The sequence below is a fragment of the Staurois parvus genome, unplaced genomic scaffold (genome assembly GCF_062004578.1).
Source record: "Staurois parvus isolate SC_StPar_1 unplaced genomic scaffold, SC_StPar_1.0 ptg000052l, whole genome shotgun sequence".
Lineage (NCBI taxonomy): Eukaryota > Metazoa > Chordata > Amphibia > Anura > Ranidae > Staurois > Staurois parvus.
The window spans coordinates 7,778,527-7,850,615 of record NW_028317848.1 but is presented as its reverse complement, the minus strand read 5'-3'; the positions used below and the strand labels follow the sequence as shown (position 1 = coordinate 7,850,615).

The window sequence follows — 72,089 nt, the reverse complement described above, 5'->3', positions numbered from 1 at the left end:
TATGTAGATCTGAGCATCCTCCCCTCCCCTAGTAAGCTCTCAGGTTTCTGGAGAGGTGGGAGTGCTCCAGAACCTCTGACCTTCAGAACCTCCCTAGCCTGTCCTGAGGTTAACTCCTGCCTCATTCACAGGCTGACTCATCCGGGCTGCTACTCAAGAAAAAACAAACAAACAGCTATCCAGCTAACCTGGAGCGTGTTACATATGTTAGGTGTTCAATTTGTATGCTAATAGTAATTTTTAAAATATTTATGGAATCCCCCAGCAGACCTAGTGCATAAAGCACGCGGTCCCATTCTGATCCATAGCTGCATTGTGCTGTAAAAGGATATATATTTTTTTCTAATTTTGTTAGCTGTAGCTCCACCACAAGCTGAATCCCAATGTATGATTCCCGTGGAGAAGTTGCAGCACAGCACTAGGCTTCTCCCCATCTTCATTCTCACTGAGCTGGATCCTGTATGTGGACATGCTCTTATAAAGTTTGCACTTTATAAATCCTGTATAATATAATTATAATACAGCACACTGGAGGCAAATGCCTTCATATGTAAAAACAAAAGCCCACAACACAATCCTTTAGATTGTAAGCTCCATGAACAGGGCCCTCCTATTCTTCTGTATTGAACTGCATTACAACATAAAGAGAGGACGGTACAATTGCAATACATTTCAATACAGAAGAATAGGAGGGCCCTGTTCATGGAGCTTACAATCTAAAGGATTGTGTTGTGGGCTTTTGTTTTTACATATGAAGGCACTTGCCTCCAGTGTACTGTCATTCACAGCACAAGCCAACAGCTAGTACTGTAGTCCAGGGGCGGACTGACAATTTATGGGGCCCCCGGGCAATAGGGGATCATGGGGCCCCTGTGTCCTTGCCCAAACTCAAAAAAGCCTATGAATAAGGTACCAGGGGCATCTCATGGGGCCCCCTACTGACTCCAGGCCCTCGGGCAGTGCCCCTGTTTCCAAATGGTCAGTCCACCCGTGCTGTAGTCTCTTTCTCAAGAATAGCAGGCATGCTGCGTATTTTGAATGCACTGTCTTCTTTCTCTCCTTCCCAATGCACTGCTAATCTCCCTGACTGTGCTCTGTTCTCTGGAACTAGCAATGTGCCTGACCCGGTTTTCTGTTTCCAGCTCTTTCTACACAATATACTGTCATAAGGTCTGGATTGGGATGAGGCAATGCTGATAATTCATCTGTCGTCTCATATACTGTTATCTTATCACTTGCCAGCATGGATCCCTATGTAGACTACAGAACACCTCCCCCTTATGTGATGGCAATTAGGTGGGTGGATGAGTTCTGTTTTCCTAAAACACTTCCTTTGTTTAGGTACAATGCTGGTTCTCTATAGAAATAATACAGTAAGTGAGTGTTGTTACTCTAACATAGGGAGTGTGTTACTGGCAGAATCACCAGGTAAAAATAAAGGAGTGAATGCCTAAAAAGAAAATGAATCCAACTCCTACATCTAGGGACTTGTAAACTACGATATTTTTGTTCTTGGGTTTAGATCCATGTTAAAACTGAACTTCATCCTTACATTGTTTCCCCATACTTGTAGCAAGTCCTCTCTTGTGTTGAAACTGATTACTCTCAATTTCCTGCAGACTAGCATCTCTAAAGTATATCCCTTTGGAGCTGCAGCAGCTATCTTGATCCCACCTTAAAATCTTGTCTGAATTACTTTAGTCAGTTATCAATCACTTATCCCTCCGATCTGTTCTGTTGTTGACCTGCCACTATTAGCTTTCTCTGCCATCAACGTTTTTGTTTCCCATGTGAAAGAACACATCCCCAGCTTCCCTTTAGATGTGCATGATTAAGAAACCAATCAGCAGACAGCACTGTTAAAGTCTGCAGCACCCAGTGACCAGCAGGGGGAAGCAGTCACATTTAGAAGGATCCTGGGGATGTGATCCTTCATATAATGCTTTTGAAAAAGATCAGAGGCAGAATGGTGGGATGTTTGCAAGAGCCTTCCAGCCCATCCCACCAAATTCAGAGCAAAGATTGCAGAGATATCCATTGGGTCTCAAAAGAGGCATTTAATGCAAATCAAAAGTATTTGATTGCATGTTGACCAGGGGGAGTCAGAACAAAGGTATGGATTAAATGTGCACACTACACTTCAGTTTTAAGTGGATTATTTTTGACTACCAGGTTGCCCTGCTCAGTTTGAGCGAAGAAACCTGGACAGCCATCTGGCAGTGTGTGAACATCGAAGTCGAGAGTGTCCGAATGGTTGTGGTTATGCCATTCTTAGCGCTGAAGACTTACAGCATAACTGCATAGCTGAAATGAGGACGGAACTTGAGCTTCTAAGGTAACAGCCATTACATTACAGTTACAGCGTACAATTCTCTGAGATTTTAAATGTACGTGATGTGAAGGGAATCAAACTGAAGGTAGAGTTGTTTTGTGTTAAATCCTTTTTTTCTCAACTTAATTGATACATACAGTTGTGCTCAAAAGTTAGCATACCCTTGGAGAGTTGGTAATATACAGGACCATTTAAAAAAAAAAAACCATGCAGTTGAGCATGGCAAGCAGCCAGTTTCTATCTTTATTTTTCAAAGAGTGAGCAGGCGAACACATTTCTTTTATTTCTTATGGGATTCATATTCAACTGTAGGTCATAACAGAATGGCACAATCATGAAACAAAACATGGCAACAAGTAAACAAATTAAATGACTCCTGTTCAAAAGTCTGCATCCCCTTAGTTCTTAATTCTGTGTATTGCCCCCTTCAGTATCAATGACAGTGTGCAGTCATTTGTAATAGTTGTCCATGAAGCCTCAAATTCTTGTAGGTGGTATAGTTGCCCATTTGTCTTGGCAAAATGCCTCCAGGTCATGTAAAGTCTTTAGTCGTGTTGCATGAACCACACGTTTGAGATCTCCCCATAGTGGCTCAATGATATTAACCACTTGCCCCCCTGAGGATTTACCCCCCTGCCTGACCAGGCAATTTTTTGCGATACGGCGCTGCATTACTATAGTTGACAATCACGCGGTCATGCAGCGCTGCACCCAAATTAAATTTATGTCCTTTTTTCACACGAATTGAGCTTTCGTTCACTGGTATTTGATCGCCTGTACGTTTTTTATTTTTTTGCGCTATAAAAAAAAGACCGAAAATTTTGAAAAAAAACCCCAATTTTTGACTTTTTGCTATTAAACATGTCCAGTAAAAAAATAAAAAAAATTAAATTTAGGCAAAAATGTATTCTGCTAAAAATCAAATTTCGTCATAAATATAGGGCAGAATGTATTCTACTACATGTCTTTGCTAAAAAAAAATCCCAATACGTGTAAATTAATTGGTTTACGTGAAAGTTATAGCATTTTCAAATGGAGGTATATATACTGGAATTTTTTTTTTACAAGTAATGGGGGCAATCAGCGACTTATAGCAGGACTGCGGAGGGCATTCTGACACTGGGAGGAAATGACTTGGTGTCACTGACATCCCCAGTGACATCAGTACAGTGATCAGTGCTAAAAAAAAAAGCACTGACACTGTACTAATGGCACTGGGCAGGAAGAGGTTAACATCTGGGGCAATCAAAGGGATAACTGTGTGCTGGGAGTGTTTTACTGGGGGGGGGGGGGGCGGTGTGTTGGTGCTTCATTGTAAGCACACTGCTCTGGATGTGCACAGCCATCCAAAGCAGAGTGCCCGAGCTGACAGGGAGCATAACTGTTAGTAAACAAAGCAGCCCTCCTCCCCGTTGGAGATCCTCGGTAATCAATAATGGCGGTGCAGGTAGGGTCACACTGCGGCTCGCACTTGCCCCCTACCCAGAAATACAAAATCACGTATATATATATGTGATTTTGTGCATCCTTGCTGCCCTGTAGCAGTATTACTGCTATAGGGCGGAGGGGAAGCGGTTAAGGTAAAGAAACTGTGATGGGCACTCCAGAACCTTCACCTTTTCCTGCTGTAACCATTGGAGGGTCAACTTGGCCTTGTGCTTAGGGTCATTGTCATACTAGAAAGACCGTCCCATGTGCAGTTTTCCTGCAGAAGCAGGGGCGGACTGACCATTTGGAAACTTGGCACTGCCCGAGCTCCCGGGGTCAGTAGGGGGCCCCATGAGATGCCCCTGGTACCTTTTTCATAGGCTTTTTTGAGTTTTGGCAAGGACAAAGGGGCCCCATGATCCCCCATTGCCCGGGGGCCCCATGAGTTGTCAATCCGCCCCTGTGCAGAAGAATGCAAATTATCTGCTAGTATTTTCTGATAACATTCTGCATTCATCTTGCCATACATTAACACAAGATTCCCCATGCCTTTAGAGCTCATGCACCCCCAAAACATCAGTGAACCATCACCATGCTTCACAGTGGGTATGGTATTCTTGTCGCTATGGGCCTTGTTGACCCCTCTACAAACATAGCACTTATAGTTGTGACCATAAATCTCTATTTTGGTCTCATCACTCCAGATTACAGTGTGCCAGAAGCCGTCAGGCATGTCACGGTGGTATTCATATTGTAACCAGGCTTTTTTGTGGCATTGGTGCAATAAAGGCTTCTTTGTGGCAACTCAATCATGCAACTCATTTTCATTCAAGTATCATTTATTTGTGCTCCTTGAAACAACACCGTCTTTCCAGAGCAGCCCATATTTCTCCTGAGGTTACCTGTGGATTTGTCTTTGTATCCGGTACAATTCTTCTGGCAGTTGTGGCTGCAATCTTTCTTGATCTACCTGATCTTGGCTTTGCATCAAGAGATCCCTGAATTTTCCACTTCTTAATAAGTGATTGAACAGTACTGACTGGCATCTTCAAGGCCTTTGGATATATTTTTATATCCTTTTCCATCTTTATAAAGTTCCATTACCTTGTTAATCAGGTCTTTTGACGTCTGTTTTCTGCTCCCCATGGCTAATTATCTAGCCTAGTCTGTGCATCCACGTAAGAGCTAACAAACTCATTGACTATTTATACACAGACACTAATTGCAATTTAAAAAGCCACAGATGTGGAAAATGAACCTCTAATTGCCATTTTAACCTGTGTGTGTCATCGTGTGCATCTATACCAAGGCCAAACATTCCAGGGTATGTAAACTTTTGATCAGGGCCATTTGTGTGTATTTTCTGTTATCATTATGATTTACTAAGGAGCCAAACAACTATGTGATAATAAATGGCTTCATATGGTCACTATCCCTAAATTAAAGACAGTTTATTTTCAATATCAATGCCAAAATTTTATGATTTCTGCCACGGTAGCACAAAGGTATACGCATTTAGAAAAGCCAGCTTTAATAATGAACTCTCTACTTATAACAAGCCACTCTTGTCCAACTGGCAGCCCAACGGTATGAACCCAGCCTTAGTGTCCCCAGAATTTCTTCTCCAAAGATATACTGTATATAAAAAGTGTACTCCAGGGAGGAGAAGTTTAGCTACTAGCAAAGCCTTGTGTGTTAGCAGGTTAGAATATGAAAGAAAATCTCCCCATTGTGAACTCCCCCCCCCCCCGCTCGTATACATGCTGCATACTGTTTGAAAAAAAATCTCAGTGTATGTACCTTATTTTTAATCTTCTTTGGGCAATCACATAGTCACACAGCTCACCCAGGTCTGCGAGTGTCAGTGAGCGGCTGCTGGGTGGGAATGCCGACAACAGTGGAGCAGTGGAAGCTGGCCGGTGACAACATGGTTCTATGTAATTCAGCTCTATTTTCATGTCATACCGCACACTGACACATGTGGGCAAGGGCTGTGCAAATGGAAAGATCAGACCAAACGGTATACAGGATATGTATGAATCGGGAAGCAACATTTTAAACCATGGTCATTTTAGTCTTTCCTTCTACCTTAACCAGTTTTACTGACATAAATTAGATGCAAAACCAGTTCTATGGAAGATAATGGGAAGTCAGTAGTTTCTAGTATACTGATAGAATATGATATTTCACCCTAAGTCTACAAAATATTCAGCTCCAGGTTGTGAATAAAAGGGTACACTAAAATGAGCTTCAAAGATATGAAGTTAAATGAGAACTCATTTGTGTGCCACCCCTAGTAATCCAATGATGTTGTTTTTATTAGGTCTGAAATGATCTGCAGAGTTGAGGAAACAAAGCGGGAGATGGAATCCAGGCTTGACTCTCAGAGAAGACACATGGTGCAGAAAGAGAGTGTTCTACAGAGTGAAATCGGAGAGCTCAAGGTAAGGTTTCCATGTCATACTTATTTTGAAACACTTATTTTGAATTTTTAGAAATCCATCACATAGAGAAACTCCTGGGGTGAAAGCCTTTTATCACCAACCAAAGTATGCCTTCCATGTCCGATGTTAGACCTTTGGGGGAAATTGACTTGCACACCTTCATCATCATAGGGTTGACAGACTGCACGATGGTCTCAAAACCTAGCTTTCAGCAACCAAGTCAATAAAGCCAGCGACTGAGAACTAGGATAACAGATTAGTCCTTGGGAGAGCAGTCGTGAGAAACAGTGTGTCAGTGAGTCTCCTTACTAGCTTGGTGTACAACACTCTCCATGGCCACTCCAGAGCTTTGAGGGTCACTGGAATGCCCTGTACTTAGATCCTGTGAAGCAGATGGGACCGTAGCTCCTTTGGTTTGGGTTCTGTAAAAAGTTTAACATAAAACCCATGACACTTTTTCCTGCATGATCAGGGACACGGACACCTTGGTCCAATAGGTGGGAGAGGGCTCAGTGAAGATTATCAAAGTGTTGTGGCAACACTGGGAGGTTGGAAGCCATAAATTGAGGAGGTGACAGGAATAATAAAGTGTGGAAGAATTGGCTAGGGTTAAAGTATAACTAAAGGCAAAACTTTTTTTTTTCATTTTGGATAGAGTGGAGAGGGATTAGAATGCTTGTCAATTTTTATTGCCGTCTGTGCCCCCGTGAAGGAGATTCACCCTCTTTATTTCTCCTGTTTATCATTATCATTGAAAGTAAAAGTAAAATAAAATTTCTGATTGTCCTCAGAAAAGTAATAGAGGGGAAATCTTCCAATGGGGAAACTAGTTCTGGTGACCTGGGGGTCCCCAAGAAATTCCCTTAATTTGCACCAATTTCCTCTCACTTCCTGTTTGGCTATGGGATTTGAAGGGAAATCTCTGCAATGGGACACAGATGGTGAAAAAAATCTGACAGGGGTTATAACCCTCCCTTGCTCTATCCAAAATGAAAAAAAAAAATTTGCTTATAGTTCACTGTTAAGTCTAGTAATTAGAGGAACTGAAGAAAAATGTTCATCCTTCGAGAATACTAATTGGAAATGAAAGCTTGCTGGGATAGGTTATACCCTGTGGGGCTGGCCTACAGTGTCAAATGCTCTGGTAGGAGGCAATATTACACAATTGTTCAAAAGTCCTGTGTCACTAGATGGACTCCAAGAATACACAGAATTGTGAGTCCTGTAAATGGGACAATGCTCTGTTACCTTGGAGAATGTCAATTTTAAACACTCATGGGACTTACTGAATCCAATAAAGGCAGTCACTGTTTACCCATTATAGAGTGACTCCACATTGCTAAGAAAAAACACTCCCCTCTGGGTGATCTATGTAGGGATCATTGAGGGATTGTAACAAAGATTGTAGAAGATTCCTACCTGATTCTGCTCCGAAGGAACAGTGTTTTGTTCTTCTTTGTCTTGTTGATACTGATTCTGAATGGGAGTGACTTTTTCATTTGATGCACTTGCAGTAATGAGGAGAGTTGTAGTGTCTGCATTCCTTTTAAAAGCATCTCACCAAATCTGAAGTTATTGATGCAGAGGATGCCTAAAATCTGACTTGAATCTTAGTACCGAATTCTGGGTAAATCAGTGAGCCAATCACACAAGCAGGAAATGACATTTCTGGGGCAATCTGTACACCAACCGTGTACGGAATACCTCCAGGATTCCATGTTGCATTTAATTTTAGTTGAGGAATAAAGCGCTGCAGATTTAAAAGTTAAAAATCATTTTTAACAATGTTCAATTACAAATGGCTTGTGTCATAATTGTATATGCTATATCAGGGCTTGAAATTTCCACTCGCCTGCTCGCCAGTGGAGAGTGGAAATTATGGTGGGGGCGAGTGTGTCCCCCAGGGCCGTCTTGCTGAGCAGGCTCAGAGCTCAGGCCAGATCTGTCATTGGCACTGGGAGCCGTCAGACTGCTCAATAGCTGAGCGCAGTGAAAGCAAAGGAAGGAGTATGTGCTGTGCTCTGCCTCCCCCCTGGAGTGCAGTACCCCGAATCTGTGAGTAAACAACGAAGTACTGCAACTTTTTATGGGGGGGGGGGGGGGGGGGTGTACATGTACATGTGTGTGTGTTTGTCTGTGTATGCATGTACAATTGTACATGTGTCTGTGTGTTTGTACGTGTGTGTATCTGTACATGTGTCTGCGTGTATGTACATGTATGTGTGTGTATGTACATGTCTGTGCGTGTGTATTTCTGTGTATGTACATGTATCTGTGTGTATGCGTCTGTACGTGCCTGAGTGTGTGTATATGTGTCTCTGTGCGTGTGTACATGTTTCTGTGTGTACGTACATGTATGTGTGCGTGTGTGTACGTTTCTGTGTGTATGTACATGTCTGTCCGTGTGTACAGGTGTCTCTGTTTGTGTGTGTTTGTTGGTGGCGAGTAACTCTAAGGCCTGGCTAGTAGCTCAGGACTTGAAATTTTAAGCCCTGTGCTATATTAAGTTTTTCCACAAAAGTGGAGTTTCCCTTTAATATAAACACCATTATTTTTTTGGAAAAAAACAAAAACTACTAGGTCATTTTCCAGAAGCATTGCTTACTTTGGTCAAGGGATTTCTATAGCTTTGCTATCAAGCTATTATCCGTGCAATCTGCTTTTGAATGCTACATGTAAAGTTACAGAAGAGTATGACACGTTGTGATTTGTCTTGGCAGAGTCAGATGTCACGAATGATGTCTGACGTGAGGACTCTCATGGCTTCAGAAAGACAGCATCGGCAGGACTTGGAGCAAGCAGACCTGGAGAAACGGGAACTTATGGAACTTCTAAAAGGTTTACAGCGCGAGTGCAGATCAAGAAATGATGATGCCCAAAAACCACCTAACAGTCGCCCACTAACACGCTTAGAGAGTATAAAGAGAAAACCCAGAGAAGTCACTGTTATCTAAACTTCTGAACATGACGTATGGGTATTATTAAAAAAGGTTTATAAAATTCAACCCTATAGCCTAAAGTGAAGATCTCTATTCTATATTTACATTTTGATTACATAAGACAGTAATGGGTGTTAAGTGATAAATCACAATCTAGTTTAATCGAACAGCAGTGCTGCTCACTCTTTTGAAGGTCCTTTGCATATGGACCATCTAGCTGCAGTATGCCCTTCCAGGAATGTAGTGCAGAAGACCTATGTTGAACACATAGGGCCCTAAATAGGGGGACCACTTGGTACAGCGTTCAATCCCGTCCAGGAGTAGTCTGCCATAGACATTGAAAGGCTGAAAGCTGCACCTGACCCTTCTAGGAGCACTAAAACACCATGAAGAATGCGATGCAGTTGTATGGTACTGTGTGCAAGAGGCCAAAATTGTACATTCAGCCCGTCTATGGCTTCTACCAGCATGCTGAAAATATAAAATTTCTATTAAACCAGAGTGAATAGCATATCTAAACCACTAAGATTAGAGGACAATGCCTAAAAATCATTATGTTACAAATGATATATGAAATAGCCACTAAAATTAGGAAGTATATTTGTAAAATAACAGAAAATACATATTTTAGCTGCTATAGAAGCATTGGCAACAGATAGGACGATAGGTATACTCTTGAAGCTTTTTACAGTATGTCTCTATATAGATAATATTGAAGTAGAAAAACAGCTAACCAGACAGATGAAGTACGAGGGGCGTTCAAGTCAAACCAGGACTTTTAATTTTACAGGTATGAAAAGGGATGGTAGTGTCGGTACTACACGCAGTAGTGGCAAGTGTGTCCTATTACTGATAGGCGGCGCACATGTCGCGGGCCAGTGCAGAGACCACTAATCAAGATGGTAGACAACAGTGTTAGCGCGTGCATGGAACAGCATGGGGTGATGAAGTTTCTTGTAAATGAAGGCGCAAAACCTGCAGATATTTACAGAAGACTTCAAGCGCAGTTCAGTGATAAGACGCTCAGCCGCAGTAAGACATTTGAATTTTGTAATTGCTTCAAAGATGGCCATATGTCCATCAATAATGATTCCGGCCATAGTGGTTCCCAGCCCACAGCAGTCATTCCTGTGAACATTTAGCTGGTGGAACGCCTGATCCTGGATAATTGACGCATAGCCTGTCATGAAATCGCATAAGAGGCAAATCTCTCTGTGGGAACGGTGCACGCAATGATGACAAAATGAAGCAGGTTGTCCTAGGATGATTCAGGCAAACTGACAAATTTTTCTATGCCAAAGCTTTCCAGGCATTAGTAAAACACTAGGATAAGCGTGAAGAAAGCAAAAAAGGGGCGCACTCTCCTCATGCATTACCGTGATAAAAAGGAATTTATTAAAAATGACAAAAGTATATACTCACAAACCAAGAGTCAAGTGAACAAACAAGGATCCAATGTGATAGTCCCAGCAAACGTTAGTCTTGCAACACGGTATACTAACGCGTTTCGGGAGACATACTCCCTTCTTCAGAGCTAAAACCACTAGACATATTGCAAACCTATATAGTGGAGTAGGATGAGATAAGAGGCCAATTGAGGAGATCATATGAATAAGGCTCCTCCCCCTCCAAGTGTCCGCCCGAACGATGGGTCGACCAATTGGGAGGGGAGGAATAGTGAGACCAAGGAGCCAGACAACAATAGCCGTGAGGACTGCCATACAAGAGATAAGTGTATAAATGTAGCCGGAGAGTATGTTGAAGAAAAATAAATGCAATTTCCACTACTTGAAATTTGTTCTTTTATTATATAAACTCAAAAGTCCCCGTTTGACTTGAGTGCCTCTCGCACATAAGTTTACTGTTTATCCTGCCAACAAATGTGTAGTTCTGGCCGGCCATTGTAGTAATGTTATCAACAGCTTTGCTAGTCAGTAAGATCATTCTGCTGCTTTCTGGATTAATAGCATTACATTCCCCTCTAGCTGGACAGAAGTCTAATACAGAGAAGACTCAGGAGCAGAGAGGACATATGAAGCTGAAATATGAATTTCTTATACGGGTCTCTTGTCAGGATGTACAATGTGGTTTTAATCAAAATAGTAAATGTATATATTTCAACTGCATGTAGCCATTTGTCTGGAGTTGTATTTTGAAGTTTCAAATTTTCTCATTATCTGATTACACACCAAGAATCCGGTTTATTGCAAAACTTTGTTTCAAATAACTTCTTATAAGAAAGAAAACCTATGCTGAAAGAATTACTGAGGCTGTCATTGTAGTCCTGTGCTTCGGAAAGTTCTACAAGCATGCAACCATTACTGACTCAGAAGCACCAAAGTCAGGGGATAAGATATAGGCTAGATTCACAACAAGGGCAGCTTCGACTTGATCTGATTTTCAGTGTCATTTTGTAGTGTGTTTATTATGTTTTTAATACTGGTTTTTGGAGGAGGAGGAGGAGGAGACTGGATTTTATACACAAAACTGACAAAAATGCACCTAAACCAAAATGTACAGATTAATATTGAGGTCTACGAGGACAAAATCTGATACAATTCCACTGTCATGTCATATCGCACTAGTGTGAACCATGCCATACAGTAACTGCCAGACAATTAGCATTTTCAGAAGGTCAGTAATGTCAAGTGCCTTATTTCTTTTGGCATAGATTTCTAACTGATCCTAGGTAAGAAGTACTGTATGTTGTTAACATCATTACTGCTGGGATGGAAATGTTTTACCCCCTGGTCATATCAAGCCCGACTTTGAAATCATATGACTTCACTGTAAGTCGCACGATTTCAAAGTCGGGTGAGATGCCGATGTCAGGTGAGATTTGCAAGACATCTGACACAGATGTCTATACAAATCGCACCAAAAGCAGTACATGTACTACTTTAGAAATCGGTACAGCTCCGACCAAGTCAGAACTGCACTCATTTGACTACTCTAATTGCGGACAATAGGGTGCGACTTGGCATACAATTTGCAAATCACATGCCAAATGACACCCGATGTGATCGGGGTGTAAAACTTGGGTTCACATATGTGCGGGTCGGTTTGGTGCAATTTCAGCCCCTCTGGTGCAACTTTGTTCAATGGTTTAGGTGTGAATTGTCATAGTGTAAGACATTGGAAATCACGTCTGAACCGGACTAAAAATCGTACTGGACTGTTTTTGAAAATGAGCTGTAGCCAGCCCACACATATGTAAACTGGCTCCATTGTAAAGGCTGCAGATCATGCAAATCAGATGTGGTTCAAAAAGCATCCATCACGCACCCCCAATCCTAAAAACCTCAAGCTTTATTAAGGGCTTACCTGTAGGTGCAACTTCAAAAGCTGACTTTACTATCGATTTAACGAATCTGCAATAAGCTTTTATGGTGGGTCCACGCCTATGCATTCATACACATCAAGTAGGGTTGCCAACTCATCCTTTTAAACCCAAAGACATATTAATTACACAGGTTCTGCAGCTGATTAAGGTGGTAATTAAACTCACTTAGTGCCTTATCTGCATTAAATTAGCCTCAGAACCTGTGTAATGTGTTTTTTGGTTTAAAGGGATGAGGTGGCAGCCCCATCAAGGCAAGTTAAAGTTGTTCTAAAGGGTGAAGGTTTTTGTTTCTTTTTACCTTCAGTGAGCAGATCCCTCCCGTCAGCCACCCCCCCATACTTACCTGAGCCTGATCTTGATCCAGCGATGTGTGCACGAGAGCTGTGGCTCTCCTCATTGGCTGAAACACAGCAGTGGCTGTCATTTACAGCCAGTAAGGAGGGATCAGGTCTGAGCCACATTCTGTGCGTCTTATAGAGCGAGCAGGAGCGAGCATGCACAAGTGCCCCCAGAGCAAGCAGCTTGGGGGAGGAAAGAGCCAGTAACACCAGCGGGGCACCCGGGAACAGGAGGAACGGGTCTGCTCTGTGCAAAACCATTTCACAGAGCAGGTATGACATGTTTGTTATTTAAAAAAAAATAATTCTGAACCTTTAGTGTCACTTTAAGGGGTCCATTGAAATCAATGGAAACTTCTAAAAATGTGAGATAGATTGCAGCGCAAATTAAGACATACTACAATCACAATTTGTAAGTGTAAAACCAGCTTTGAAGGAAAACATTTCCTTTAATCAATCTCCCCATCTGAGTGCAGCCTGCTTGCTCAAATGCTTACTTTCCTCCATGACCCACACCTTTCCAGTGAAAATGTTATCGCCTGGTCTTCGGCCTTCATTTTACTGTGCATTTGCGCTTGGTAAACTGTACTCATGGAGGCCTTCTGTCGTCCTGCAAAGTACAGCTTAGGAATAAATAGGGCCATGGCTTGCACGTGCACTGAGAAGAGGGGGCTTTTGTAAAGGCTGTTTTGTAATGTAGGAATGCACAGCAAAGATTGCTGGATCAGGAAGGTGTACTAGCTGGATGACTGCAATCAGATGGTAGGAGGAAATAATGGAGTACAAATAGTTCATCAGATAAGATGAAAGCTTTTTTTCCCAGTCAAGCATGCATAAACCTATTCTCTGTCTTTCATACTAGATATCTACTCTAAAGATCAGTAATGAATGTATTTTAGCAAAATAGAAAAATATACCTATAGAAGGAGACTTCTAAACATTATACAACTAGACAGTACTGATATATATCAAATTGATCAACTTTGGTGTACCTTGAAAGCAATCATTGTTATCTATAATAAAGTTAAATATTGACTTTATATTAAAATTACCCTACACTTTAAAAATCTATAGAAATGTAACAAACTGATACGGATTACCAATAAACAGTCTTTTTTTAAATTGTTAGTGATTTATAGATCTAAAACATTTTTGCATTGTATTCCTAAAATGCATTTAAAGGACACGTACAGTGAAAGCTTTTTTGTTTGTACTTCTCCTGTGGATCACAGGAGTGCAGTTCGTTCTGCACTCCTGTGACCCGATTTTTTAGGCTGACAGAGGACTGAAGTCCGCTGTCGGCTGATGTCATTCAGCCGGTCCAGGCTGAGGAAAGATCCCGACTTCAAAGTTGGGATCCACCCCAGAGTCTAGAGCGGCACCTGGCTCAGCCTCTCAGCGAAGCAAGCAGGTGGGCACTTAGTTGAGATAGACAGATGATATGCAATGTCTCTTCTGCAATAAAACAAACTTACCAACCTGATTGCAATAATCTTTAGAATATACAGTGTTGTGCAAGCACAGCCCAGTGTACATTCTCAGCATACTTAGGTGCTGAAATGAATCATCTCCCATGAGCATGCATGGGAGCTACGTATGTCATTCAGACCCAACCAGGGGCGGACTGACAACTCATGGGGCCCCCGGGCAATAGGGGATCATGGGTCCCGTGTCCTTGCCCAAACTCAAAAAAGCCTATGAAAAAGGTACCAGGGGCATCTCATGGGGCCCCCTACTGACCCCGGGCCCTCGGACAGTGCCCGAGTTTCCAAATGGTCAGTCTGCCCCTGGACCCAACCAATCAAGATGGCAAAGATCCCAAACCTGCAATACCAGGCCAGTGGGGCCAGTAAAGGAAAGGCAAAAAAGTAGGGGAATTTAGTTACACTTTAAAGTGAACCTATCAGTAAAAGAGGCTGCAGCAGGGAGCTGATGTGTGCCAGATCTATGTAAACACATCCAAGATCTAGACAGGCACCAAAGATTTACATGACACTGTCATCGCTGAGCCAGCATCTTGGTCCAGGAAGTAGATAGCAACTCGGGATTACGCCTAAAGAAACCTAGAGCTGCCTTCTGGAAAGGAAGGTAGATGAAAATGTTTCAGTGGAATACTTCAATCCCTGTAACAGGTAATAGTTGCATTACACTTACAATTTATATACCATGAACTTAAAGTAGTATAAAACTTTTTTTTTTCCATTTTAGATGCAAAATGCAAGTTTTTTTTCACCACCTGTGTCCCATTGTGGAGGTTTCCCTCCACTTCCTGTTTCATAGCCAAAAAGACAGCGATAGGAAATACATGCAAATTAACCCCCAGGTCACCAGAATTAGTGTCCGCACTGGAAGATTTCCCCGCTATTACTTTTCTGGGGACAAACCAAAATTTTGGATTTTCTTTTTACTTTCAATGATAAACAGGACAAATAGAGGAGGGTGAATCTGTCCTAGTGAAGGCACAGACAGCAAAATCCAAAACTAAAGAAAACTTTTGCCTTTAGCTATACTTTAAGATGAAAACATGTATTGGATGTTGGTTCAACTTTCTTTTAATGAATACATAATGGATATTTTCTATTCAATAACTGTATGGAGTTCACCTTTAATTTATGTGTATATTTTTAGTTTCAGATGCTGCTAGGTCAGGAACATGCTAATGTCCTGAATGTATGATATTTCCAAGTGATTAGGAAAAACACTAAAATCAAAGCCCGTGTGCAGAGTCATATGAAGGCTAGCATTGCTGACATTAAAATGGCTCACTGTAAAAAGCTAGTTGGTTTCTTTATATTCTAAGTCAAAGACTTGAATAGGCATGTATCTAATGAAGTCAGAACTCCTCATCTGCATACCTGTTCCAGGTTGTTGACTTGAAGTGTTAAAGCAACCTTCATCTATGCAACTGTTGTTCAGGGAAGATTTAACTGTAAAAGATGGCTGTAAATACTCATTTTTCCCACTGCCTATGTATTCAAATGCCAATCCAATCCTCAGAAATTTTCATATAAAGTTTTCAGGGGAAACAGACACTCCACGTCATTACAGGATACAGCAGTGACATGAAGGTCAGTGCAAGGATCCAGTAAGAGCTTTGGCTGACCCAGAGGTCAACATGGAAGTACTGGTTTCCTTGCAGACTTAAATACATTTCTTATACAGTGGCAAAAATAATTATTTGATCCCCTGCTGATTTTGTTAGTTGGCCCACTTACAAAGAAATGAAGGGTCTATAATTTTTATCATAGGTGTAATTTAAATTACAGACAGAATATGAACCAAAAATCCATAAAAAAACACGATACAAATGTTATAAATCAAGTTTCAGTTCAGTGAGTAAAAGAAGTATTTGATCTCCTACTTACTAACAATAATTCTGGCTCCCACAGACTGGCTATGTGCTCATGTGGTACACAGATTAGTCTTGTCAATTCAAGAAGGTGCTCCTAACCACAACTCACCATGTGTATAAAAGACACCTGTCCACAGAATCTCTTTTATCCATTCAAACCTCACCACAATGGACAAGATCAAAGAGCTGTCAAAGGATGTCAGGGACAAGATTATAGACCTGCACAAGGCTGGAATGGGCTACAAGAGCATCAGCAAGAAGCTTGGTGAGAAATAGACTGTTGGAGCGATTATTTGCAAATGGACAAAATAACCATCAATCGCCCTCGGTTTGGAGCTCCATGCAAGATTTTGCCTGGAGATTTTGGGTAAGGATGAACATGAGAAAAGTGAGGGATCAGTCCAGAACTACATGGGAGGGAGCATATGAATGATCTCAGGGGAGTTGGGACCACAGTCACCAACAAACCATTGGTAACACAATACACTGCCATGGATTGAAATTCTGCAGAACAGGCAAGGTCCCCATCCTCAAGAAGGCACATGTACAGGGCCGTCTGAAAATGAACATCTAAATGATTCAGAGAAGGGTTGGGAGAAAGTGCTGTGGTCAGATGAGACCAAGATTGAGCTCTTTGGCATTAACTTGACTAGCAATGTTTGGAGGAAGAAAAATGCTGACTATGACCCTGAGAACGCCATCCTTACATTCAAGCACGGAGGTGGAAACATTATGCTTTGGGGCTGTTTCTCTGCTAAAGGGACATGCCGACTTTGCCACATTGAGGCGCCAATGGACGGGGCCATGTATTGTAAAATCTTGGATGAGAACCTTCTTCTCTCAGCTAGAACACTGAAGATGGTCGTGGATGGGTCTTCCAGAATGACAATGACCCAAAAAATATCACCAAAACAACAAAGGAGTGGCTCAAGAAGAAGCACATTAAGGTCATGGAGTGGCCTAGCCAGTCTCCAAACCTTAATTCTATAGTAAATTTATGGAGGGAGCTGAAGCTTCGAGTTGCCAAACAACAGCCAAGAAACCTTAAGGATTTAGAGAAGATCTGTAAAAAAGAGTGGACAAAAATCCCTCCTGAGATGTGTGCAAACCTGTTATCTACAAGAAATGTCTTACCTCTGTGCTTGCCACTGTGCTGTGTTTTGCTTGGAGATCAAATACTTACAAAATCTGCAGGGGCTCAAATAATTATTTTCCCCACTGTAAATTGAGCAGCATATGAAGAAATAGGCAGCAGAAAAAGCTACATATTTCCAAATTTCCTTTACAGGTAACTTTTGACTTTGTTGCTACACAAAAGTTACTGAGTCGCTTTAAAACCATTTCTTCTACATGACAGCCAAGTAACTATTACTTTCAGACGCGGAGTTCATCAATGGCATCCTACGTTTCATGATAGGTTAAATGTCGCAGACAAAATTGTTATCAACTGTGGATTTAGAATTTTATTAAAAAAATGCTCCAAAAGAAAGACAAAACACAGAAAAACTACTATACTGTACATAAAAATAAAATGTTTTACACTTTGACTCTGAGCATTTGTATCAAAATACGTCTGCTTTCTTCTGATCCACTAAGTGAGATGCCACAGTATCAAATCACTTTGCCCATTGGTCCATCAGTGCTGCATGTGCCAACAATCTCAGGAAATATTCACATATATAAAGATGTCCAGCAGATTTCCTCCTATCTGGTGAAGGAGCGTACATGACGTCCTCTGCTGCCATTTCCCCCCAGAAACTTTCCACGGGAAGCGTTTCCACTGCCTGCTGCATTATTCCAGGATGGGCCTAGCCCACCGCGGCCCCTGGTGGCTCGTTCACGTGGATTTGGACGGTATCCTATTGGAAGAGAAATACATTTGTCAGTTTTCAGTGTAAGGATGCATGAATATAAATGTGAAGTACTGGTTAACCCTAGTGAAATGTATTACTTTATGTCTGTTTAAAATGTTTTTGTGTGGAATATGTACCACCTATGGTACATGGGAGGGGAACTGCCAACTAAAAGGCCAACCAGATAAAGCTAATATAAGAATGACACCTCTGGATCACAGCAGTGATAAAGGAGAACTCTCTCTGGCTTCAATGTTCTATGATTAACAAACGTGGAACAAGTATGCGGCAAGTGAAATCAAATCTAATCTCCATACTTGTTCTAAATCAGCATCTTCTCAAAATAGCCAAGTAGTCAGCATTCTAGCCAGACAACTTGACAGCAAAGGGTTGCGTAATAATTTACACCATGGATAGTCTTCTACTGTGTCGCCAATTGTCTTTTTTAGAGAGTTGGAACTTAAGGGCAGGCACACAGAGCAGCTGGAAGAAAACTGTTCAGTTTTTCTAAAGCAAACAATGGCAGCTACAACACAGACTGGTGAGAATAAAAAAGCATGGGAAAACTTTGAACTGTAACATACATGATTATAGGTGGCAATAAGACAAGAATATGCTGCCTTTTGTAATAGAGCTACTAAAACCATTAACCAACAAGAGGTTAAAAAGGTTCTAATTGTTTTTATTAAAATAGGTAACTGTATTGGTGCTTTACAAACTATTTCTACAAATGTATATTAAATATTACAAAAGTTGTTGAGGGACAACTACTGTGCTATATTATTTCACTGCAGAGATCTTGGTATGTGTATTATGTTATACTCATTTGCTGCCTTGGATGAAGATGATTGCCACATGAAAAAAAAGGGTAATGCAACTTACTAATTTTTGTTCACAAAGGAGAAGACTGCATTTAAAGCCATGTAGAGTGTATGATATTTATAATGCAACAAAGATGGCAACAGCAACAAAGTTATCAATCCATTAAAGAGGACAGTGCACTTTAAACTGTGCAGATGTCAGTACAGATGGTTCTGTGATTACTGGGATTCTTCACATTTTCATTGTACAACTGCAATATTAATACAACTTTATGTATACACAAACCTGTTTACACAGGTTTAGGCCCAAGGAACTGATATGCGATTAAGGTAAGTGTAAGATCCCTATCAGTAGAAGCACTTAAAAAAAAAAAGTCCTCGTTTACCTCTGTAGCTATAGGCATTGTGGAAAAATGAATCTTTAAAGTTTGCAACAGAAGCCCAGAAGTCACATCTTCTTTTCCCTTTGCTTTCTATATCAACAAAATCTTAGCAGTTTGCCAGCCTTCTAAAATAAACTCATAACAGGTGTTTGTAAACTGATAGAAACTGATAAAAGGTTAGGTTTACACCTAATGCAATTGGTCCATTGCACAGGCACAAAAGCTCATTAATTTGAATGGGCTGCTGTACCTGCGGGAAATACAGGGGAAAAAGTCCAAACACCTTTTTAAAACGCACTGCGTTTCCAGATGTGTGGGGGTGCAATTAATATTAGCAGTGTTTGCCTGCGGGTGTGGAAACGCATGCATTTACAAGCATTCCCACACACGCATATATGTGAACCTAACCTAAGAATCTGCTGCGATCTTTGATGATAAATTACATCAAAGTACATGAAGCTAGAGTGGTCAGGAATATTTTTGTTGTGAACTTCTTTAACCACTTGCCCTCCAGAAGATTTACCCCCCTTCCTGACAAGGCCAGGCCGATATGGCGCTGCGTTACTTTAACTGATAATTGCGCGGTCATGCAATGCTGCACCCAAATGAAATTTAGCTTTTTTCCCCACGAAGAGAGCTTTCTTTTGGTGGCAATTGCCTGCGCGGTTTTTATTTTTGTGCTATATATAAAAAAAAAAAATATCCAGTAAAAAACATTTAAAAAAAAAAAAAAAAAATCTAACTTAGTCATAAATTTAGGCCAAAATGTAATCTAGTGTGTCTTTGCTACAAAAAAAAAAACCCAATGTGTAAATTAATTGTTTTACATGAAAGTTATAGCGTTTACAAATGGTGTTATATATACTGGGATTTTTAAAAATACTTTTTATTTTTACTAGTAATGGCAGCGACTGGCGGACATTCTGACACTGGGGGGGAACTGACTTGGTGTCACTGGGGATGTCAGTGACACCAACACAGTGATCAGTGCTAATAAAAAGCACTGACCCTGTACTAATGGCACTGGGCAGAAAGGGGTTAACATCTGGGACGATCAAAGGGTTAACTGTAGGCACACTGCTATGCAGTCATACAAAGCAATGTGCAGGAGCTGACAGGGGAGAGAACTGTATTGTTTACATACATTTCTCTTCCTCCTTCGATAATGCTCCTTGATCACCAGGTGCCGGCGAGTAATTACCAGCTAGGACACGGTGATTGACAGCCGAGGCCGTGAATAGCAGCGCAGATTGGACTCGAGTGCACCCCCAACACGGAAATACAAAATGAAGTATATATACATGTAAATTTTGCGCACCCGTGACGCCTGTAGCAATATTTCTGCTATAGGGCAGAGGTGAAGCGGTTAACTACTTGGTAAGAATATGTAATTACTTTTTTAATGTCTATAGCAGCCTTTCTTAACCGTTTTAACAGAGGAAGCCTTCAAATAACTTGGGGAACCCTTGATAACCACGACTAAATCTACAACTCATGATATATTAGTGTTATATTAATTGGGAAGAATGTGCCTTACACTTGTGGTCATTGGGAAGAACTACCCCCATACAGGAAGCTAAAAAGATCAATGGTGTCAGTGGAAACTTATCTGAGAGGCAGAAATTGCTCAAGGAACCCCTAGCAACCTCTGGAGTCACCCTGGTTAAGAACCCCTGATCTACAGTGTAAGCACAGATGCATTTCAAGGCAGTCAACTCATTATTTGCACAGTCCTTTCCCACACTGTGCACTAAGATGTATACGATTATCACACGTTGCATTGCAGTCACAAGTCAAATCTTACAAAGCATAAATTTACATTCAGTTCAGGCCAGCTCACACCACAAAAATGGACTCCATACATTTTTGCTTACAGTTCACACCACACTCTGTGCCAGTGCGTTTTTTATATATTTTGCTGTATTCCAGTACAGTTCTGTGCAGAAAAAATGTAACATGCTCCACTTTGTTTTCTGCACTGGAACTGAATGCATGGGTGTGAACTAAGGCCATTGGAATACATGGAACACACTGTGCATGCATTTTTAATGCAGAAAAAAACAATGCACTGGACTGCATGTGGTGTAAACTGGCCCTGAAAAAGAAGCAGTGACGGTTATCAAACCCCATTTGGTTATGTTCTTTGTTTACACAATTAACTGCATGACAGATTTTACTGGTCAATATTCTTTTAAAGGCACCCTGAGAGCTTTGGATGAGCTGACAATTGAATGACTAGTTTTAAAGGCTGAGGAGCACAATGATCACAAAGTGCATGTTACATGAGCTCTCCTTGTGGACTATGTGTGGATTGAAAAAATCTCTTATTAACAGAACTCAAAGACCTGCCCCAATATTCTTCAATGTAGTTGGCCACATTCTGACAGGTGCTTATCTGCTGCTTAGCCTTTCACTTAGAACATTTTGGATCACATTGACTTTACATATATTGAAACGCACAGAAGACAATCATTCCTTTTCATTCTAGTAACCTGCTTAGGCAAAAAAAAGAAAAGCAGGCACAGCCAGGGCCAGTGCAGAAAACAGAAAGGAAACTTCCAGAACACAAGATACACACGCGGGGGAGTACAAAGGATGGTCAGATGTGTGGTGGCTGAACGGACTACAGGAGATGCAGGCATGCCATGCTTCTGCACAGTATCCTGTATGTCCAAAAATATGCAAACTGGTCACATCATCAAAACTCTGCTTTCAGGCTTGGCGTGGTCAGAATGAAAAAAGGTACGGAAGGAACTAGCAGAACCACCAGGTATTCCTATAAAGCAGTTAAAAACAAGCAGGCTACAATTCTATACTGCAATAAAAAAAATAAAAAAAAAACAGACACCTATCTCTAATATTATGGAGTAACAACCACTTTACTTTTATATTCTAACCATTTTTACTTTTTTTGTCAGTTCTTCACAAATAATTGTAATCTTGGAAAAACAGGTCAATCAACAATCAAACAGGCCATTAATGGATTCTGAACCCAAAATGTTAGGTGTGATGGGCTGGTACTCACCAATACAGAGTTAAATGGAGCATCCATTCTCTCCCTCCTAGATTGTAAGCTCGTAAGAGTAGGGCCCTCTTACCCCTCGTACGTTGTTTGTTGTTGTTGTACTGTGCCATGTATTGTCCCCCCTATTGTACAGCGCTGAGCAAACCCTTTGGCGCTATATAAACTCGTAGTAATAATAATAATAATAATTCTACTTTACCCTTAGTAAGAATCATGTATAGGTTCAAAGACTGGCAGCCAGCGTTCTCCCCGAATACTGGAACAAGGTTCAATGAACTATGGGTGACAGTGGCTACTAACCTGTAGAGCTCTGTCTCAGAGGGGGCAATGGTCCTCTGTCAAAGTTGCTTTGTGCTCCTCTGCTTTCCACATAGGCGGCTCTCGGAGCAGCTTGGCCAGGCCAGTTTATGACCCGGACTCCTTCACGGCGACTGTAGTTTACTACGAACAAAAACACCACGAGTAAGAAAACAGCCTATAATCTACCAAACATTAAAATGTCACTGCTCTAACTTTGCTAGTCTTTTTATCTAAGAGAAATTATCAGAGCTATTCAATATTAGACTCATTTCCTTGTATGGCTGAAGACCTACCTTTAGGAGCAGGTGGCGTAAAGAATCTGCTCTGGCTATGGAAAGCCCCTCTGCCACCACGATTTCCTGGAAAACCACCTCTTGATGACACCTTTTGTGTTGCTTTTGGCGGCCGCTTCTGAGGTGGGATTCCAACTGGAGGCACCACTTCTTTTCGTTCAGCTGCCACAAAATCATCCACATGCATGGAAGGTGGGCGGCTTGTATTTTGTTTCCTCTGGCGAAAGAGGTCATGAGGGCGCATAGCCTGTCCAAAGCCACCCCTGCCCCTCCCACGAGGAAGAGGCACAAAGTGGGCTCTCTTTGCTGGTTCGATATATTCAGATTTGCCACTGTGTAAACAGAAGACAGAATATTCATCACTAGTTTACAAAATTGCCTTTATTTACCAAGGGTACTTACTTTTCTTTGGCATACATTTCTATTTTCTCTAAGAGAACATCATTTTGATCATTTAAAAATTAAGTTAACTTAGAGAAGATAAAGGCAACAAATAAAGTAAACTAGTGAATGTTATACAAGAGACATTGTAACTGCAATAAAAACAGAAGGGGTATTCAAAATACCAGAGTTATATTTTCACCTAAGCTCCAACTCACCAGGGTTCTCCCACTGCTTCTAGATGTGACTGCAGACACCTGTTCCATGACATTACATCTCATATCCCATACATCTCTCTAATGTGCAGATGAAGCTGCAAATGGCTCAGAGAGAAGGGCAGTGTTCGGATCACAAAACAAGCTCATTTGCGAAGGTAAGGAAGCCACCAACTACTACCATCTCGATTGTAAACAGTGACCAGGAGCGGTCAGTGACAGCGCTGTCACAGTGCTGGAGTGCGACAACTGAGCATTGTCCCAGCACAAAAAAAAAACACCTTCAGCTGTATGCATAAATGGGGCAGCATGGTTTTTAAATCCCACCCCATGCTGCCACATATATTGCCATATAATATATATGACCAAAATTGTGAGCTCTGCCAAATTAGAATTGGGGATCACAATTACAGAAGTACCATGCCTTAGCATGGTTTCATATTTATTTTGCAAATATATGCAACAAAATTCTCTTTTAAATGCAAATTGAAACAATTTAAACACGGTTTTTGTGCTAACTAGCTGGTAAGCATCCTGGTGAAAGTTTGTACTGTGTTGTTCAGTGGACTGCACTGCCCATGTGCACCTGACTTCCGCAAGGTATAAACTGATCTGAGCAGTTGCCATTTTTACTTTGCTTGTTGAATTTGGTGCAGAGACACACCAGAGCCCTTCTGCTATTGAAAATGTGTGCCGTGTCTCTGCACCTTTGAGGAGGAAGGGGCTATTTGCATTGTTTTTGTTGTCTAATTGGCACGTTTGCAGGGAATAGTTTTTTTTTTTTGTATCCTATTCTACAGAAAAACTGTTCTACACTAGTGAAGAGAGCCACAGAAACTCACCTTGTAATGAAAGTCTCATGTTTGTGCTTTCCTAGTTTAAACCCTTTAGTGGTCTTTGTCCTTCCAGGTGATGATGGCTCCAACAAAAAGGATTTCTCCAGTTCCGCCTTTAAGTCAAAGTCACTGCAGCATTTGGCAGAAAGGTCAATCAAATCAACTTTCATCTGTAATAAAAGATATATATAGCTTTAAATAAAGACTTCGTACTAGACCACAGAAGTGGGTGAGATTATTTAACGTTCTTCATGAATAGCCTGGAATACTTTCCTTTTGTGAACTTCACATTGTCATTCTTCTAGTGCAAGTTTTTATGTATGTGCAAGTCAGTGGTTCATAATAAATAGAACCATGCTCTTTTAGCTGCTTGACCTCACACAATATCTGCTCAATTCCTGAGGGCGCACAGTAAAGCCAAATAGTTATAGGTAATGTAGATGTAGTGCCCTCCTCTAGTTAGGTTTCTAGGCCATGTTTAGTTTTAGGCTTCACTGTAATCAGTGGTGCAGCAATTCATTGCTTTTGTCTGATTATGGTTTTCTAGCTGGGTGTTTGTTTTCTCTCACCTGCTTCTGGAAGAAGCTTCCAGACTATAGGGCAGGGAGAGTCAAATGGCTAGCATGAACAGTAAACAAGCCCCAGCCAAACCCTGAAATGAGGCATCTGGAAGGTGGCTGGAGAGGTGGTAAATGTCTGAGAGGCCTTTCCAGAGTGTTCTTTCCTCTTTAGAGAAAACTCCAGTTCTCCCAGGGCTGCTGCCCCTGGAGGCAACTTTACTGACTCAACAATTGTGTTCTGGCCTTCAGCAGGAGTTAGGCTGAGGGCCTGGAGAAGATTGCAAAAAGGATTTTTGATACAATCTGGGTCTTAGCAGGAGCTGGGCTGAGAGCCTGGGGAATACTGGAAAACGATTAGTGCTGAAGGAACGGTCAGAAGGAACGGTCAGAAGTCACGTTCTGGAGAAGGATCGTTTGTTTCCCACGCTGGTGGAAGCTGAATGATAGATTCCTCCTTGGAACTGCAGTTATGCGGATTTAGTGTGAAGACTGTCCTCCTACTAATTGCCATTATTGTTTTTGAGTATCCCTTGACCCTAAACTTCTCTTCTGTTTCAAGTTCTTCAGTAATAAATAATAAAAAGACATCCCCTAGACTGAGCCATTATTGTCGGTGTGCATGTGTCGGTGTGACTGGTAGCTTCTGTACTAGCAAGGGAGACCTGGGCATATTCTCAGCGGTCCTTTTGGGGGTGAGCACTACATAAACAAACATGGGCCTCTGATATCTAAAACTATTATGCTCTCTTGAGGAAGATGTCAGACTTCAAGTGACGAGCTAACCTTTCTGCAAAGTAGGGGGGAGAGAATATAAGCCTTTTGCGACTAATTCTTCACAGCAGTAATGATTTAAGGATTATTATTATTGCATAAGGTCAGTAATGACTAGTTCTCTTTAAAAAAACCTGGCTGCTAGGTTACACATCCACTTGTTCTTGCATTTTTTATAGAACGCCAATAGTCACAAAGAACTACATGAAAACCTTTTGACATAAGGATCTGTTAAAATTATAGATACTGTTGATTAATGTAGATTCATAATAAAATAATTAGCTATAATGGAATGGTGATAACATCAAATGTATACTAGAAAATGGAGAGGTCAGTACCATGTCTAGGTCCACATCTGCTTCCTCTGGCTGGAATGGTGAAAATGACAGAGACTTCAGCTGCTCGTCCATTACATCGGCTAAAATGTACACAGTCCTAGAACACATCAGATGAATAGCTGATTAGTAAAGGTGCAGCTTCCAACAAAAATGCTGATAATTATGCCATATCATTAAAACGATTCTAAAGGTTAATTTAAAAAATTTTTTTGGAAAATAACAAACATGTTTATACTTACCTACTACCTACCAGGTTCCCTGCAGGCTATCCTGGCCCCTCCCTCCTGTTGGGTTCCCCCACAGCAAGCAGCTTGCTATGGGGGAACCCGCTGCTCTGTGTGTCCATTCACACAAGGAGCCGTGGCTTGGCCCTGCCCCCTCCCTCCCTTACTGAATGACTGTGAGATTGACAGCAGCCAATGGCTCCCGCTTGCGGTCTCAGCCAATCAGGAGGCAGAGACCCAGAACAGCCAAGGCTGTCATTCACATTGCTGGATCGAAATGGGACTCAGGTAAATATTGAAAGGGCTGGGGGCACTGCTGCACACAGGTTTTTTACCTTCATGCATAGAATACATGAAGGTAAAAAAACCTTCAGCCTTTACCACTTTAAAGACAACAGTCCAGTCATAATTCATCCAGCATCCCTAAAAACTGGCTGACAGGCAAATGTGTCACCATAAACGACAGGGCGTAACACATTTGTCCTGCTTAAAACACAGTTTGGTCTCCATTTTGGCACATGAAAAGTAACAGTCACATACAGATTTGCCAGACAGTTGAAAAATCTCTGGACAAAAAAAGAAAAACATTAGCGTTATTGCTGGCCAGGTTGTGTATTTTTATGTCCTGATGTAGATTAAATCTGTTTTTGTGCAGCAAAACTCGCACATTTTACTGCTACTTGAAATGCACTTTCAAGACAGAAATCCCATGCACATCTATGTGCTGCAGCCAACTATGTTTTTGGAAAGGAAAACTCTATAGGCCCATTAACACTTTTACATGTGTTACCAAACATGCTGCAATACACACAGAACAATGTAAGGTCCCATTCACACTTGGAAATAGTGTAGTTAGCGATTAGAGGTGAGAGGCCTAGCAGGGGTTTTCAGAGGAGTACCTGCGGGTGGAAGCATCTCTAAAAGCAATTGCAGATAGAAAACTCTTGCAGCCATCCAAGTGATGAAGCTATTACCTGCAAATGATCAGCTCTCAAAGCAGACAGTATGAGTCCAGGGCTGATTATCACTGGTAAGAGTTGTCAGCTTCCCGTTGCTTTCAATGGTGCTTCTGCCCACAACTAAATGCTGGGAATCCTCACATCACTAACTGTTCCATTCACAAGTGTGAATGAGGCCTAAATCCAGCTGTATTCAATTTCTTAACAAGAATATATTCCTGGAAATTAACTAATCTTCCTGCGCTTAGTTGTCAGAAGTGTGCACCACATTAACAGAGCAGATAAACAAATTTAAAGTGTATAAGTGTAGTTTCTATTTCAGAGTTAAAATACAAACTAGTACAGGTCTGCACCTGATTAACAAGAGCAACATGAACGTTTTCCATAAAGAATACTGTCACAGATTCCCGCCAGGTGCAACCTTGTCGTATGGGATGTGACCTGTCAGCAGACAGCTCACATCTCTCTCTCTACCTGTACAGCAATCACACAGCACGAGCCGAGACTGCACAGGGTTAAAAACCTTCTTCCTCTTTCAGCTGTAAGATCAGAGCATGCAGCTCCATTCTCTGTCTTGAGTGCTGATACTATCACAGCCACAGAAAGATTGCGTCAGCCACAGAGGGGCTTGCGTCAGTTTTCTTAATCAAGAGCAGCATCTGCTCCATGTTGCACAAGTCTTTGTTAGCCCCCCCCCCCAGTATGTTCAGCTTCTTCAGAAAAGCCACAGAAAGGAAGAGTGGAATTTTGACAGGTATGATTAAGAAAAAAAAAAAAATAGTTTGTGTACAGGAGAAACTAAAGTTGGCCATATTTTTTTAAAACATGGAAGGATTTGTACCAAGGTAGAACAAGAGACCCATTCTTCACAGAGCGACAACCTCTTTGCAATCGCCCTTCCCTTTCATATAGACTTTGTCAGCCTCCTCTCCAGCACTAATATACCTAGTATCGGCTGGTGTTGGATACTAGGGGAAGCTATGAAAACACTCCTCCTGTCATGTGGCAATGCTGAAGCCTAGCGATTGACTGCTGGACCCAAATGCTGTCAACATGGGTGGAGGTCACTTGCTCCATCTATACCTAGAAGCATGGGTATTGACACTGGCTACTATGGAGAAAAAAAAAAAAAAAAAACACGGGTGGCGAGCATTAGGGCGAGTCCTTTTGAAAGACACAGTCACTTTGTTATGAATGGGCAAGGTGACAGTGTTCCATGCAATCAAAGAACCCTTTTGACCCTAAATCTGAAGTTCTATGGTAGCCAATAATCTTCCAAATAAAAAAAACATCTAATCTTCCTTCATTGTATAAAAAGTTACACAACTAGCAAGCTCTCAATAAATCGAAACATAGAACTAAATGGTATAGTACTATTGTTTATTCTTCATTACCTGTTATTGAATAGATTCTGCAGAGTGTCTGGCGCAGATAAAACTGGCTCCACGTCCTGGTCACCGAGAGGCAATGGCTCCTTCACAGTTTCAAGTATTTGCCTGATTCCAGACACATTATCCAGTAAAGACTCCAAAGTATCATCCTCTTTTGACTGCTCCTACAATGGAAAAAAAATGAGTTACTATTAGAACAATAATTCCCAAACTTTAGCCAATTAAAAATGGCCATAGACGGAGTGATTTTCTTTCCTGCAATCATGGGTTGCAGAAAGAAAAATTGCTTGATTCCTACCATCAACACGGTCAGTATGGATGAGGGGAATCCCACCTGCGGAGCCATTGTGTTCTCCCGAGGGGGAGGGTGGGGGGGTTGTTGGGAGCCATCCTTGCCGGGAGAAAACAGTGAATATTGCTAGCGGCTATAAAAATATTGCAGGAAAATCTGACAGGCTTGTTGTACCCATGTTGATTGATCGACATTCAGCCTGCCCAAACATAGCTTGAATCTCAGCCAGTTCAGCAGATACAGCAGGGACCGGGAATCCTGACAGTTTATTCACATTACCTATTCTGTGCCAGTTTTATGTTTCAACTGTACATGACTGTACCTGACTGACATTTGAATGCTTGCAGAGCCTTTCCAACCTTTTAATGGCATCCATGCTTGTCCTTCAGCAGACTCAACAACGGTGTCTAACAATCTGGCAACAGCAGCGAACACTTGCAACCAATGTTGTAATCAACATGTGCCCTCTAGCGTTTGCTGTCACTATAAAGATTTGTGTAGTAAGGTGTCAGAAACAAATCAAATATAAGAGAAAGCAAGCTTTTAGGTACTTTTAAGGAAAATGGATTGTTTTTGAAATGCATTCACCATGCATTTACAAAGCATTCCTACAAACGTCTCATGACGACAGGTCTTTTGCGGAGTTTGGAACGCATTTCAAATGTATTTTGGCAAAATTCTTCCCACTGTAATTGAAAAGCACAAGTGACAGTTCAGAGGAGGTGTTTGACCTGATTTGCGTTTTCTTTGGACTCAGCCTGTCTTATTGAGGTGCGTTTGAACTGCAAGCAAAACAGATCAAACACAGTTGTTTGTCAAATGCTGCTTTTGCCTTTCAAACACAGTGTTGAAAAAGAACACCCAAAATGGGTCTGAAGTGCACCAGGGCAAAACATACTTAACATACTGAAAAAAAATAAAGTCAATGCAGCAGCTTATACAGCAATTTAAAGTGCAACTCCAGCCCAATAGAGATACAAGCACCAATAAATCTGACTCTTGTCACTGCAACAGGAGGTGACAGGAAAGCTTCCAAAAGAGTTAACACTTGACAACTGTCTCAGTTCTGGTAGGGGTGCTTAGAGGAAAAGCTCCCCATTGAGGACATAGACCGCAATAAAAACTAAACCTTTACCTGCTTTAACCCCTTGACACCGACGTAACACAAATATGTGGCCTCACAGAACTGGGCTTTTCTCCGTGGGGCCGCATATTTGCGTACCTGTCTTTGTGCTGGGAGCACAGCACGCTCCCAGCACAAAGACCAGGGTTTCACTGAGAGTACAGAGTTCCGTTCTAACGATCAGAACCCAGGACTCCCGATTCTGGGTCACATGATCGCTGTGATAGCCTCTGATTGGCTATCAGAGTGATCAGTCACTGTACAGCCTGGCCCCCTTGGTTTTTTTCTCTCTCTATGAATGGAGGAGAGAGATACATTGTATATCTCCAACTCCGGGCATAGAGAGAAAAAAAGTTTGTAAAAAAAGAAATATATATATATATATATAAATAAAAAAATACCTAGATCAAGGTTTGATCTAGTTCAGTGCCAGGGTAAGTGTTTCGGTCAAGGCCAGGGTCAAAGGTCAGGATTAAAAAAAATGGTGTCAGTGTCAATGTCAGTGTGTTTTAGGTTTTAAAAAAAAAAAAAGACAAAAAAACAATATGCGCACTGTTGTTTCTGGGCTGTACTACGGGTACAAACAACAAATAACATACTCATATATGGTATTGCTGCGATCATCAAGAGCTGGAGAATTTATTTGGGGTTGTTCTTTGATGGTAGGTTATGGTAGTAACAAGAAACACACAGCTAAATAAAAATTATTATTTTTTTTTTTTTTACTATTTTGGGACAGTTTTCCTTTGATAATAAAAAAAATCAGGAGATATCCATTACCATTTACCACTAATTGAAATCCCAATTTGTCCTGAAAAAAACAAGGTATAATTCACCTAGATGTACAAAGTAGTTGTGATATGTACGGTTTTACTAACACATGTCAGCGTTGCAAAATTGTGCTTAGGCATTTAGATATGTTTTACCTTCGGCATGAAGGGGTTAACCAAACTTCTCATAAATGTCAGAGGTTTGTCAGAATGGCCAGTCATTTGGCTGTGTTTAGGCTGCTGTAGGTATGCGCAGGCACCAGTATTAGCCAGCATTGTGTCAGTTTTTTTTTCACCATGAATAAGTCTTTTTGACAGTTCCTTATTATCCAAGCTGAAATTCAAAAACTGTATTCTTTATACATAACAGATATTGTTCTTTTTTGACCGGTCATAGAACAACTACATGTTTAAAGTGACATTAAACCCAAGAACAAAATTTTTATTGCAGCAGTTCTTAGATGTAGTGGCTGCATTTGTTTTAGTTTTTACCTGCTGATCTGACCAAGAAGTCTTTTAATAATTTTTAAACTTGTTTTAACAGAACAAGTTGTCCACTGTCCAGGAAAAAATAGCAGTTAGGAAGTTAATAAAAAATGGCCAGCTTTTAAACACTTATGTAAAACCTTCATCCCAAAAGGTAAAACACAGTTGCTTTAACAGCTTACAAAGTGTTAGCTGGAGTTTGTCTTTAATTTAATTAATCCATATAAATTTACTAGTGCATTGAACACTGCCAGATTGAAAATGCTGCTGTCCAAAAAGAAGTCTACGCTACTTCTCCATGAAGAGCACCCTCAGAAAGGAAGTGCGCTATTGGCCAAGTCACCAGGTGAAAATAAACGAAAAAAAAAAAGCCTAAAAAACAATAAGGGTAATCAAATCCTCACATGTAAGAATTAGCAAATACTGTAGCTGCTGACTTTTAATAAAAGGACAATTACCTGTCCAGGGATCTAACATGGTCCTCACCCGGTGCCACCATGCTAACTGTGGGAAGCTGGCTGTGACTCCTTGGGGCTTGACAGCCACCCCCACCTCCTTCACGTGCTGCACTCTATGGTTCCGCAGCCTACTGCACCTGGAACGCGTCACAAGAGGCTGAAGGCAGGGAGGTGGGGTGTGTGAGGGTTGGTAGGGCAATGTTCCACAAAAAGTTAAAGGGGAAGTGGGCAGAGAAGCAGAACTTCCCCCTAGGAATGAAGTTCCACTTTAAGCTGTAAAACAGATTTCCTTTCTAGGAGATTCTTTTTATAGTCTATTCCTATCAAATACCAAGGTAGACATTTATCAACAGACAATTTTTTCCAAGCATACCAGGACAAGTTTCTCCAGATCAAGAACCAGATTTTGAGTCATGTCTTCCTTGCTGAGGAGCAGCTGCTTCATCTCACCAGGGTTGAGCCCCATGGTCTTCGTGTGGTGAGATCCATCCACTTCCATCATTCCTCCGTCATCCCCAGCAGCCTACACAATGAAAGGTCATAATTTTAACACAAGTAAATCAAATATATCTGTAAAAATCTTAGTATAATGTACACTTATATTTTAGTGTATGGTATGTTTTTGTACAGGCTGTAGTAAATTTATATAAAGTACAAATATCATAGCTTTTGATTTGGTCAATAATGAGAGAAATCATTATTCATCATTAAATACAAATTAGAAGAATTTCAGAAACTAGACATGGATTACATAACAGGGCAGTTAATTTCCATCAATGAAATCACCAAGGCAAAGGTACGTCAATCCAGACTGAGTAATATATAGGGATGCACCAAAATTTCGGTGGCCGAAGCGTTTCGGCCGAAAACACCCCTTGCGGCCGTAGGCCGAAATAAAAAAGAGCACTGATACAGGCGACGAAAAAACCCGCCCCTCCCGCCGCCTGGTAGTTCAGTCTTACCTGAGAAACCATCAAGGGATCCCGGTGCTGGGCATAGCGAGGAGTGAAGGAAAGATGGCCTCCACTCATCTCTATGCCCTTAGAGGACGGGAGTGATATCACTTCCGGTTCCGGCCATTTTTTTACATTTTTTTTTTTTAAAGCACTGGATCAATGCTTTTTTTTTGATCCAATGCTTCTTCACAATGCAGAGGAGAGTTGTGTGGGGTCTTATTGACCCCATCTCTCTCCATAAACAGGACCTGTCACTAGTTATTTCTATCACAAGGGATACATGCATTTTTTGTGATAAGAATAAAAGTGATTAAATTTTTTTTAAAAAGGGACAGTGCAAAAAAACAAGGAAAGTATCAAGTAGCCTCCCTAGCAGTCTGATTATGTCAGTATTTCTGTGCTCAAAGCGGTACATTTTTTTGCATGGAAATATGTAGTTTTTTTATTGTAGGCCTGTAAGTTTTAGGAATAACTGACTGAAATCTGTCCGAACAAGAGTCTAGTAAACATCCCGGGTATGTTAAAATTTGCAAACACGAAATCATAAATTATAATTTAAAAATCATAAAAAATAATAATATAACATTAAATTTAATTCAATAATATAATCAAACCAAAAACACTGAAATTTGAAACATAGCGCCAAGTTCGCACATCACTGAGCAAAGTCGCAAAATCGTTTTCAGTGTCTGATGACGAATTTCCCCACGAATCATTATCACTCAGTTCTGCAAGTAGTTCTAATTTACTATCACTGTTCTCTAGCTGGTCTAAAACCGCTTTTGACTTAAAGGGACGCTTTTTGATTGCCATGGACATTTCTCAGTTTCCAGGCAGAAAGAACAGGAAAAATGCAGGCAGGGCGCAGGACAAAGCACTCGGGACAAAATGTATGTGAAATGGTTTGATACAGTAATGTTTTACTATGTGATGTTAGTATATTTAGTGAATGTCACTTTTTGACATTTTTAAATTTCCCGCCAGTTCTGTCCCCCGTACGTCCCGACGCCGCAGGGAACGGAACCTGGAAGACAGATGCCGGCATCGGCCAGAGGACATTGCCGGGGACGCTGCAGGGGGGACATCGTGGGAGTGAAGAGATCCCGGAGCAACGCTGCAGTGTATTTCCGAGTGTAGCTCGGGTTACCACTTGTGGTGCTGAAAGTTTACCCCGAGCTACACTCTGGAATACCTCCAGGGAGGTTAAAAAAAAAAAAAATTTAAAATGCCCCCCGTGCTCGCATGTAGTAGTGAATGCATTCGTAGGCCATGCCCACATATGTAAATGGTGTTCAAACCACACACGTGAGGTATCGCCATGAACATCAGAGCAAGAGCAATAATTCTAGCACTAGACCTCCTCTGTAACTTTACACTGCTAACCTGTAGACATTTTTAAAGCATCACCCATGGAGATTTTTAAGTACCGCAGTTTCAGGCCATTCCACGAGTGCAATTTTAAAGCGTGACATGTTGGGTATCTATTTACTCACCTTAACATCCTCTTTCATATTTTACAAAAAATTATTTTTTTTTAATCAAAGTGTATTTTTTTCCAAAAAATATATATTCAATCTTCAAAACTGAGCATTCCGGTTTTCGGCCAAGTGCATTTTGAATTCTCTGTTTCGGCACCAGAATTTTCATTTCGGTGCACCACTACTAATATGTAACATATTTCTTTGCTGCAGGAATTGTGACCTAACCAATAACCCTCAGTTTTATCTTGTGGTGCTGTCCAAGAGCACAGCAATTTCCAAAAGACTTGAAAATGCTACTTGACATCACTGGTCTACAAGTTTGATTAGACCCCTTTGTATGTGGCTTTTGGACAGCCCATTCAAGGGCTTAACTCACCCACTTAAAGACATATGAATCCATTCGTATCAATGGTTAGATAACTAATCACTGGAAAGATCTTTCCCTCAATATTTGTAAAAATTTTAATATATTTCTGAAACTGAAGAACAACTATACACCAGATTAAATAATTAAATTGCAATTATTTTAATTAATATATAAGTGCCTGAGTGAGTGAACTTTGGAGTTTATCTGCCACAGCAATTTAATATAAACTCATCAATGCTGACCACCTTCCTATTTCCCACTATCTTTTCTTCTTCCCCCCTTTAGGCTCCATTCACATAAGCACATATCCAAAGTCACGCTATATCCAGTGCGCCTTTGGAGCGTGACTTTGATCAGACTTTACTGATCAAACTACTTTGAAGTCACACAGATTTGAATTATACTCATTAGGAAACATGGGGAGCAACCTGCCATGTGACTTTGGGCCCCAAATGTCGCACAAGTGTGCTCTTTCATCTCTGTTTGACAGGCCAGGTTTAATGCTTCACAAGTATACCTTACCATCCTAATTTGGCTCTTTGAAGTGATTTTGTTTTTCTTTTTTTTTTTTATTCTTACCTCTGAACTTTGTTTTCAATGTGTTACACAACTGCACACAATGCTCATCATGCACTCAGTTATCTCGAAAAACATTTTGCGAGCACTTACTAGGAACTGTGCAGCCCAATGCCTGGTACACATGGGCAGGATATCAGCTGGTTAAACAGAAACAAGCTGACATTAATCCAGCGTGTACCGCAGCCTGTCTGGCTTCTGTAGAATAGGCATGCTGGAAAAACATCTGCTCGTCGGCATCCGGCAACAAGTATTGACTGCTGTGTACGGGGGGGGGGGGGGGGGCAGTCCCCGTCTGAACACAATAGCTCAGCTGGGAGAGAGCTGTACTAACATTGCTTAGCTCCACAGTTTTTTCCCATTTAGCTCACTGGGCTGAATGTAAAAAAAAAAAAAAAACTACAAGTGTGTAACAGGCTTTACAATTCTGAGGTATGAATCTCAACCGAAAACCCCAAGAATGCAGACCCGAGACTACCATATTTATAATCAGATCACACATACAGAGTTATAACAGTACAATATTTTGGGCCATCCTACCCCTTCTACAGGTGCAGTTTTAACACCCCACCACTTCAAACATTTGTAATGATAAGTATACCCCTTGTATCCCTTCTAAATACTTCCCCCTTATAGGTACTCACTTCCTTCTGTCGGCACTAATTTGGCTTAGGAGTTAGGACACAGAACTCAAGTATAGAAGAGACATCACCCATTAGTTTTAGCAAATGGTGAACTTCAAAATATGCTCTTTTTTATGCTAATTTCATAATGCATTGATTTACTTGTATACAATCATTTTAAATAACAGCGAAAAGGCAAAACAAGAGGTCTACTTGCCACTGAGTCAGAGTTCAGGATCTGTCTCATGAAATCCAAGAATGAAGAAGCCAGTTCTCCCATGTCCTTGCCAAACCCACATACAATTCTCTTCAATAATAAATAGAGTGCAGTGCTGTGTTTCCTAAGAGAGCTGCAAGAAATCATAGCAAAATAAATGTAACACAATCTTATACTTCTACGCTCCCCAAATTTCCAGCTTGTTTTAGATTTCTCAGTACCTCTTTAAGTGGTAAAAGCCATAATCGTGCTCAGAGAGGAACATCATAGTGCGAATACAGGTAAGAAGTGAAGTGTAACTGCTGTCATTGTTGCCTAAACTCTCCATCAAACTTTCACAGACAAATGGAAGGAGATCCTTGCTAGGCAGGGAGTTAGCAAGCTGGTCTAATTCAGATACTGGGCTTTCCCCTGAGCTTGGCAGAATGAGAGCAATATCCTACAAGAGGACAAGAAAGTTATTGTTATAAATTAAAACAATTAGTGCATTTTCTACTGCAATGATTGGTCAGAGAGCTCTACCTGGTCACAGAGGTACTGCACAATGGAGGATATATACTCTGCACACTGCTGGTGGATGATGTTGTCACTTGCAGATTTCATGACGTTCAGCATCTTTTGGAAAATTTCATTATATCGCTCATCACCTTTACCTCCGTTAATAAGATGAAGAACAGCAACTTTGCAAGCTCTGTGGGCAGCTAGGGAGTCCAAGAGCGCAAGTAGACGAGCTGTCTGGCCTGTACACGGTTTTTCTTTCTCTTCCGGACCACTGAAATAAAAGAAATCCAATTAGCTTATTTTATAATTTACTGGCAGACATGCAGACCCTGGGGGGGGGGCTTGATGCACCTGCAGCCTTAAAGAATAACTCCACTTTTGTGGGGGAAAAAATAGCAAATTAAATAATAAATAGTATAGCGTATATGATTGTGACACAAGTCATATTGTAATTGAATGTTATTAAAAATTACCTTTCCTTTTCAATCATAAAAGCTGCAATTTTCTTTAAAATGCAAATGGAAATCTGGAGGTGTTTTGCACACAGATAGTGTACAGAACAGCCCCTAGAAATGTAATTTCATGCTTGTGTGATTGGTTCACTGATTTTCCCAGATGTCTGCACTAAGATACAAGTCAGATTCTGGGCAACAAGCTATTTCTTCTGAATAAGAAAAGTAGGAATCTGCAACAAAGTTTGTTAAAATCCTTGCAATGTACATAGATGACAAAGAGGGGAATGTTTTTTTTGTTCTCAACAAATGTGGATTAAGGATGATGAACTCAGACTTCACTTCTACTGTACAACATGCTTGAGCTCTATGCCAGACACTAGCTAACTAGGGGCATACATTATTAGATTAGCTCTTCAGCAAAGTTACGGCCAGTGTGGACAAGCTTTTGTCGCCATCAAAACAGATTCTATCCCATGCAAGTCAATAGGAATACGAGAGCGGCTTGAAACAGGCCAACTGCAGGTTAGTAAAATGCACCAAAAATTAATTCTGAATTTTACAAGGGTCTCAATTGGATTCACCCTAATGCACTCAAAACATCAAATTCTGTATAAGCAATCTGTTTAGAATGCTTACATTAAAGACAAACAAATGTAGATACGAAGCAGTTCATTAACCGGATTCATTAAAATACCATTGTTAGGTTTAGACTAGTCTGACATTTGTTATTTTCAATCATAATTTGCAATGTTTGCACACAGAGTGTTGTAACATGTGCAACTTTTTACAATAAAGAAATAGAGCAACAAATATTAGGTACAGTGTTTAAACATCTAATGATAATTCATAGCCCACCATATGAATGTTAAAATAAAAAATAAAATAACACCTGCTTTCATCCTTTCTGTTGTACAAGAACATTCCATCTTTACTGAAAGAACCATAACTGCCCTGGAACTGGCATCTTTGCCTGGAGTACAGAATGTCAGACGTAGAAGCAGATTTGAGGTGGGTTTCCCCAAATAAAAGGGCTTTACATTCTCCACCCAGAGATATGCGAATCTCAAGACTTGAACAAAACCACAAATCCTTTGGCAAGTAAAACAGCTGCCTTATATACATTTGTTTTGTGTATTTAGCTTTTTGCCAGGAGTTCAGCTTCGGACATCATAATTATGTTGACAGACTTGTCATATTGATAAATAAATGGGAGTGTTTGAGGGTTTTTATGTGCAATTACTTGAGAAGCGTTGGTTTGTAAAATATACATAGAAGATTAAATCTACACCTACCTCTGCAGATCTTCCACTATGAGGTCCAATACAGTGCGCATAATCAAAAGTGCAGTGGGTGAGGCCAGGTCACACAGCTGGATACAGACTCGCCTTATCATATGCAGCAGAGGCTGGCAAGATGTCCCAGAGAAAGACTTCACAATATCTTGAAGCAGCTTAGAATGAACATGTAGGTGCATACTCCACAACTTCCTGGTGTTCAGAGCCACTGCAATGTCCTGTGGTTCAATAGCCTGAAAGACAACACAGACCCTCATCAAAAGCCACTTCTTGGAGAACAATCATCTGTGGTTTGTTATGAATGATGATCTGAGCTTTAATTGATCACAGCAATCAAATCTTTTACCTGAGTTGTTTGCATTGGAAGTGGGAAGGGTAAAAGTTCTGACAATATGACAAGTCCAGAGAAGAATCCTTCAGGAACTTTTAAGTTAGAGGAAAGCACTTCTTTGAGCATCAATGACCATGTGTTATTAGCCAATGTTTCCTCAGAGATGGTCATCTTCTCATTTACACCTTGGGTAAAAGTCAGAAGGATGTCTATGATGTCACTTTGGATCTTCTGCTCTTCACCATCCAACCTTCCAGAAAGAGGTATGGAGCAGAGGAGCATGTGCAAGGTGACCAATGTGGATGGAACACGCATGTCCTTAAACTCAAAAGAGCCACCTCTCAATAGCTCAGTCAGCATTGTTTTGAGTAGAGACAAAGTGCAGCGGGCTACAGAGATTGTGATTGCCCTGTACAAAGTGGTCCCGAGGTTGACATGAAGTCTCCATGGTTGGATGAGGATGCTATTCATTTTCTGTAAAATGCGAATGAAAGTGTCCAGTCCCTCAGCTGAGAAAAGCTGAATGACAGCGAGATTCCACTTAAGATCCTTTTGCTGTCCTGAAAAATACAGGTTAGTATTAGTATATAGTTGAAATACAGTTATAATAATGAGTGATGGTAATATTTTTCAGCACTGCTAACAAAACTTGACAACTTTATAGGATATTGCATTAAGTTATTCTATAAATTATTTGATAATGTGAACCCTTTATATCACGTTGTGTTGTTCCATTCCAAACATTCAGAGGCAGGTCTCAAAATGATTTGGTTTTTGGAAGTCAGACACAAAATAATGGAATAGTGACTGGGGATGCAAACCAATTTGTACAGCACCATTCTTTAAATAGGGTTTCCAGATGTCCACGAACTGAGGAAACCATCAGCAAAGTGAATCCGTCCCTGCATTAAATATGGCATCCCTAGCCCAGAAGAGCTGCAGAGTATTCTGCCTAGACAAACCTTTTTTGTTTACATTTGATGCTTGGAGGAAGAAAGGGAGCGTGCATTGGTTCACAAGGGCAGTCTCCCCACCTCCTGGATGCACAGACGAGGCGAGTAGGACCTGAGGAGTTAGATGAAGAGTCCATGTGCTGGTAAGTAAGCAGGGCCGGGAAGAGGGGATATAGGATGGACAGAGAGATGAATCCAGGAGCTGTCTATGTGCAATGGTGAAAGCGGGGGAGGGGACAGGATGGACAAGAGAGCAGGGTTGTCTGTTACTGTGTGTGCCGGCCGGCAATCTCCGCACTCTTATTACTGACCCCTGCACTCTGTTACTAACTACTGACCTCAGCACTCTGTGCTACATACTACTGACCTCTGCACTCTGTGCTACATGCGCCTGACCTCAGCCCTCTGTTTCACTTACTACAGATGCCAGATTTCAGTATTACTTAATATTGATCCTTGAACTCTGCATTACTACTGACCCCCGCACTCTGCGTTACTTACTGCTAATCTGTGCACTCAGCATTATTACTGACCTCTGAAACCTACACTTAAAAAAACCCTTCTGCCTGATCAGTCTATGATGATTCCCCAGGAGGCCACATCATTCCGATCCTTAATCATCCCCCCATATGACTGTATATTGTCACAATTGCCTGTTTCTTGCTTATCTATTGTCATGCTTTTGCATCTGTTGCACATGCAACAACTGCAGCATTAGTGACATACAGAAGAAAAAAAAAAGGAGCAGAGTGTGTTTCACACTACTGGCCTCTTTAATTTAATCAAAACCCTTTAAGCTTCTCTTACGTTTAGCAAAATTTGGCCACACTTATCATTTGGTGCTCTGTGATTACCCCGTTCCTGCTACACCCCCAATAAAAGTGGCTGTGGTGTCTAGGGATTGCATTTTGAAAATCTGGTCACCTTTCCTTAAAAGTACAACTAACTGATACTTTTCCATTTACAAACAGTGCCATATTTTTCCATTATTAGTGGGTTTTAATGCAAATTCTCTCTCTTTAAAAAGGCGTTCTAAAACTGAACCACAGCACTGCTTTTTCCAAGATCAGCACAGTTCTCATACCCAGATCCCACTTGCGCTTTTACCCTGTAAGTCTGGTTTGACTACTGCAACCCACCTCCTTACATCCATTTCTACAGACTAATATTACACATCCTAAAAATATTCAGCTGCATTGGTGAGTAGTATTTAATGTCACATTTTGTACATACCCTCAACAGCAGCTGGTGGGCAAGCCACATGACAAAGAATCCTAAGAGCAGTCAGCAGTCCAGCACCCTCCAGGGCCATCAAATTGTCAACATTCTAGTGGAACAAATAAGATAAATACAGCTATGCAAAACACACATAACATGAACATCTTAGTACTGCAACAAGTGGAGAATCTGAACCTTTGTTTTGACATGGTAACATATAAACCAGAAATAAAAGCGTGTAACCTTGAGTACCTATTTGTACCCTTCACTAACACCCCAGGAACTCCAAACTCTAGAGAGCCTGTACCCGTCAGACCTAAGGGCTACCAAATCCACTTGTGACATCTAAAAGAGGAACTGAACTCTAGAAGCTCTGCCAAAAAATGACAGAAGGTTACTTATCAGTAATGCCTTCAGTCTCCCTGCAACTGATCTTTCCCCATTGCCATGTCTTGCTATCAACTGTGTCTCAGTATGGATGCGACCATCTTAGTCGAGACAGAGCTTTACTTCATATTAAAAACCCCAGGAAGACCAACAGTGAGCAACACAGTGGTTACCAAACCTCAGATTGCCAAATAAGTCAGAGGCAACAGTGCCTTTTCTTTTTGAGTTCAGGCCCACTTCAGAGATCAATAGTAAGGTAGAAATGTGAGCGGTACAACAGGCACTAAAAGGTTGCTGTAAAGAGTAATAAGGAGTAAGCCTTTCCTGGAAAAAAACACTGCTATTATCTCTATGCAGTGCTGCTCATACAAATCACATGATCAAGCATTTGGTTGCATATTCTGCTAAAATGGAAGGTTAGTTGGTATATTTTAGCAAAATCACATCGCCAAACGCCTAGGTGACATGGAGCGAGTCTGAAGTAACATTTTCATTTGGAGAGGTAAAAACCTCTGTTCTTTGGATCCTCTATTTTTTCATAAAAGCAAGAAAGTATGATTAGTTTAGCATTAAAACGGATTACTTCATGATATTCTTGCTTAAAGCTGTATTAAATCCAAAATCAAAAATGTAATATATTGCAGCATACCAATCATTAGGTGTGGTGGCTGCATTTGTTTGTTTTTTTTAGGCTTTTTCCCTTCTGTTTTCACCTGGTGATCTGGCCATTAACACAGCTCCTGTATTAGAGTACACCTACTTTGGATGAAGGCGAACAGGGAGGCACCTTTGGGCAGCAAAATTGTCAGCCTGGGGAGAGGGGAGTGTTAGATATACTAACAAATTGAAGCTGAACTTCACCTAGCACTTTATAAACAGTTACAGCAAACAGCTTTATTCCTTTTGGGACATCTGCAGGACAGTTTGTTCTGTTGAAAAACAGACTTACTGGCCAGATCACCAGCTGAAAATAAAATAAAGCCTAAAAAATAAAACTAGTACAGCTATCACATCTAAGAATTGGTAATCTGCAATATAAAATATGTTTTCTTTTGGGTTTAATTCCACTTAATAGAACAAAAAAACAAACAAACAGTCTTTGCCACTTACCTGTTTAATATAATCAATTAGGTTGGGGATACAATTTATCTCAAAGCGAATAGTTTTCAATGGCTCTAACCATTTAGCAAGCTCTATAAAAGAAAAAAATAGTTATATAGACTGGATATTTTAGAAATTAAGAACCGGATATTAATTTGTAAACTTGAGTATGACCACCAATCAAATAATATGAGGTTAGCTTCATTCTACATTTTATGAGCCCATATATTATGCAGAGTTGCATATCACACAATTGTTGAGGGACACATATCACAATGTTCATACAAAACAAGTATGAAACCAGCACTAAGACTGAGACCCTGCTTATGACTTTTCTGGCGTCCACTGAGGAACACAGGAAGTCTCTAACTGTTGGCATTATGTTGCCACCTGCAAATGTATTGGACACTGACAAAAAAACTGCAATCTAGCCCAGACAGAGAGATGGTACCTGTGAGTCCCTCAATGATTAAAAGAAATAAAAGTACTTTTAAGCTGAAAACAGAAATCCTATTACCTTTTTCGTCCACTGAGAGACACAGGTCTTTAACCTTTGAGATGCCCAAAAGCATTCCAACTGAGGGGTGGACAACACGCGAGCATGAGGTCCAAGAAAGCAATTCAGTACTTTTTTTTTTCCCTCTAAAACTGTAGTCACATTAACTACCTGTAATGAAGGATGTCCAACGAATGTGCAGGCTACTGGATGCTGGAGAAATCTTCACTGCAGGGATGGCTATTCTCTAGCTATGAACTTCTGGCACTGTGAGGGTTACCAGCTTCAGGTCTCCAAGCTCAGCTGCACTGAAGAAGATCAGATGTGAACCCGCACCCTCTTGCCCTCTCCTCCACAGATAGCTTCTTTCACTGACTAAACAGACTGTGACACCATTTGTGACTGGAGGAGAGTTATGAGTCACAGGATTCTTTCCCCCATTCACAGATATGAAAGACTGAAACAGCACTGATCAAAGCAACAGGCTCACCCTTTAGTTTAAAAGTAATGCTCATTGCAGATAAGAGCCCCAATGGTCTCCTTTAGTTTGAGAGTGAGGGTTCATGCACATGGGCGGTTTGGTCTGTACAATGTAAAAACCCCATGTTTTTGGGTGCAAGGGAGACATGTGCAGTGACACCTGCAGCATTCTAAAATCAGGGATTCTGCAATCACATACGACTTTAAACCAAATTACCACTCTGAACAGTGCTCAACCGAAACATATTTCAGCCCGCCAGTGATTTTGGCAAGATGCTGGCAGCGAGCTGTACACGTGCACATGTGCCCCTCTTCTGCCCAAAAATGCCAGGTTTTATGACGTACAGGCCAAACCACCCATGTGAATGAGCCCTAATAGTGATTCTAATAGCGATTGTGACAGAACACACTAAGATTAGAGGATAGCCAGATTCCAGGCTGCAGACATTGGCACTGTCAAACCACCCAGTGCCAAACATGCTAATAGAATCTGAAGTTGAGGGCAACCAAAACAGATGGACTGTCCCCTACAAATCTAGAATAAGACATGTTCTAGCCACAGGGTATGAGGCAATGTCTCAGGTTCCCATGAAACCCAGACAACTGACAGCAGGGAAAGGTCAGTTAAGCAAAGGTGGCCGAAGTCACCGTAGGCAGATAGCAGGAATGAATAACAAAGTTCCACATGGTTCTTTGCAAGTAGGAACAGCAGCAGATGCTTCCTTCAGACTGGTGAAAAAGAGCACAAAGTTTGAGTGACTCTAAATTTGACAGATGATATCAGTCCTGCAGTGTTAGCTCCTTCCAAAGCAAAATCAGAGAAATGACAAAAGCTGAGGCAATGTCAACGGTTTTGGACTTCGAAAACACTCCACAACCTTTACCATACCAGTGTCCTATGTGGAGCCCAATGGCCACAGATCACACACACAGGCTATCCCTTCCACATCGAGTTCAGTGAGGTCTGGACGCGGCACTCCAAAGCCAGTCTGAGGACTACCATACCAGAATGCTAAAATTGAAGAGAGAAAGCTCCAGCGGAAATCTAATAAATCTTGATTGAGAAGAAAAAAAGTTAATCTCAACACAATGAATGAAGGAAAAGCATCCATTATCTTAGGACATTAGCAAAAAACTGAGTCAAGACGGTAAAAGATGGAGCTTAAAGGGTTTTGGTGGGTTTTTTTGCCAGTGTCCAATCCTGCTATAGGCAGACATATAATCTGAAGGTTAAAAACTGTGTGTTCCTCAAAAAGGACAAAAATAAATATTTGTTCTTTACATTTTACAAAATTAGCAAAACGAAAAGATTCAATATCAATAGGAACCTTGCTGCAAAAAAGCTAAACTTTCTCCCACTGACAGATGTCCAGATTCTCTCCCCTTTCCACATTGAGATTGGGGCAATTTTTCTGCAGTTCTTTGATCTTCATTCTGGCCCCTAATGACATTATTGAATAATAGTGCCCATGTGCACTGATTAGAAAGAAAACCCACACTGCATATAGGTTTCTACTGCACAATGATAACCTATAAACAACAAGGAAGCACATGTTAACTGGATCCAAGAAACCTTAAAGCAAACTGTCATTTTTGTAAATTGTATTTAACCCCCCAGTAGACCAAGTGTATATAGCACTTGCTCCTGTTCTGATCAGTGGCCTTGTTGCAGACACACTCTTACATGCTGGATTGTAGCTCCACCCCCTTTTGATGCCCAAAGTAAAGTACCTGCCATGTGTGTGCGTGTAGAAGCAGCTGCAGATACATTACACAGAGTCGCAGCTCTGGGTGATTTTTCATTTCTATGAATGAGCAACACTGACTGCTCATTCATGACAGTGACAGAACACTCAGCACTGTGGCTCTCCGAATATCTATCAGGGCTGCTTGCACACATACACAGCCTTGCCGATGGATCAAAGTGCTGTGTGAGCTTTCACCATGAAGGAGCGATCGCCGATGTCAGGATCTGTGCCGTGCATAACAGCCCAGCACTGCCGATTGCTCATTCATAAAACTGAAAGATCACACAGAGCTGCAGAACTGTGTCACCCATCAGCCAGACTGTGCATGTGTACATTTTGGATAGCATTTTTATTTTTAAACACTTGTGTCCCAATTGGGCTTTCCTGCCTAGTACACAGAACAGGAATAGGAAATGTAAAATTACTTCCTATATGCTAGCTGTGAAAATCAAGTGTTGGCTTATCTGTCCGTTTTGCCACATGCACTTTTTGCTGGAAGTAAATTGATGAGCTGCTAGCTACTCTTGCTCAATAAAATGGATGAGATAGAGAGATGCAATCTATGCAACCCAGCATGCAACCGGATCCATCTTCTACAATGTAAACAACATGTCTCAGAAGAGTCGCACAACACCAAAAATAAACACAAAGGACTAACTGGAATGTATTAAGCATAACTTACCTTGCAGTTTGGCATTGTTCTCATCTGCCTTACACAACTTGAGCAGAGATGCAGAGTGATCCTCCAACATCTGAACATCATTTGATGTTTGCACCACGAGCAACACAAGCAGACAGGCATAGTTATAGGCCACAGATTTCTTCGATTTTGCATCACTGAAATGAATATTTACACATTGTAACGATTACAGTTCAGTATGTGATGTGTTAAAGTGACTGTAAATGTTCTTTTTATACTTACCTGCTCTGTTTTGCACAAAACAGCGTGATCCTTCTCTTCTTGGATCCCCCGCAGTCCTTCTGGCTCCTCTTCTTGGTACACCTACCGGTTCAATCCTAGGCCATGCTGCCTGTGTCCATAGACACGCACACAAGATTTGAGTGACAGCAGCAGCAGCCATTAGCTCTCGCTGACTCAGCAAAGCCTGTGTGAGCAGGAAGAGATTCTACAGACAGGCATAGGGCTGGATCTAGTGAGGGCACAAGTATAAGCATGGGGGGGGGGGGTGTGTTGAAGAGGTGGGAGGTCGATACAAGTACTGCACCACTTACCTTAATGCAAGGAATGCACTATGGTAAAAATGTTTCGGCTTTATAATCACTTTAATTTTACAGGTGTTAGCACTAAAGAGCTTCACCATGCAAAACTGACATTTGTTTCTGGCAAAGCATGGAATAGTGAGCAGCACTGTGCATAATTGGTAAGTAGAATCAAGTTAAGAGGAATCTGGTTGCCATGTTGTTTTCTAAAGTTTCTGGCTCTGTTTTGTAAAAATCACCCACAGAAATGAACAGATTTCAAAAACTGGGTAGAAAAAAAAAAGAAAAATGACCGTTGGCTCTGAACACGTCGTTTTATACCTAGTAAATGCTGCATATACAGAAAAACAGGTTTCGATTTGTCCTTGCTGATGACCATCTAAATGAGAATTGCAAACAGGAAAAATATATTACCCAAGTGCTTCCTTTGAGCAGAACTCCATTAAAGTTATGAGACATTGCAGATTCTTGTCCAGGCTAAAGACATGGGCCACAGCAGACCTGCCAACAGGATTGAAGCTGATCAGGTAAAGGTTGTGAAGGATCCCCAACAAATTAGCATGATCGGCCTCTTCTGCGCCTGTACAATTCTGGAAATGGTGGAAGAGTTCAGAGATGTACTGCAAAGCTTGGGTGGCATGCAGGAGCCACAAGGCACAAGAGTCTTCGCTGTTCCCCTCCGTTTGCAGATTGTCCTCCTGATCTTGCTCAGACACCTGGCAAAGGGCTCTGGCGATCAGGTTTGTTGCTTCATTCTCAAACAACAGAAACAGGAGGCCCTTCTGCGACTGTGCCAGAAACCGCAATATCTCTCTTACAGCTTGAACAATCCCAGGGTGAGAGCTTGTCCCTGGAAGAGACAGAAGCACCGTTGCAGATTCCAAGAATTGGTGACTGTGCAGGAACCTGAGAGAAGAATACAAAAGAAATAATTCATTATAGTGAAGAACTCCTCAATGCAAAGCACATTTTATTATCTATTACAGGTACTTATATACCGTCTTCAATTTACGTATATATTGTACATTTACCTCAGTCCCTAACCCTCAAAAAGGGAGTACAATCTAAAGTCCCTAACTTACATTCATACATACACATACTAGGGCCAATTTAGACAGGAGCCAATTACCCTACCAGCATGTCTTTGGAGTGTTGGAGGAAACTGGAGTAGCCGGAGGAAACCCACGCAGGCACAGGGAGAATATGCAAACTCCAGGTAGGTGGTGTCATGGTTGGGATTCAAACTAATGACTGCCAGGCGGAAGTGCTAACCATTTAGCCACTGTGCTGCCCATATATTTTATGCGAAACTTGAGCAGGGTCTCAACACAGTTCTGACTTGCTGGGTGAGACTTGAAGGAAAATCTCAGTTCCCCTCTACTGCAGCAATAAGCCGACTTTTCAGCTGAAGTGCATGTTTTCTTTTTGATCGAGTACCTACCTCCCACCCACATGCCATCTCAACCCCACAAACACAGGCTGCAGAGAACAAGGCAAGTACACAAAGGCCTGTAAACCTGCCTAAGGAAGACTGCATTTGGGAAGGTGCTTTATTGCTAAACCAAAAAAGTTAAACTCAGGCTCAAAGTTTATTACCTTTATCACTGGCCTAAAATAAGATATTCAAATAGTCATAGTAAGAACCGATTAGAGGATCCAGTAAAAAAAATTAAAAATAAAAAAAAAATAAAGAAAAGGATTATGCCATCTTCTTTCCAGTAGACTGACAGGCTTGGAAAAAGACTGAAAATGTATTCATGAACAAGTCTCACTAAAAACAGCTACCTATTAATTTACTAGCAAAGAATAGGGGAGGTCGATTTTTTAAAATTTTTACATAGAAGGGGGTGAAAAATGCTGAAATACAGCCTTACCTTTATCACTGGTCCAATTAAGCTATTCAAACACCTTCCTAAAGTGGAACTTCACTGAAAAACAGAAGTACCACTCTTCCCAATTCTCCCTACCACAAGGAATGCAAAAACAGAAAAAAAAAATCTGCACACTATGGTGAACAAGCAAAAAGACCCATAGAAGTCAATGGCTATATCCAATGTCAGCCTCCAGACAGAAATAGGAAGGTCGTCTTGCTAGCGAATTGACTAATAAAAGGAAACCCTTAAATTACATCCTAATTTCAGAACAGAAGGAACCACAAGCATAACCTTTAACTATAGCAAGCAAGACATGGATCAGACTGCCTTCATCTTATTTCTTAGCTTCATTATATTGTAGGTGTAAGACTGTTATGGGCAAACCGTTGTACAGGGAACTGCAGAATGATAGTACATCCAATGTTGCAGCGATACAACACCAACTTACCGATATATGATAGGATAGGGGTCATCTCTTTCAAGAGGCCCGGTGATTCTGGCTGTTGTTGGGAAAGACTTTACAGGAGGCTGGATCATGGTGTGTGGTGCTGTCTCTAATACATGAAAAATCTCATTCAGAAGTCCCATCAATTTCTCCAGTTCCCCTTCGCTAATACTTGTAGATTCCAAGAGATTGTCCATATCCATAGGAACTTCAGCATCATTGTCAAAGTCACGGTTTGATCTCTCTGGAGCAGTTGCTGTCTCCTGTTCTCGCTCTCCAGTGTTTGAAGGAGGCGGCGTGCGGTCAGCTAACTGGTCTGCTGTTCTCTTTATGTCAGAAAGAACTTCATTAAAGTGACATTTCTGTAGCACAGCAGAACATGCTGTAAAAACTCTAACAGTCTGGTCCAACAAGATCAACTCCAACAGTCTCTGGTAACCACTTTTTACTTGCATCTCTGTACGGTTCCTTAAAAATGCATCCATGCCTTCAGTTGTACTGATGACACTGTCCAGGGATTTAAAAGCATTTAATTTGAGAGAAGACGACACATGTTCTGCAAACAGCAAGTCATACAATTTGTTGATGACATCAGCTTTTATTAGAGATTCTACAGCTCGAGTGCCACATTCTGCTAGGGAGGACACCAACTTTGTGCCAGCTTTCAGCTGTCGGACATTCAAGGCTATAGGCTGCTGCAGAGCCAGCTGCAAATCCAACGCTTGCATCGCCCAATCAACTAACTGGCTTAGATGGTCCCGTCCAGGCTCTTTAAGCTGCAGAAAGCTCAATCCTTTCACTATGAGGCTGGGTACTTCTTCTAGTGCTGTAACCCACTTTGCACCTCTGTCATCCTGATACAGATCCAATAATTCCAATAACTTTATTGATGTCTCACTGGCCCCAGAAGTTTCTTTATCAAGGTCCTGATCACGCAGCTTGTTAACTTCGTTCTCAAAAGCAGTTCTGTATGGGCAGTTGAAGTACAGGAGAGGGCCTAAATCACGATCATAAGGATCATAAGTCATGGTGGGCACGGATGCCAAGTCTTCAGGAGTGTAATCTATATCAAAACTTGGATATTTGAATGATTCTCTTTCAAAGTCAGCAATTCCATCTTCATCACTGGAGATCTGCTCATAACCGTCATCTCCTGGAAATAAAAAAAACAACTCTGGTCAGGAACAGGTCTAAACAATAGAACTGCAACAGCACAAGGACCAACCCTGACACATATATCACATACTGTGTATGAATAAAATTCTGTTCATGCTTGTTCAAGTGCATTAATCCAAAGTACTGAAGCCAGAGACTGTCAGTAAACTAGCATTTTAGGAGAGGTCAACAATGGAAACCTACAATTTTTTCAGTAAAGGTTTTCTTTATTTTATGGGGGTGCAGTTCTCTTTTAGCTCCATGCTTTTTCTCTGACGTTCGACCTATAATTTCCTCATTTCACCTGCAGCACTAACTACTAGTGGCAACCAGGACAAACATAAAACACAATTTCTTTCTTTAGGAAACCATTTCTAAAGTCTGACTTCAATAAAACCTACATTGAAATGATGACCTCCCTCTCCCAAACAGCAAGTTCCCTGGCTGTCTTGCAGATTTATTTTCGAAGGCAATGACCCAGATGTAGGCATATAAGTAGATATCACTTTGTGTGACTCTCAGGTGCTTAAAAAGTACTGGCAGGGCATACGATCTGACGTCATCGTTGTGAGTAAATGCTTTACTGAATAAACTTGTATAATTTTTTTACAGTATTATGCTATGTGCGGTTTATCATTTTCGGTCTGGGGAAGGGGAGTATAAGATGTACTAGCAGATGTAGATACACTAAAAAAACTGAAGTCATACGTCAGCTAACACTTTATTCCAAAGGGGAAAAACTGCTGTAACTGTTTATAAAAGTTTTTCATGAATAAATAAAAGCTGATCATTGTGATCATTGTAAGCACCTCTACCAGTGTTAGTGTCATCCCGGTAAACTGATACATTTGAAAAAGAGCTTGTTCTTTTGAAAAACAACAGGTTTACTGGCCAGATCACCAGATGAAAATAATAGAAAGAAATACTAAAATAGAAAACTAATACAGCGATCACATCTAAGAATTGGTAAGCTGAAATATAATAAATGTTTGCTTTTGGATACATGGTGGTGGCAGAAAAGAGCATCATTTCGTTGCATCACACAAGGATAGTGCTACATATATTTATGTATAATATTATTTGATATGCTTGTGGATATTTCTAGGGGCTGTTGTCACATATATATGTATGCACACACATACATATATAAAAATTAGTAGAGAATAGTCACACCAAGTACAGTTAATTTGGGTTTTTAAGTAAAATCAGTGAGCCACTAAGACATTCTAACACAATTACATAGAACAAAATAAGAAACCCACTCAATTTCTCTTATTCATAGGTAAGCAAATGCTGCGTCATCCACATGATGCATTGCAAAATCTTACAGGGTCCATAGGAGTATACTTACTGAAGCCTGCAGCATTTGACCTCTCTCTCAGCATTACCAGTCACATTTGCGCTTTCATAGCAGTTTTGACTGTAACTGGCAATTCTGAGGTTTTTTTCTTAAAAACATTAAGCTTCTGGTGCGTCACAGGCAGAAACAACAATGTTTTAACACCACCAATAAGTGCATTCCAAGATTACCAGGTAAGTGAAAAAAAGGACTGGGAAGGATTGGTATAAGGACAACAACTGGATGAAAAAATTATGTACTGATTAGAAAGGATTTAGTCCTAGTACACAACACATGGTTTAATTTTTAAGATGCCATAGACAAAGACTGCTGAGTCTTTCTTGAAAATAACTTGGGGAGATGGGACTGGTCTAAACCTCTCCCTAAAATCTTTAGGACTCTTGACATAATCAATCTGCTCATTTCCGATACAGACAACACTAAGCTTAAATAGAAAAAAAAATCTTGGGGTCGATTTATGCTTTGCATAATACGCGCACTTGTGCATGCTATAAAGGGGCAGCGTGATACAATCTGCTTCACATTTAAAATTACAAAAAAAAAAAAAAAAAAGACAAAAACACACACTTCTTCGAACTTTATGCATTGACATGTGGTGATGTGCATTGCACTGTGTAAAAATGCAGTCGTGCTGCATTTTTGCACATGCACACCAACTCACATGTATGGTGTGAACAGATCGAATAGACAGTTAGTGCCCGTGCACTGAGCCTACATTCATCAATGCATCTGGTGTGTACAGGCTCTTGATAAGTGCACGAAAAAAAAAGGGCCAAACCAAATTAAAAATAAAGGGCACCTTCAATTTCCTCCTCCTCATCCTCTTCATCATCTTCTTCATCAACAAGGCTGTCCTCTGTTTGAACATCATCCTCATCTTCATCATCTTCAGCATTGAGGTCATCGTCATCTTCTTCCTCCTCATCATCATCTTCTCCATCATCCTGAGGATCATCATCCCCTTCTTCTTCATCAGAGTAAGCACCATCAGGGTGAATAGATACTCGGTCAGGAGATATGGGCTCAAAGTAACCTTCCCTTGGTTCTCGCTCGTCTTCTTTTTCACCACCTAACGTCAAAGAGAAACAGGATCATATATAGGTATACAAAAGATATCAACAGTCCACATGGGCACCAAGAACTCAATGGAGCCTATGAAACATACAGAAAGCAGAAAATATTTAACCAATAATTTTTCAAAAACATGTTTGAAAGAAATGGAGACATTCCCAAATCATTTAATCTGGTTCCCCCATTCAATTTTCAATCTTACTATTACAGAATTTGAGTGCCGAGATCTAACTGGCGGTTACTGGCAAAACTTTCATTTAAAATTTTCCTCCATTTCCAAAGACCCCAAACAGTTAAGCATTGTTAATCCCTTGTATGTAAAAAGCATACAAGTGTTGCTAACCATGTTTAATGTGTGCCTTCATTGTCAATCCTGTCATTGCAATGTATTATGCTTCCTAAAATTCAAATTTTTTCTGTTTTAATGTGGCTCTGTTAAGCTACAGAGTGCTATGAAACCACCTTTGCGTGCATACGTTTGGCTTGGACTACAGCTGGAAATCCATACACTGCCTTTGCACAGACATAGGCAGACCTGAAGCTGAAGCCTAGAAATGCAAACCTTGCCTCTGCTCTTTTTCAATGCATGACTGCGGCTCCTCAGGCTAGGTCTAAGAACACCTGTTTCATTGCTGGTTATAATTATATTAAACGATAAGTTCCTCTTTGGGAACATGTTACATGTTCAACCCTAAAAACGGGTGGAACATTTAACATGTTCCCCCCCCCCCCCATGACAGCAGTAAGAAGAAAAGTTCCCCGTACTAGCTATCAGTTTTTGAAAACAGCTCAGCTGTGCGGGGCTCCACCCACACGACTGCATCATTCATTCACAGAGTTCTGAGAATGAATGAACTATAAGTGCCAACAGCCTTTGCGGCTTGTAGTTCTGAATGAACTACCGCGGCGCTTCTTGTCAGACTGTATATGCTTGCCCCAACAGGATCTACAGGTACACAGATACACTGACAGTTTTCAGGAGTCCTGATCGCTGGTGCAATGCTTTCCAGGTTCCAAAAAAACCCCGAAAAAAGAAAATGCAAATTTTTTTACCAGCAAAAAAAAATAAATAAATAAAAAAAATGGGCATTTATTTATTTAAGTGAACTTACCCTTTAACCACTTGCCTACCAGGCACTTATACCCCCTTATTTACCAGGCCAATTTTCAGCTTTCAGCGCTGCCGCATTTTGATTGACAATTGTGCGGTCATGCAACATTGTACCCATATGAAATTTTGATCATTTTTTTCTCACAAATAGAGCTCTCTTGGTGGTATTTAATCGCCACTGGGCGCTTTACTTTTTGCGCTATAAATAAAAAAAGTGCAAAAAATTTGAAAAAAAAAAAAAAGTTTCTTTGTTTCTATTATAAAATTTTTCAAACAGGTAATTTTTCTCCTTCACTGATGTGCGTTGATGAGGCAGCACTGATGGGCACTGATAGGCAGCACTAATGAGGTGGCACGGATAGGCGGCACTGATAGGCAGCACTAATGAGGTGTCACGGATAGGCGGCACTAATATACAGCACTGATAGGCGGCACTGTTGATGGGTACTGATAGACGGCACTGACTGGCATCACTGCTGGTACTGACTGGCACAACCGCTGGGCACTGACTGGTGGCACTGACTGGCAGCACTGCTGGGCTGCACTGGTGGGTGGCACTGGTGGGCAGCACAGGTGGGTGGGCAAAGGTGGGTGGCACTTCTGGGCACAGGTGTGTGACACTGCAGAGTGGCACAGGTGGGTGCACTGCTGGGCACAGGTGGGTGCACTGCTGGGCACAGGTGGGTGCACTGCTGGGCACAGGTGGGCGGAGCTAGTGGGCGCACTGCTGGGCACAGGTGGGCGGAACTTGTGGCACTGCTGGGCACCGATCATCAGGGCACTGATCATCAGTGCCCTGATGATCGGTGCCGATCCTCGCTCTGACAACTGCCGATTCTCGGCAGTACTTTCCTCACGATTTGACAGCGTGAGGAAAGTGCAGCCGAGAACCAGCACTTGCATTTCCCTGTGATCAGCGTGTCATTGGACACCGCTGATCACGTGGTAAAAGGCCGCTGTGATTGGCCTTTTACCACATCACGTGATCAGCTGTGTCCGTAGGACACAGCGATCACGGAGATCGCTGGGTGTGCGCCCCCTGGGGCGCGCAGGAGAGCGCGTTCTGGGAGGACGTCATATGACGTCCACCCAGAACTGGCCGGCCGCAGTGCAGCCGTCATTCGGCTATCTGGGGTCGGCAACTAGTTAAAGTTGAAAAACATGGAGAGTTTATTACTACGTTAATTTTGTTGTATTGTAAGCAAAAGTTAAATAATTCCACACAAAAAGATTTCTTTATTTTGGATAATGTAAGCCAAGGTTCAAGCGCATCTCAAAGACAGACCTCTCCTATCTCTTTTGGACACTGCTCTTTCAAGCTCTTTCACCACATTAAACTTCTTCACATATTCTCATGTAAATTTCCTTACAGGGCATGCAATGACCCTTCACAATCTCCAAGCAACATATAGAGAAATGACTGAGCAACAGACTATGTGAGGTTTGAGGAAGATCTCCTAAACTAAACAGCTCTAAGGACACACAGAAGGATCAACCTTTGCCCCACTCCACCCAAAACAAGCCAGTGAAAAGAACTATCAAAATAAGGAACCAATTACTGGACTAGTACCTGCAGTTGGCATTGGCTCATCGTCATCATCGTCATCAGGTGGGGGAGGACCTGGTGGAGTCCGGGGGCCTCTTGGCTGTGGTCTTGGTGGGCTACCATTGTATTGGTCTTCCTTCTCTTCTTCAACTAATATAGAGAAGGACAAAATGAAAGAAATCAATCAGATGTGAAGCCACAAGCATACTACATACAATGAAAAAGAATACAATAGGCTTTGGGAATATCAGTGACAAAGCCGCAAAGCTAGTTGGATACACTTCAATAAAGAAATTTGTTTACAATACATTTAAATATTTACTACAATTGAGAAGTTATTTTTATGTACAATAATAAAAATGCAACAATACATTTGCCAAAATGATAATATTCTCTGTAATAGGGGAGTGTAGAGTTCAAGGAAGCCAAAGATTATCTTCACTGAATGTAAAGATTCCATAAAAAGGTTAAGTAATGTTTGTTATAAAATGTAGATTGATTTAAAGTGGAGCTCCACCCAAAAGGGGAAGTTCCGCTTTAAGGACTGCTCCCCCGCTCCCCATTAAGGATTGGCACCTTTGAGGGGCGGGGGGAGCGGGTACCCAAATTTGACAGGTACCCGCCCCCACTTCCGGTCCAATCGCCTAGGCGATAGGAAGGTGTCCTCCCTCCCTCCCTCCCTGTAGTCTTTTGGGACACGTGACAGGTCTCAAAAGACTACAGGACCATTCATGAAGTGTAGCGCTACTCGCGCATGTGCAGTGGGTACCCAGCTGTGAAGCTGAAAGCGGTCACAGCTGGATGCCCACACTGAAGATGCCGGCCTCCTGGAATACAGGATGGCCGGTGAAACGTGCTGCGGGGGACACACCGCGGGACCGAGGGACAGGTAAGTGGCTGTTTTTTTAAAAGTCAGCAGCTGCAGTTTTTGTAGCTGCTGACTTTTATTTTTTGACAGGGTGAGTGGAACTCCGCTTTAAATAGACAATAAATGTTTACTTTAATGTCAATTATGTTATATGTGATGCAGAGACAATGTCTTAGAATTTGACTTAAACTACAACAGTCAGATAGCAAAGTCTCCTATGAAAACCTATTAAAAAAAACAATATAAATATAGGTTACTCTAACCATGCTTTGGATTCCTCTTCATTCCAATCTGTTGGTGCTGTGGGGGAGGTGGGGGTGGAGGTGGTGGAGGGGGAGAATCTCGCTCATGGTTTATGATCACTCGGTCAACTGATCCATAGACAGCCAAAGTGAGGCAATTGTACCATCCCTTCAGCACAAGTCCATCTGTATTAACCTGATGAAAGAAAAACAAATACATTGCTAAATAAAGATAAATGATTCTTAGCAAGTTTCATAGATAAAAGAAAATACATTGTTTTCCTAAACTGCAACCAAGATTATACAATTTCTCATGTCAAAAGAATATAGAGATAGGTTCTATGGCTATACGCATGGCTTACATGTGTTATAAATGCATGGCAAATTCAGGTCAGCAAATTGCTTTTGACTTTAATGGAGACGTACACATGACATTTCAGAGGTTGCGGTAGACTTGCTTTGCACTGCAATGCTTTAAACCCAGCACATCTTCAAGAGGTGCAACTGAACTATACACAAAGAAGGTAAATCACAGCTTTTTCTTATCAAATGCTGCGCTTCCATTTTTGCAAAGTTCCTATAGAAAAATGAATGGCAATTGATGGCAGGAACCTTAAAGACAGAATAAATGTTAACACCCAGCTGTCTGCATAAAATTCTTCTAATGAACATTTGAAAGGAATCATTTTAAACAAACAAAAAAAAAAAAAAGACCATTTAGTTATATTTATACCACTGACTAAATTAGGTTGACCAAATAACAATGAAATGAAATACTCAGGTCCATCCCTATTCACACCTGCAGGAACTGGAGCGCTGCTTTACATTAAAAAGGAACAGAATTTTGGAAGGCAGACAAAAGGCGAAGGACTGGTCACTAGTATTGCCAGTGGGCTTTTCTAAGCTGATCTTTCTGCATTAATGACTTACACTGTGCTAGGTCTCTGTGTGGAGGTGGTCATCATAGGTAGGGGCAGGGTTTTGCTTCATCATGTCAGACACACCAGCAAGGAGAAAAGTGAGAAGCCCAGTAGTGACATCACTAAATCTCCTGACACTAGCAATCAGTTATAAGGCTTTAAGCACATAAGTGCCTAGGGACCCTCACATACCAGGATGCACTGCTATGGTTAAGGAGGAATCTCAGAGAAAATGTACATTTTCAGAGTCTATCAAGCACCGTTAAAATTTCAAAATTTTCCCTATAATATAGAAAATCTCAGTCTACTTTAAAGCCAAACTCCATCCAAAACGTTTTTGCTTTTGCATGCAATGTCAAAAGTTTAAACCACGGAGAGGTTTTTATTGCAGATATTTCACATCTGCAATAAAAACCTCTCCGTGGTTTAAACTTTTGACATTGCATGCAAAAGCAAAAACGTTTTGGATGGAGTTTGGCTTTAAAGTAGACTGAGATTTTCAGAATGATGCCCATGGAGTTGTTGGGAACAGGAAAGAAAAGAAAAATATCTCCAGCAAGACAACAGAATTTGACCCTTCCACACCCCATTAACTATTCCAAACTGCGTCAAATGTATTACGGCACTAATACATCACTAACAGGTTAGTTTGTAATGATGTAACACACCTTTATCAAGTTGATCTATTGAGAAAAAGAGGGTAATCATGAAAGATTTTGCATGAAAGAAATGCCTGTACATTATTCTAACTATAATTTCTGAAATATAGAAATATTTTGTTCCCTGGTAAAAGATCTGGAAGAATATGGTAAGTCTAAATCAAAATCTTTAAACTTACCTTTGTACTTGGTCGGAAGATCAGAGAGTTGTTTTCATCGTATTCCAAACTGTTAATAAATATGACAGTTAACATATCTACTGTACGCTAGCAGCTGCATTAACATTTTACCACCAAAAAAAAGCCCAAAGATATTTGCAGTATCTACTTACTACAAGACAACAAAAACTAAAGAGGTAGAGCCTGCTGTATAATCCAAAAGGGATTTGCAGATATGCTAGTGTTCAGAGGAGCTCCTATGTGACATTGCTTATATACTCTCTGAACCTTTTGAAACAGTGTGAGGTCAGATTCTAAATAACCACTGACCGATGACACGCAATTGAAAGAATAAGGCTCAGGCACAGCAAAGCTAAATAATATATTTAAATACTATATTTGTATCATAAGACCGCAAAAGTTAGAAAAATTTGGAGCAATTTTGACATTTCTCGCATGTGTGAAAATTACTTTGAACCCCAAAACATTATATATTTTCATAAAGCAAAGACCCTGGTGAATAAAATGCTGGCTGTTTTAATTTAGCACTAGAATTATTGTGGAAATATCTCATGTGTGGTGCAATCCACATTTACGTATGTATGATGGACCTATGTGTGTGTTTGCATTTGTGTATGATCATGGGAGTGCTTTAAAATTTATTTTTTTTTACTTTTGTTTACATTTTTGCATTCAACTTTATTGCTATTACAAGGAGTGATGTCAGCTTGGGCAATGACAGGTACTCTTTATGCAGCGATCTGGGGTTTATTAGACCACCGATCCCTCCTCTGCACCCCTCCAATTCAGCTGATCAAATAGTATGGGATAGGGAAACACATCACTGAAACCAAAAGTGATGAAATCTTTGCTGCTTCTGACTTCACTCACCACAGATGAGAGAAAGGAACAAATGTCCCCCCTCTCCTTTGTGGGCAGCCAACCTGGCTGCTTACAGCAGTCCTGTGTTTCCCTGTGGAATGGGAAAGCCCAAGAATAGTGGCGGGGTCCTCCGAAGCCTTGTAAAAGTGGCATCATTTGAAATGTACCAGCACAGACTTATCAGCTCCTCCAGTGCAATAAGGAGCATGAAGATGGATCTAACCAAATGCTCGTTAGACTTAGCACTGTATATCATACATGTTAGAATAAGTTGTGATTTTGATTTTCTGATGCTTTGTACACATATAGGCAGCTGAAATTATATAAAACAAAAAGAAATTCTGCACTAAATGTCTGAATCAGAGAAGATAGAGCAGCTAACATGAAATTGCCTGCAATAATAAAATTAATATCTGTACAAAATGTAGCGCTTATTCTCTCATAAACAACATAAATATTATAAATGAAAGAAAAGTCTTAAAGAGAAACAGTCCTTAGACTTGTGATGCAATCTTCCATATAACACACGGGGGAAAAAAAAAAAAAAAGGAGTGATGAATCGTCCCAAAGGGAATCCTCCACCAACACCATACACAGCCTCTTACCAGAGGGTAAGACCACAGGTCATGCGGTCATACACAGCATTTATGGACGGTCAGATGGGTGAAATAAGCCAAAAATCTTCTCCACCTCAAGGCACTTCCACGACTCACTCCAGAAAGACAGTAACTCAAAATAATGATTTAAACCGCATAGGCATGGAAATATGGAACCATAGAGCTTCTCCACCAATAGATAACTCTTCAGTTAGTAGTATGAAGATATACTTCATGGAACCATCTCAGGACAATAGGATGCATGCAAGAGAGAAATAAAAGCTCCTTGTGGTATAGTATTAAGGAAAAGCAAAGTTTAATGAAAGAAAAGCACTTACAAACCAACAGTGGTGCTTTTTTTCATAAAATTTTGCTTTTCCTTAATACTATACCACGAGGAGCTTTTATTTCTCTCTTGCATGCATCCTATTGTCCTGAGATGGTTCCATGAAGTATATCTTCATACTACTAACTGAAGAGTTGTCTATTGGTGGAGAAGTTCTATGGTTCCATATTTCCATGCCTAAGGAGTTTAAATCATTATTTTGAGTTACAATCTTTCTGGAGTGAGTCGTGGAAGTGCCTTCAGGTGGAGAAGAAGTTTGGCTTATTTCGCCAATCTGACCGTCCATAAATGCTGTATATGACCGCATGACCTGTGGTCTTACCAGTAAGAGGCTGTGTATGGTGTTGGTGGAGGATTTCTTCTATCTCCCTTTCATTTATAATATTTATGTTGTTATGAGAGATTAAACACTACAGTTTGTACAGCTGAAACTATATGCAAATCTACTGGTCACCAAAGCCACTCATCAGGTTAAAACACATCAGTGGACTCAGCACACACGAGGTACAAGGGGCAAAGCATGATTTTAGAGTAAAAGTCAAGTTTTGCATAAAAATGCACCTGTCTGCTCTCTAAATCTGCTGAATGTACCTGTCTGCTCTCTAAATCTGCTGAATGTTTTAACATGGGGTTTTCACTGCAAGTCACCTTTGCTTAGACACTTTTTCATGATATCCTTGGAATGAATTATCAAGTTGGAGAGAGGTTCACTTTAAACCAGACAGATTCTTGTTGATAAAATTAGAACAAATTTAAGGTCAATTAAGAAATAATAATATCCACCTTCCGAGTCTGTCAAACACAGTGGCACTTGGCTTGGTGACATTGTTGAAGAATAAGTCTAAATGAAATGTGTGTGGCGAGGTCTCCCTATAAGAAAAAAAAGAAAAAAAAATGAATAGTACAACTTATTATCTAAGCCCTTTTGCAAATTAGTAGCAAAATAAGCAACAAAGACGGAAGTTTGAACTGAACAGTTCTGGACAAGAGAGACACCTGCAGACATCTATGAGAATAATTTTTAGTGCACATCAACTAAGGAAAACCCCACTTTCCTGCCACAGGATAACCAGTGTTCTCATTGCAACACTGCAGATGTGACCAAATAAATACTGTGAGCTAGGACATCCTGCAGGTGAACTTACCTTTGAATCAATCAAAGTGACTGCTAACCTATGTGGAGATTTGCCATCTCCTGTTCACTGATTTATACAGTTACAATGAATTTAGGATGGGAAAAGAATCTCTATGGATAGAAATAGGAATGCACCGATACCGAGATCGGTATTTGTGCCAATACCGAGCATTTTCACGAGTACTCATAAAAATGCTCCCGATACCAGAGACAGATACTTCGCGGTGCGATTCGTGTCAATACAAATATTGCATCCGTGCATTCCTGTCCAAATTGCATGCAGTTTCCTCATTGCTACTCTGTGGACCCAGGCTTGTCATAGCAGTGCGAGAAATCTACCTGCAGGTATCCCATGCTGAGTAGAGAGTAGGCGTGTGGGAATGTATACTATGGAAGCAGATGGTCCATAGTCTCAGCAGTAGGAGAGGAGAGAAAGCGGCGGGGATTTGAAATCCTTGCGGCTTTCTCTCCTCTCCTTGCAGGGATGACAGTTTGGGTTAGAGGGCTTTTGATTGGTCAGCACCATCACATGAACGGTGCTGACCAATCAATAGTCCTCTAGCCCAAACTGTCATACTTGTAAAGAGAGAAAATGGCAGTGATTTGAAATTCCCGCTGCTTTCTCTCCTCTCCTACCACTGAGAATATGGAGCATCTGCCGCCATAGTTTACATCCCCACACGCCCAATCTCCGCTGTGGGAAACCTCCCTGCACAGCTCCTGTGTGACCTCAACCTGAGTTCACACAGTTCAACTGGGGAAACAAAAGGCGATTTTGGACAGGAATTGCATTCCTGTTCAAATTACATGCTATTATTAGTGGTGGGATTTGCGTCAATACATTTTGAATTAATGCAAATCGCACCACAAAGTATCGGTATAGGTGAGTACTTGACCGAAAGTATCGGTACTCATACTCGACGATAAAAAAAAAAAGGTATCGGTGCATCCCTAGATAGAAATATAGGAGTTGCTATCAATTAATTTTTGAAAGTACATGCTCCACGTCTGTTATTGGCTCTCCACCTAATAAGTCATTAACAAAGAGTGAACATGTACTAATTAGGTGTACAACACATGACATCCACATGCTCAGTGTAGGTCAGTAACTCACCAAGCAGTGAAGGAACAGTAAACATTTTTTTTTTTTAAATGCTCCACTACAATTACAAGCCCCCTTCCCCAAACACTTACCTGCTGCCCTTGTCACCACAGCTGGGTCCTGCAAAATCCACAAAGCTCCCCCAAACTTCCTAGTTGTAGAGGAAAGGTGAACTGCAACTGTTTGTCAAAAGGTGTGAGGAGAGTACATGGATAAGACTTGCAGAGCGCTTTGTACTCCAATGGACGTACACAGCCCTTGCTGGGAACTTGTGAGCAAGGGTGTCTCCTTTGTGGCCGACAAGGCAAAGGAGACTCTCACTAACAGGACTGCGGACCAGTTGTTTGTGGACCAACCAGGCATACAGGAAAGATATCGTTTCAATGAAGCAGACTATGGGGTTGATTTACTAAAACTGGAGAGTACAAAATCTGGTGCAGCTGTGCATGGTAGCCAATCAGCTTCTAACTTCAGCTTGTTCAATTAAGCTTTGACAATGAAACCTGAAAGCCGATTGGTCATTATGCACAGCTGCAACAGATTTTGCACTTTCCAGTTTTGGTAAATAAACTCCTATAAATTATATGCATCTCTGGCTTTCCTCAACTAAATGGGGTTTAGTATCACTTTTAGTGCAGACAAGGTCCGCAGTTTGTATCAAAAGTGCTGATATTTTTTAGTTTCTTTTAGGGCCAATTCACACCAGTGTACTGATCTCCATTTTAGCGCAGCTGTAAAATGCAGATCAACGGAAGGTCATCTGAAAAATCAATCATTTCCAATGTGTCTTATTCACACCATAAAGCTGCACTTACCTGCGTTGCGCAACATGTACTTATTTTGGCGCAACGTAACAGATGTAAGTGGATATCAACGCAATGTACAGGACATCCTGTGAAAATGCAGTATGCTTCAGCGCACGCTAAAATGCATGTCAACAGATGTCAGTGTGCAACTAAAATGGACAGAAATGTACATCCATTTCCCATACATTTTAGAGTGAGTCCGTGTGAATTGGCTTTAATGGTACATCACCTAAACTTTAACCCTTTTATACCCAATAATGCACCAGAGGGAGCAGAGAGTAAATTTAAAGAACACCTGAACTGAGATAAGTATGGGGCCATCACTATCCCCCTTTAAAACGATACAGGTTTCTTGATTCAAACGCTTTATGCATAGCTGCCTCAGAACAAGAGTGCAGATTAAAAACTCATTTCTCTCAGGGCAGCTTTTCTTTAAGACTAAGCAAAGCAGGAAATTTTGTTTTTTTTTATTGCTTATTTAAAGCACATCTCAGGTGTAAACATACAGAGTTATGCATCTTCTTTCCATCATTGTCAAACTTAACACTACATTGTACATCAGAGATCACATTAGCACTGATATCTAAAGCAGCTGCTGGTATTGTATCATTTTGACTGTCATTCTTAACTACTGTGATTAGAATACAGTTACAGAAGGATAAAAATAATTTTTACATACAGTGCTCAGCATAAATGAGTACACCCCAACAGATTTGTCAGAAAACCTTTACTTTCCTTTCAGAATCAACATTTTGTATGCGAGACTATACCACAAAATACTCCCACAAATGCGGGCCATTGGTTGCAAACAAGATTTGTTAATTTGCACACAGAAAAATGATTTTCCTAACAATTTTATTCAAGATCATGTTGCAAAAATGAATACACCCCAATGAAAGTCTTAGGAGCAAACCTAAATGTTAGACAAAAAAATCCTAAGTCTGGGTTCACACCTATGCAGGTTGCGTTCGAGCCATTTCTGCATTGCATTTATACATGCTTTTCTGCAGCGTTTTAATTGAAGTCTAGAAACAAAAACGCTACATTTTGCGTTAAAAAAAAGTCCCTGACCCTTTCCAAAAACGCACTGGGTGAAAACACGGAGATGAGAACCTATCCAAAAGGGCGTTACTTAAAGAAAACCCCTTCCCATTTCATGCTGTCAGCAATTGCACCACATGGAAGAGAAATATTACAATGCCTGAGAAAGAAAATCATTTCTTTACACAAGAAAGGTGAAGGCTACAAAAAGATCAGCAAATCAGTACTTATCAGTCAGAACACTGTAGCAAAGTGATATAAAAATTTAACAAAGATGGAACTGCAACCATCTCACAGAGACGTCCAGGCCATCCAAGGAAGCTAACCCCTCTACAGGAGCGTTTTCTGATGAAAAGTGTTGAAGAAAATCACCATGCAAGTTCACTACAGTTAGCTAAAGTAGTAGAAAGCCAAACTGGAGTTTGACACAATATGGCGTACACTACAGAGGAATGGCATGTATGGGTGTCGTCGTCGGCGTGTAAAGAAGCCTCTCCTAAAGCCCATGCACAAAAAAGCCCAAAAAGAATTTGCCAGGGCCATGCTGAAAAAGAAGACGACACTGGGACTCCGTACTCTGGAGTGATGAGACCAAGATAAATGTTTTTGGAACGGACGGCATCAAAACTGTATGGCATCGCAAAGAAAAAATGCATGGTGCCTACAGTGAAACATGGTGGCAGTGTCCTTCTGTGGGGCTGCTTGTGTGCTGCTGGTATCAGGGAGCTGCATTTCATTGATGGTATCACGAATTCCCAGATGTACTGCTCTATATTGAAAGAGAAGATGCCACCATCACTCTGTGCCCTTGGTCGTCGTGCACTTTTCCAACATGGCAATGATGCAAAACACACATTTAAGGCCACTGTTGTATTTCTGAGGAAGAACAGGGTGAAAGTGATTCAGTGGCCAAGTGTGTATCCTGATCTGAACCTAACCGAACACCTATGGGGAATTCTGAAGAGACAAGTTGAGCATCACTCTCCATCCAGCATCCAGGCTCCAAAAGAGGTCGTTCTTGAAGAATGCAAAAAGATAGATGCTGCAATATGTCGCCAACTTGTTCATTCCATGCTTGGAGGTGCTGTCCTTACAAATCATGGAGGTCATACAAAAATATTAGATGTAGTAGTTTTTGTTGTGGGGTGTACAATGCAAACTAATTTGAGCAAAACTGAAGATTTTGTAATCTAAGTTATATTATTAAGCTTACTTTCATGTAATGAGCTAAACAAATGTTCTATAAAACTCAGTTTTATAAAAATGTTGAAAATTGTTCTTGTGTTAAGATATTGATTAAAATCTTACTTTTCAAAAGGGGTGTACTCATTCATGCGGAGCACTGTATACTGCACTTGTGAAGTCATATAAAAGAATAAGGGTCCACTATTACTGGTGGGGATAGTTCGATAGACCAAAAGTAAAAAAAAAAAAGGGAAAGAAACACTGGGGAGGAAGAGGAAGGACAGAAGAAGGGGGTGGACGCAGGGGTAAAAGCACAGGGAAAAGAAAGAGGTAAAAGAATGGGTAGTTTGGGAGGTAAAGAAAAGTGTATCAGGAGTATATCCAAACCTGTGAGGTTCATAGACCTGGGTAGGCATGCCTACTGGAGGAAATATGACAGGGGTGTCTAGTGATCTCTATTTTTGTATGTGACCCCAGTGAAGGGTCACATTTATAGTTCAACGTGACTGGAGGAAAGGGTAGTGAACATATTTTTATCTTTGGGCGAGTAGGTCAAGAGTAATCCAAGGCAACCACAGAATGCAAAATGTCTCCTCTTTATTATGAAGAGTGGTAGTACAGTCTTCAATCTGCTCAATTTCAACAGGAAATTTAATTTTGACACATTTCATTGTTTTCTGAAAATGTATTAGTCTGAATTTTTGACTCACCCATAGGCCCTGCTGTCTGGCAGGCTGCTGTGTGCTCTAACTCCTGGTGGGATGACTCGAACCTCAGTGACGTAGACTACACATGGAAATCGGACCACGTCAACATTGCTGCCTTGCTACAAATGCAAATAAACAAGCATGTCATACCGCAATGAATACAAAAAAATTAAAGATTCAGGCTCAGAAACATTTTAACGCATCAAACACAGCCAGAGACTTATGCCTAGTACACATTATGAGAAAATTGGATGAAAAATACCGCTTTGGAGCAATCATCTGATAATCTGATCGTTTGTATACAGTGATTGAGAGCCAATGTCGACAGTTCATGCAAAATTTTCTGAAGGGCCAAGCACGAAAAGTTTTCTCGTATGATAAAAGAACAAACAATTAATTAATTCAATTAATCAGTACAGTATTTGTCCGTAAAAAAATCAAGTGACCAAGACTGCACATGCCCAGAAAAGAAAGAATACATTCCAATACATCACATCATTGCAGGATTTTTGGGATTTTGTAATGTCTTACAAGATTTTTCTTAACTCTGTTAACCTATTTGTTTTCAGTATGAGACTAGTATGCAAGAACAAAATGGAACGTTCGTTCGTTATTCTCATTGTGTGTACCAGGCTTATGATAGCAGACCCCCCATCACCGTAACAGTCTAAGCTCTAAAAGGAAACTATGTTGAGCAGAACAATGCTTTCTTCAAGGTACTGCACTTCTCTGTGACCTAACCAGCTGTTGCGGGAATGGGGCAAAAGTAGGGATGCACCGAAATATTGGTGGCCAAAATGTATCGACCAAAAATCATGTTATCAGTATTTTGCCAGTAGCAAAAAAGGTGCTGATAATGGCCGCGAAAACTTGCGATTTGGCCACGATTTTGCCACATTTAGGGTTCATTTTTCATAGGTAATGTGACTCAAAACACATAAAAATGCAACACTAGCGCGTTTTGATAGGTTTTTATTCGCTTCCTGTCCTACCTATAGCAGTAATACTGCTACAGGGCAACACAGGTACGCAAAATCATGTATATATATTTTGCATCACGGGGTAGGGGGCGTGCATGAGCCATGCGAGCGTGCTATTCGCGGCCTCGGCTTTCAATCAACGGGTCCCGGACGGTGATTACTCACTGGCTCCCGGTGATCGAGGATGATTACCAACGGGGATCCTGCACACTGCCATGCATGGCTTTGCAAAAGCAGAGCCATACAAAGCAGTGTGCTTACAGTGAAGCACACACACAGCACATACCGTAGTAAAACAGAACACAGTTAACCCCTCCCTGCCCAATGCCATTTGTACAATATCAGTGCTTTTTATTAGCACTGATCACTGTATTGGTGTCACTGGGGATGTCAGTGGCACCAAGTCAGTTCCCCCCAGTGTCAGAATGCCTGCCACAATCCTGCTATGAGTTGCTGATCGCCACCATTACTAGCAAAAATTAACAAAAAATCCCAGTATATATACCGCCATTTGTAAACGCTATAACTTTCACATAAACCAATTTACACGTCTTGGGACAGGTCACAGAATACATTTTGGCCTAAATTTATGACAAATTGTGATTTTTTAAAAAATTTTTACTGGATATGTTTAATAGCAAAAAGTCAAAAATATTTTATTCTCAAAATTGTCGGTTTTTTTTTTTCTAGCGCAAAAAATAAAACACACAGGTGATCAAATACCACAGAAAGAAATCTCAATTCGTGGGAAAAAAAGGACGTAGATTTCATCTAGGTGCAGCATTGCATGACTGTGAAATTGTCACTGAAAGTAATGCAGCGCTGTAACGTAAAAAATGGCCTGGTCAGGAAGGGGGGTAAATCCTCTAGAGGGCAAGTGGTTAATGCATTCCAGGCCTGGTTCACATCAATGCATTTTGCAGAGCGTTTTAGCTGTATATTTTTAATTTTTTGTTTTGTTTTTGGGCCAACTTGTTGCTGGGCAGATTTAAAGGCAGAGTACAGGAAGTACTGACACCTGTCCGATTTCATTGCTGTCTGTACCTCGGAGGGGGAATCACCCTAACGGGCACAGACAGCACTAAAAACAGACAGAGGTTTTAATTCTACTCTGTCCAAAACTATATATTTAAAAAAAAAAAAGTTTGCCTTCAGTTTTACTGCTTTAACTATTGCTAATACCTACTAATATTTGAAGAACTTTTGACCAGAAGAGAAAATAGCTTAAGAGTGAAATTGTAGACTTATTGCTAACTGCTTAAAGTGGAGTTTCACCAAAAGAGGAAGCTCGGCACCTCGAAGTGTCCCAGAGGACTGTGGCCCATTCACAAAGTGCAGCACGTGCATGCGCAATAGGAGGCCGGCAGAGAAACCACAAGGCTTCACTGCCAGTTTCCCTTAGTCAAGATGGCAGCTCCAGCTCTTGACGGCCGATTAAAGAATCAGCTCGGGGAGAGGACACCACTGGATCCCAGGACAGGTAAGTGCCCTAATATTTTAAGTCAGCAGCTACAGTATTTGTAGCTACTGATTTTTAAATTTTTTTTGGGGGGGGGGGATGGTACTCTGTTTTAAATCTGCTCCCACCCCCTTCTAAATCCTATTCTAACTATCCTGTAGAAGGAAGATGTGTCTACTTACATGTTCTGAGGGCACTCTGGTCTGGTCACATGATCTCTCCAGCGGCCATCCTCAGTGTAAAGAGACCGCCGCCGACGGTTGCAGCTCCTGGGCAGTGATGTTACCCATAGGCTTACTATGGGGCATCCATTGCTGGCTGTCCTTTCTCTACACTGAAGCCACCGCTGACAACTGATCATGTGACCTGACCAACCAAGAAGAGGTAGTTATAAGCATGTCTCTTCTGCATTTGAAATCCTGCCTGTTGATCCATTTTGTTTTGTTTTTTTTTTTACAAAGTTCCACTTTAACCGCTTGCCACCAGCCAACAGAAGATTTACTGGGCGGCAGCTGCAGGCTAGGCGACGTACCAGTATGTCACAGCCTGCTTCTGGGTTTTCATGCATGTACCCCCTACTGACCCACGCAGTGACTGGCCACAGCACAAGTTTGTCAGCAGGCCTCAGCAATGATTTTAGCTGTGGCCAATCACAGCACGGAGTTCTGTGTTTACAAACACTCAGGGCTCTGTACACAGAACAGCGATCTGACGGTTTCTTCTCCCTGAAAAGAAGCCAGATCTGTGAGTAAAAGCAGCACACATTACACTTCTTCACCCCTGCCCACCGGCACCTCCTGACATTTTAAGAGGTTTCAGATGCCGGGAGATGGAGGCAGGCATTTAGGTCATGTGACCACCATGATTGGCTGTCACATGATTGGAAAGCTACTGTTCACATGTAGAGATCCGGAGCTTTTCATTACCCGACAGTAACTGTGCGCTCTCAGGACAGCATTGTTTACATTTTGGTACATATATACATCCTCTTCCTAGAAGGTCCACTTGCCCCAAGAGGCCACATATATGCGTATGGCTGGCAGGAAGAGGTTACGCAAACAGTTAACCCTTTGATTGCCTTTCCTGTTAACCCCCTTCCCAGCAAGTGTCATTAGCACAGTGTACAATATTATAGCTGATCAATGCAATAGTGTCACTAGCAACATTAGTGTCAGTTAGTGTACCTCCCAGCCAGTGTCTTGTCAGCATCAGATTGCCCGCCACACTATAAGTGGCCGATCACTGCCATTACCAGTATAGCAGCATAAACTCCAGTATATATCCCATAGTTTGTAGACGACTTTCATACAAACCAATTAATATACACTTATTTGGATTTTTATGTTACCAAAGACATGTAGCAGATTACATTCTGGCCTACATTTATGAAGAAATTTGATTTTATTGGATATGTTTTATAATAGATTGTAGAAATATTGTTTTTATTCTTCGAAATGTTCAGTGTTTTGTTTATATAATAAAAAACTAAAAAGTGGTGGTGATCAAATATCACCAAAAGAAAGTTCTATTTGTGTGAAAATAAACCCATTTTATTTGAGCACAGTGTGGCATGACCGCGCAATTGTCAGTTAAAGTCGCACAGTGATGAATAGCAAAAAAAATGGGCTGGTCATGAAGTGGTTAAGGCTCGCCATACACATTACAATCTGACCATACAACCAACTTCAGCTCCACCAGAACTACGGGTATGTAATATGAGGACTGCATGATCTATCCAATTCCTTGCACTATATAATTGTTGGCAGATTTAAAGCAGATTGTACAATCCGACTGTAATGTGTGGGGAGCAGTTGTCCATGGCAACCAGCCAGCTTCTATTTTCAAATGTTACAGAACCAGCTGAAGCCAAAGCTGATTGGTTGCTATGCACAGCTGCACATGCCTTAGTAACTCCCCCCCTTCCCATAGTAATGTTTATATGACATTATTGCCCCCCCAGTAATGTGTGTACACCCCCAGCCTCAGCATGTCACAGGAGGAGGCAGCACTCTCAGGATGTCCAGGCCTCAAACCCTCCCCGCCTGCCCCGCACACTACACACGCCTTCTCCTCTCACAGCCCACACTGACAATCCCCCCGGACCCGCCGAACCCGTTCCAGGCCCGCTCCTTTCTCTCACCTCCGTGTTCTGATGCTTGAAGGTATCTAAAAACAGCAGCTCCATGGCGGACTCACCCGCCATGTTTGGTGTGGGCGGGCAGGTGAGTGGGCGTGGTTTCCGCTTAGTGGGAATCGCATCCGAGCGAGAGTTCCTAGCTGAGCCAATCCGATGTTGGATTGAACTGTGGGCGGCCTTCTGCGGAAAGTGTCGCCAAACTGGAGAAGCCGCCGCCATGTTTTAGGTTGGATAATATAAAAGAAAACCTAGAATGATTTTGCGAAGCACTAATTCTCGTTACTATCCTTGTAGAACGAGACTGAGCAGTCCATCTAATATGCTCTTGATCTCTACTATTTGTGTCCTTCCCTGTGTTCGTTTATGCAGTCCTTATGTAGATGAATAGTGATACACACTATATTGCCAAAGGTATTGGTCGGCCTGCCTTTACACACACATGAACTTTAATGACATCCCCGTCTTAGGCCGCAGGGTTCAATATTGAGTTGGCCCGCCCTTTGCAGCTATAACAGATTCAACTCTTCTGGGAAGGCTGTCCACAAGGTTTAGGAGTGTGTCTATGGGAAGGTTTGACAATTCTTCCAGAAGAGCATTTGGGAGGTCAGGCACTGATGTCAGACCAGAAGGCCTGCAACCTCTTAGGCTACGTTCACACTAGCCTTGTTAGCAAGTGGCAGACAGGCGTTTGGGAAGTATTTTTACCGTTTCCCAAACGTCTGGGAAAATTCTGCACATTGCAGCACATAGTGGTGTTCAAACGGGAGCGTTAGCGTCGCGGCAAAACGGACGCCTCTAGTCCAGTCAGGAGGAGTTGAAGCCTCCTATTCAAGTCTATGGTGCCGCTCTGCAAATGCCCAGCCGGTGTTTGCGGTGCGGTTGCAACGCGGTTCAAACTTCATTATAGGCATTTGTGGGGCGTTTTTAATGCTTGGCAAACACCTAGCAACCGCCGCTAAACCGGGCATGCGGCGTTTGTGGAGTCTTAAAAACACTCCGCAAACACTGGACCAACGCGTGTCAAATGCTGTAGGGGCGTTTGGCAAGAGTTGGAAAAACAGTCAAGTGTGAACGAGCCCTTAGGCTCACAGTCTCTAATTCATCCCAAAAGTGTTCTATTAGGTTGGGGTCAGGACTCTGCAGGCCAGTCAGGTTCCTCCACTCCAGACTCACTCATCCATGTCTTTATGGACCTTGCATTGTGCACTGGTGCGCAGTCATGTTGGAACAGAAGAGGCCATCCCCAAACTGTTCCCACAAAGTTGGGAGCATGAAATTGTCCAAAATGTCTTGGTATGCTGACGCCTAAAGAATTCCCTTCACTGGAACTAAGGAGCCAAGCCCAACCCCTGAAAAACAATCCCACACCATAATCCCCCCTCCAGCAAACTTTACACTTGGCACAATGCAGTCAGGCAAGTACCGTTCTCCTGGCAACCACCAAACCCAGACATGTCCACTGGATTGCCACACAGAGAAGAGTGATTGGTCACTCCAGAGAAACCCCCCCCCTCCACTGCCACATTTGGCACATTTTAGAAGAGAGGGGGGAGCAGGTATCTAGTTTTGACAGGTACGCGCTCCCACTTCTGGCTGAATTCACCATGTCGAACTGAGCCGGAAGTTCAGCCCCCCCTTCCGGCAGCCCTCTGGGACACTTCCAAGATCCCGGAGAACTGCAGCTCATTCACTCCACTAAGTTCCGGGTCACATATATGCGAATCCAATCCAATCCACATGACATGTTAAAAAACATTGCTTCCTATGGTACCCGTTCACATATGTCCGGTGCACTGGCAGTGCAGATTTAACCACTTCCCGACCGGCCGTTGTATATAAACGGCCGGACGGTGGCAGTGCAGGGTCGGGTGGCCGTTTATAAATGGCCGCCCGCATCCGAGGCTCGTGCACGGCTCCTAGAGCGCGCACCCGCGAGCCCGGTGATCGCCGTGTCCCTCGGATACCGGCGATCACCTGACGTGGTACAGGACCGTCCTGTACCATGTGACCGACTGTGTCCAATAAGGACACAGTCTTAATGTAAATAGAAGCCGCATGGTGCGGCTTCTGCCCCCTTGACCGCGCACGCGCGTGCCCAGAGATCGCCGGGTCCCTCAGATACAGGGGATCAGGTAACATGGTACAGGACCAATGAAATCGTCCTGTACCATGTGACCAACTGTGTCCAATAAGGACACAGTCTAAATGTAAACAGAAGCCGCATGGTGCGGCTTCCGGCTCCT

General features: G+C 41.4%; 2 protein-coding genes across 2 annotated transcripts in view; one reads left to right on the top strand and one right to left on the bottom strand.

Moving 5' to 3' along the window:
- The window catches only part of LOC149470153 (RING finger protein 151-like), a 25,480-nt gene extending 14,207 nt beyond the window's left edge, over window positions 1–11,273 (top strand). The window contains exons 4-6 of the mRNA XM_089666837.1: window positions 2,173–2,335; window positions 6,084–6,204; window positions 8,925–11,273. Of these exons, the coding sequence (XP_089522963.1) occupies window positions 2,173–2,335; window positions 6,084–6,204; window positions 8,925–9,158 (518 nt within the window). The 3' untranslated portion in view covers window positions 9,159–11,273. The remainder of the gene's footprint in view (window positions 1–2,172; window positions 2,336–6,083; window positions 6,205–8,924) is intronic.
- Window positions 11,274–17,624: 6,351 nt separating this feature from the next.
- On the bottom strand, window positions 17,625–69,940 carry VIRMA (vir like m6A methyltransferase associated). The gene is made up of 24 exons (XM_089666832.1): window positions 69,850–69,940; window positions 65,274–65,389; window positions 60,078–60,164; window positions 57,492–57,540; window positions 55,755–55,929; window positions 54,648–54,773; window positions 51,695–51,964; window positions 48,384–49,533; window positions 46,476–46,967; window positions 45,523–45,677; window positions 42,126–42,208; window positions 40,644–40,737; window positions 38,473–39,017; window positions 38,124–38,359; window positions 36,398–36,647; window positions 36,097–36,314; window positions 35,876–36,008; window positions 32,029–32,178; window positions 28,530–28,690; window positions 25,953–26,049; window positions 24,290–24,453; window positions 22,852–23,183; window positions 22,559–22,699; window positions 17,625–18,035 (listed from the first exon to the last, which is right to left on the bottom strand). Exons 1-24 carry the CDS (start codon window positions 69,910–69,912, stop codon window positions 17,881–17,883), a joined length of 5,442 nt encoding a protein of 1,813 aa, XP_089522958.1. The 5' UTR covers window positions 69,913–69,940; the 3' UTR covers window positions 17,625–17,880.
- Window positions 69,941–72,089: the final 2,149 nt, after the last annotated feature.

Coding starts and splice junctions, on each gene's coding strand:
- VIRMA (XM_089666832.1), bottom strand. CDS start 69,912: ATGGCGGGTGAGTCCGCCATGGAGCTGCTGTTTTTAGATACCTTCAAG. Junction 26,050..28,529: donor CAGAATCTATTCAATAACAG/GTAATGAAGAAT, acceptor GATGTGTTCTAG/GACTGTGTACATTTTAGCCG. Junction 24,454..25,952: donor CAGATGTGGACCTAGACATG/GTACTGACCTCT, acceptor CTTTTATTACAG/ATGAAAGTTGATTTGATTGA.